The sequence below is a fragment of the Arachis hypogaea genome, chromosome 12 (assembly GCF_003086295.3).
Source record: "Arachis hypogaea cultivar Tifrunner chromosome 12, arahy.Tifrunner.gnm2.J5K5, whole genome shotgun sequence".
In the NCBI taxonomy this organism is placed as follows: domain Eukaryota; kingdom Viridiplantae; phylum Streptophyta; class Magnoliopsida; order Fabales; family Fabaceae; genus Arachis; species Arachis hypogaea.
In genome coordinates this window covers 94450405-94522493 of record NC_092047.1, presented here as the reverse complement: position 1 = coordinate 94522493, position 72089 = coordinate 94450405, and the positions used below count along the sequence as shown (strand labels likewise).

At 32.2% G+C, this 72089-nt stretch overlaps 4 protein-coding genes across 51 annotated transcripts; 1 reads left to right on the top strand and 3 right to left on the bottom strand.

Moving 5' to 3' along the window:
- Positions 1-14049: 14049 nt before the first annotated feature.
- LOC112727746 (uncharacterized) lies at positions 14050-17420 on the top strand. Its single transcript, XM_072209522.1, has 3 exons — positions 14050-14211; positions 14333-15673; positions 16901-17420. Exons 2-3 carry the CDS (start codon positions 15323-15325, stop codon positions 17189-17191), a joined length of 642 nt encoding a protein of 213 aa, XP_072065623.1. The 5' UTR covers positions 14050-14211; positions 14333-15322; the 3' UTR covers positions 17192-17420.
- Positions 17421-22216: 4796 nt separating this feature from the next.
- LOC140176797 (uncharacterized) lies at positions 22217-25420 on the bottom strand. Its single transcript, XM_072208347.1, has 3 exons — positions 25100-25420; positions 24893-24971; positions 22217-22494 (listed from the first exon to the last, which is right to left on the bottom strand). Exons 1-3 carry the CDS (start codon positions 25418-25420, stop codon positions 22217-22219), a joined length of 678 nt encoding a protein of 225 aa, XP_072064448.1.
- Positions 25421-36736: 11316 nt separating this feature from the next.
- LOC112727745 (probable 2-isopropylmalate synthase) lies at positions 36737-60638 on the bottom strand. Its single transcript, XM_025777636.3, has 11 exons — positions 60242-60638; positions 59064-59332; positions 57888-58101; positions 52786-52866; positions 52425-52517; positions 52240-52330; positions 43048-43147; positions 41315-41348; positions 37724-37798; positions 37014-37097; positions 36737-36880 (listed from the first exon to the last, which is right to left on the bottom strand). Exons 1-11 carry the CDS (start codon positions 60515-60517, stop codon positions 36737-36739), a joined length of 1461 nt encoding a protein of 486 aa, XP_025633421.1. The 5' UTR covers positions 60518-60638.
- Positions 60639-61369: 731 nt separating this feature from the next.
- LOC112727744 (uncharacterized) lies at positions 61370-68976 on the bottom strand. Of its 48 annotated transcripts, none has more exons than XR_011868752.1 (14): positions 68392-68976; positions 68137-68301; positions 68008-68058; positions 67742-67836; positions 66819-66911; positions 66665-66738; positions 64684-65486; positions 64451-64484; positions 64166-64216; positions 63842-64014; positions 63668-63693; positions 62548-62589; positions 61947-62108; positions 61370-61601 (listed from the first exon to the last, which is right to left on the bottom strand). XR_011868752.1 is itself a non-coding variant. In XM_072209508.1 (14 exons), exons 6-9 carry the CDS (start codon positions 64752-64754, stop codon positions 63959-63961), a joined length of 324 nt encoding a protein of 107 aa, XP_072065609.1. In that variant the 5' UTR covers positions 64755-66738; positions 66819-66911; positions 67742-67836; positions 68008-68058; positions 68137-68301; positions 68392-68976; the 3' UTR covers positions 61370-61601; positions 61947-62108; positions 62240-62321; positions 62548-62589; positions 63668-63693; positions 63842-63958. The 48 variants fall into 48 exon arrangements, 30 of the variants coding, with proteins under 30 accessions (XP_072065609.1, XP_072065608.1, XP_072065622.1 ...); XR_011868746.1 differs by lacking the exon at positions 63668-63693 and adding an exon at positions 61740-61814 and having other exon boundaries at positions 63842-64011; XM_072209508.1 differs by adding an exon at positions 62240-62321 and having other exon boundaries at positions 64451-64596; positions 64684-66738.
- Between the last annotated feature and the right edge of the window lie 3113 nt (positions 68977-72089).

Genomic DNA, 72089 nt, shown 5'->3' with positions numbered 1-72089 from the left:
GACAGTTCTAAAGCTCATACCATATATATATATATATAGAGAGAGAGAGAGAGAAGGAAATAGTAATACTAGAAGCCCGATGAAGGAGTAAAAGTTCAAGTCGCATAAAGCGAAATTACAAAACGTGAAGCGTTCACACCCGATAACTAAGCGCGTAGGTAAAAACAAAATAAGGCATAATACATATAAAACCTTGTAGATAACTCCACGATACACAAGGTAATAATTAAAGTAAACAGTGGCATAATACATAATTAGATGACTTTATATATGTTGGGCCAATTTGACCCAATTTTGGGCCAAACCTTTAAAATTAGTGTCCGGTTTTCAATTCTAAATTATTTTTTTCTTTCCAAAACAATAAATTCAATGTTCAAAATCTTATTTTTCTCAATACGCAGTACTGGTCAGACTAGAGCAGGTACTGCCGGTGCGTGTTTTCACAAAAAAATTTCATAAAAGATACATTTTTCCACACAGAAAAATTTACGAAATTCAAATCTTACCGTTAAATTTTCAAATTAAGATGTCTAATTTTTCGAACCGATTCCGAGCAATTAAATTATTATTTTATATTATCTAAACAGTTGATTTTAATTACGGTTCTTACAGTTCTCTTTTACTGCTCTTTGTTAAAAAAAATTATTTTTGTACCAAAAAAAGTTAAAAACTAATATTTAATTAAAAATATAAAAATAAATAAATTTTAAATGTTTAAAATTTATTATAAAAGATAAGTTAGGAAAACATTAAACATTAAATTATAAACACCATAAAATTGATTTTTTTATTTTAATAAATAAATAAATGTAATAATTAGCGAAATAAATAATTTTAAAATTTATTATCGAAATCCGTGACCCTCTCTTATCTCGTTTATACTGTGAACGAAATAATTTTACACGTATCTCGTTTACAGTGTAAACGAGATAAGACACGTGGACGTGATATATGTATATCTCGTTTGCACAGTAAACAGGATACGGGAAAGCTTATCTTGTTCACAGTGTAAACGAGATAAGAGAGGGCGACGACTATATATACAACTCGTTAACAGTGTTTGACCGGGCACCAGTTTGAACTTTTCAGCTACTTTCTCCCCTCTTTTACCCCTTTCTTGCCATATAATCGATACATACAACGATTGCGCGCGCAGTTGGTAATGACGGAGACATCAACAAGCTGAACGAGACTTCATATTACGCAGGGGCAGCCGACTTTGCAGTTAGTTCTGTTTTATTGAATTATACGCAATCCTATATAGATATATGTGTGTATGTAGCCATGGTTAGGGTAGTAGTCAAGAACTAGAATATAGTTTGTATAGTTAGTATGAAATAAGTCACAGGTAGCAATTTGGTACTCTCTTTTAAAATTAATTTGTGTTAGGTTGTTACTACATAATTATTAGTTTGGAACTCTATTTAATTTAGTTATTATACTCCTTTTAATTTTATAATTATAATTTTTTATATCAATATATTAAAACTAACAGAATAATATTTTTCTGGAAAATATGTAACTAAATATCTAATTACATTCTTAATGTAAATATCTATAATTTATAAAAAAAATATTTCTTTAGCTTTAATATATTTTATACTGAAAAAATCTATTTTCAAAACTAAAAACAGTGTAGGAATTTAATAAAAAAAATATAGAAACCTATTTAAAAATTTAGTGATATTAAAAGGACCGTTAAACTTAAAAGAACCAATAAAATTTTTAAAATAACTAAAAACAGTGTAGGAATTTAATAAAAAAATATAGAAACCTATTTAAAAATTTAGTGATATTAAAAGGACCATTAAACTTAAAAAAACCAATAAAATTTTTAAAATAACTTATTGATAATTGTGAACATATATTTTTTCTTCAGAGACCTCGCCTTCAATTGTCCCGGCGAGTGAGTCATACCCTTCCTCCACCTGACGCCATCATCTCGTATTTGAGGGAGGCTGGATTCGGCGACACGGTGCCGCTCAGGGATTTCACATTCAACAATGCCCTAATTACGGCATTTGTGGAGCGATGTCGTCCGGAGACCCACACGTTTCATCTCCCGTGGGGTGAGGTCACTATCACCCTGCAGGATGTTGCGTACCACCTAGGGATATGCACCCACGGAGACCCTGTTGGGGGGGTGTGACAAACCCCAATTTGACGGTTTGTTTTGCATTGAATTTAGAGTATTTTGATAACCTTTTGTCACATTTAGCCTAGGAATTAGCATGATCTTGTTATCTCTTCCATATTTGTGATTAAGTGTAAAAACATGCTTTTTAAGCCCTATTTTGATGAATTCTATTTCCTCTTTGATTCCGTAAGATGCCTTGATGTGTTTGTTAGTAATCTCAGGATGAAATAGGCTAGGCATGGATCAAAGGAAGCAAGGAAAGAAGCATACAAGTGGAGAGAAGCATTAAAGGTCAAAGAAGCAAAATCAGAGCCATGCACGCGCACGCGCACAAGGCGCTCGCGCGCACATCGCAAAACAGGCCAAGGACGCGCACGCGTACCATGCGCGCACGCGCCGATGATGGCACATGACCTCACTAATGCAACACGTGCCTGGCGATTTGAGAGGGTTTTTGAACCCATTTTTGGCGCCAAATTGCTAAGGGAAAGGAATAAAAGGATGAAGGATTAAGGGGAAGGAGGACTTTTTGACTAATCATCACTTCCAACCACTAATCACTTTTAGTTTAGAGTTTTAGAGAGAGAAGCTCTCACTTCTCTCTAGAATTAGGATTAGGGTTAGGTTTAGTTCTTAGATCTAGGTCTTTGATCTTTGCTTTCTTCCACTTCTATCTCTCAATTCTTTGTTGCTACATTCAATCTTCTTCTATTCTTTTATTGTAATTTCCTTTATGTTGTTCTTACATTTTGTTGTAGATCTAGTATTGTTCCTTCTACATTCTTCCAATTCAATAAGAGGTAATTCATAATAAATGTGTCTTCTTTGCTTTTCTATTGTTGATCTCTTGCTTTTGTAGTTGTAGATTCCTTTGATTCTTGCATTTAACAATGTTTACTCCTCTTGCACTTTATGTGTTTGTTGAAATGTCTCTTTTAGTTTTAGTGTAGATTTTGTTCCTCTTGGCCTAGGTAGAGTAATTAGTGACACTTGAGTTATCTAATTCCTTTGTTGATTGATAATTGGAGAGATTGCTAATTGGTTTGGAATGCACTAAAGCTAGTCTTTCCTTGGGAGTTGGCTAGGACTTGTGGCTCAAGTCAATTCATCCACTTGACTTTCCTTTAATTAGTAAGGGTTAACTAAGTGGTAGCAATGAACAATTCTCATCACAATTGAGAAGGATAACTAGGATAGGACTTTTAGTTCTCACACCTTACCAAGAGCCTTTTATAGTTGTTAGTTTATTTTCATTGCCATTTACTTTTCATGCTTCTTATCCAAAACCCCAAAATAACTCATAACCAATAACAAGACACTTTATTGTAATTCCTAGGGAGAACGACCCGAGGTCCAATACTTCGGTTTATAAATTTTAGGGGTTTGTACTAGTGACAAACAACTTTTTGTATGAAAGGATTAGTGATTGGTTTAGAAACTATACTTGCAACGAGAATTCATTTGTGAAATTCTAAACCGTCAAAAATCCGTTCGTCAGGGTGCTTCCATGACTTTGATAGGTGGTACTAGACGGAGACCTGGCAGTTGGTAGAGCGGTTGCTGGGCTCCAGGCCTCCGGTTGCTCCACAGCAGGCGGCGCAGAGGAAGGAGTCGTTCATGCTGAAGCTCGTATGGTTGTGGGATCGTTTCCACTAGATGCCCCATACGGACGACCCAGGGACCCTCTGACAGTATGCTAGATGCTACATCATGTTACTGATTGGAGGATATCTGATGACAGATAAGTCGAACAACTTGGTCCACCTGCGTTGGCTCCCACTTCTTGAGGACTTTGGGTGGTGCTGGGCGTTGTCTTGGGGCTCAACCGTGCTAGCATAGATGTACCAGTCACTGTGCTCGGCGGCACACCGAGGCATCACAGACATCGCTAGCTGCAGTCTACTGTTGATGTCGTGGATATACCAGAGTTTTCCTCAGTGGTGTCCACTAGAGCGAGCGATCTACATGTATCCTATGGCTGCGAGGTAACAACTGTTTATGTCTTTATTTAGTTATGAATTTGTAACTTCTTACGACCTTCTGCATAATGAAATGGTTTTATTGTTTTTATTGGTGTCAGGTTGGTTGGACTGTAGCAGCCGAGCAGAAATCAGCATGAGGTCAGGGTCCTACGATGGAGAGTATCGATCAACAGGTTACGATTCGATAAGGTTAGTACCATGGTTGACACCACTACAATTTCATTTTAGTCCTTTATATTACATTCGTTTATAAGTGCTAATTATTTGTTATGTCACGGTTCTCTCAGTTTGTATGGAGGCTACATGATGACCCTACTCTGCAGGCTTTGTGCCCTCCTTGGTTTGTTGAGGAGGAAGAGTGGGGGACATGAATGTCAGTCTTTCCCCCTTGTCTGCTTCAATGTTGTGCAGTTTTACCAGGTTGACTGGGAGAAACGGCAGTTCAATGGAGAGTAGCAGGTGCCTGACACTCTAGTCAACCTTGAAAACTCCATTATCCAGCGATGCCAGTAACCTAGACCCACCCTTCGAACATCCCTCATTTCTGAGCAAACTCTTCAACTCGGACAACGAACTCACACACTGAATGCGCAACAGAATCGGATTCTCACACTCAAATATCATCTCATTGTTGCTATTTCTCATATGACAATTGGGGTAAACACACACAACTATGTATACGCTATTACTGGCCATTGTTGTCTTTTTTTTTTTGTGAGAAAAATGGGACAGAAGAAGATATGAAATGAATGTGGAGAATGCCAAGGATTAGGCATCCTTTTATAGCTGCTGGAAGATTGTTTACACGTATACCTATCTTGTTTAGACTGTGAACGAGATAATTTTGCACATATCTCGTTTACACTGTAAACAAGATATACACGTATCACGTTTATGTGTCTTATCTCGTTTACACTGTATACGAGATACATGTAAAATTATCTCGTTAACAGTATAAACGAGATAAGAGAGGGTGACAAATTTCGGTAATAACTTTTAAAATTATTAAATTTAGTAATTATTATATTTATTTAATTTATTTAAATAAAAAATTCCCATAAAATTCAACAAAAAGAAATTTACACTCTCTATAGTCCATAGATTCTTCCCAGATCATATACCAAGGTGTTTTCTTCTCCAACCCAAAAATTAATAAATACACGAGTTTTAACGTTCTTGAATCACACCTAGAATATTCTAAATGCTACTTTTAAAATCGTTTGTGATACTTAGGCTGCGTTTGTTTTTTAAGATTGTGATTGAAAGATTGAAACTGAGTATTGTGTTTGGTAATTAAAAACTGTAACTAAAATTTTTGTCCCACAATACAAAATTTTAGTTTTTCAATACTTTTAGACAGTAATGACACAAATAATTGAAATTTTTAATGATAAAAATTGAAACTTTAATAATATTTTTTTAAAAAAAAATACTCTCATTTAACTTTTCAAATTTTAAATCTATCTCTCAATTTCTATATTTATTTTAAATTAAATATAATATTAAAACATAACTCAATTTTATATATTTTACATCAAATACAATAGAAAGACTTAATTTAGTTTTTATTTTTTAATTTCTATTTCTCAATATCTATTTTTCAATCTTAATCTCTCTTTTAAAAGAACCTTAATAAGAGAAAAAATAAGTAAAACATCCCTTGTGAGCTAAGAAAATAAAACATCCTTTATTTTTTAATTACTCTCATTACTCCTATTAGATTATTATCCATATGGCCTCGCTAAACATTTATGAGAACAAGGAGAAAAGTTTTCTCCCAACTCTTTTAAGATACAAAATTTGAGCACACACTCATACATTACTCCACAAACTAAAATTAGTAAAAATAGTAAACCAAAATAATTTTTCTTGTTTTCAAATCAATTTTTTTTTTCTCTTTTATCACTGCAAATAAGAGTAGTTTATTCCAATCCCTAAAATTAGGTAGGCCTCAATATTCATTATTTTATGTATGAATAACTTAAGACAAAGAAAGTTGGATCACCCAAAATATATCCCCAAGTTAAGAAACAGAACATACACTGAAATGTTAAAATTAAAGTATTGCAAAATGAATATGCACTAGATTGAACAAAATGATAGACTGAAAAGAACATTCCTTAATAAGAAAGACTTAGTAGTGTTTGATTATGAACTATGAAGGGACGATTGCTCAGATAGATGCATTCATGCATCCAAAATTATTTGAACCTATCCGAAGGCTTAAGGAATAAGTTAAGGCCAAAATTTTGGTCAAAAAGTTTATGGACTTTATAAGAATTATTGTCTTGTGGTGCTTATTATGATTACTTGCTGGGTTTGTTTAAGTCAAAGGATCGGAAAAACAAAAAGAAAGACTTGTATGTAGATATGTTAGCTATCTAATCATGCTCTACATTATTATTCCGATTTTGAGGCCTTTTTGTAATTTAAATGTAGGATATCCACGAAATGGGGATGTTTAGTCTGGTCCGAGCCGAACTTGATAGGTTTAATTTGGGTAAAATTTGATCGTGTTGGTTTTTATTTAATCAACTTGAGTTGATGGAGTGGTTAATTCATTCGTCCGCACATACAGCAATTTATTGGCCAACAACTGTAATATCATATTTAATTATTTGGCTAAATTATTCAACTGAATTAAGATTAAGGCTCAAATCATCCTACTTCGGCTCCTTTCGATTAATTTTTTTTATTATTATATAAATTTTATTTAAGTATGTTGAGTTATTGTAACCTTTTCCATTGTATTTGTCATCATCTTCTAATCTTGTTAATTAGATTTTTTTAAGGAAACATTTTTAAATAGTAAAAATTAGAAATATAATTAAAGGACAAACACAATTTTATACATCCCCGTCCAGTGTCTCCACCGGTCCACCACTCATCTATCTGACCGACGCCTCTACAATAAAAAAAACCTCCCTCTTCTCTGCCTCTCTGTATTGGGTAGTTGTCAATAAGAGGATTCTTTATTGATTGAAATTCATCCATCGTTAGAGGCAATTTTCACTATTAGTGTAAGTTTAAATAAGAATGTTCAAAATTGATAAAAAATCGAAAAAACTGAAAAAATAAAAGTTTACAATTTTTTGTTCGATTGGGTTCGAGTTTTGGTTCTCACACTAAAAACCTGAGTCAAACCAAACTAAACTGGGGTATGTAATTGCATTACAGTTAATTTTACAAAAATACTCCTCGTTTAACTCAAATCTTAACACACTCCCTAGCTCCTTCTCTAGCTCATGTCGTGCATACACTCCTCTCCTATCTATAGTTGTAAGAATCAGATCGAACCAGAAAATTAATAAACCGATCACAAAGTTGATCTGGTTTTTGGTTTTTACTGATATTTGGTGTAGACGTGTAGTGTTGTATATAAGGTGTAGGTCTTAGAACTTAGAAAAAGTTAAGACCAATAGATATAAGTGATTCTTTTTTATCTCAGCTTATAATTCTTTTTTATTCGTCTTTCTGTTTCCTTCTCTTATTGCACAAGCAATCAATTCAGTATATTATTAAGTGTAAGGCAAAGGAGTCCTCAACTTATTTTTATATGACTTATTGTAAATTAAATGAAAAATTCTATGACCATAAATAAGGATAACCTTTAGATAGTTTCATTATTCCACTTAGCATTTCAATTCTCAAACTTGATATTTGCATCCTTTTCCAAAGTATGCTTTTGACTATTTTTATATTTTTTATTTAAGCATGACCGGTTTTATCGGTTCGATCACCGGTTTGGTTCTAATAACTATGCTCCTATCTCACAAACACAACTACTCTGTGCACTCTCTATCTCTCACCGGTTTATTTTTTGTTCTGATTCTTTGTTTGTTTTGAACTTTAAATTTTGTTTTTAAAATTTTCAAACCTTTGGGTTTTTTATTTTTTCTAATTTTGCTTTTAAATTTTGTTTACTTGTCATAGTTTGTTAACTTCTTGTTGTGATTCTAATTTATGATATTTTTAAATTCTTCTAATCTTGGGGTTTTTTATTCTTTTTAAGTCTGTAAATTCAGTAGTCACTAGTCAGCACTATGATTCTGTTTTTAAATTGTTGACTTGTTGTTATGATTCTGATTTATGATTGTAATTAATTAGTGCTATTTTTTTCCTGGTAAATTCTGATACTTCTGCAGTTTAATTTTTTTTAAGTGTGTTTGTAAATTTAGTAGTTAGTACTAATTGATTGCTTAGTTATGATTATTTGATTATAAATTTCAATTAATTGATGCTGTTTTTTTTTGTGAAGTGTCTGCAGTTTGATTTTTTTAAGTGTTTGTAAATTCAGTAGCCAGTACTAATAGGTGCTAAATTTTTTTATGAATTGTGATACTTTTACAGTTTGATCTCAGTTCAAGTGAGTGTCTTTTTGAATTTTGAGATGTGTTTTCCAAACCTACTACTACTAGTGCATTTCGGTACTCAAAGATGCATTTGCTAGAGCTTTACATGGATTGGATTCTAGTAGCCACTAATTTTGTTCTATTGCATTGATAAAATAGCTTTTTCAAATTTTACATTAAGAACTTGTTTGAAAATCCTAGAAATCAGTTCTGTGATGAACCTTTCTTTCCATCACTGTGTTTTTCCAAAACCGCCTTCCTTTTCTACCTTCAATTTAGCTGATTCTTGACTGGCATGAAAAGTTATCTAATATGCATCCTTTTGGTATTTATGATGCTCTGTTCATTTATTTTATATGTAATGCTATATGTAATCTTATAACTAGTTTCAAGGTGTTTTTCCCTATGCACATACTACATTTCTAACATTGTGTACATGATTTTCTTTTGAGTAGTGCTTCATGATGTGAATGTCTTGTGATAAAAAATATATTATTAAAAAGCTGGCAGAAATCATTAGAGGAGGTGAAAACTACTACATGGTATTTTGCTGCATATTGGTTAAAATAGCTTAGGACAATTTTTTAGTACCCTAGATATGATTAGGAGTTTAGGACATGTTATTTTTGTTTTTTTTTTTTTTTTTTAATTAGTGACTAGAACCGAAAAACTAAATCAAACCAATCCATTCTAACTAGTTTGGTTTGTTTGGCCTATATATAATTGGATTGGATGATTTTTCTTCAAATGATCAAACCAACCCTGCAAATCAAACGCCCGCGAGTCCGGATACAAAAAGATTAACAGCCCCCGTCTCAACCCATGCTGCTTGCATAGCCATTCACTTAGGGTCATATTCCATACTTTTCTATATGTGTAGAAATTTATTATCCTTCTCTTAGTGGAACAAGTATCTAAAAAGAGAGTGCACTTAGGCCCGTTTGGGAAAATCTAAAAGTAATTTTTTTTTAACTTTCAACTTATAAAAAGTAGTAGTATTAATGTTGGGTACAATTTTCAAAATCAAATTGCAACTTTTTAAAAAGTTATTTTGGAGCTTATAGAGAAGTTAAAAAAAATGACTTCTCTCATAATACTTCTACTTTTCATTACATTTCTTTAAAATAAGCACTTTTAGAGTTAAAAATTCAAACACAAAATAACTTATTTATAAGTTACTTTTAACAGAGTCATTTATTGTTTAAGTTATTTTATCAAAAGGAGCTTAATTAAGTTAGTTACTCAAACTGGGCCTTAAAATTATAGTGGGAGACAAAAGCTGATTTTAGTACAGGTGTGGACCCACTGCTAGTAAATGAATTAAAATATTTAATAATTTAAAGTTGATTAGTTATTAATTATGAATGATAATGATGGACTGGTTTTTATTTTTTTTCTTTAATGGATTTAAGTTTCTGGGCCAGACAAATTTTTTTCTTAGATTTGGGTCTTAATTGATTTTTTTATGAAAAACGAAAATAATAAACATAATATCTTATGGATTTGGGGGTTATTTGAATTTTTTTTGTTTGGGTCTTAATTGATTTTTTCTGTGTAGATGTAAGTGTTGATTGATTTTTTTTTATGAAAAGTGGACAATTTTTTTTTGTCATGAAAGATGTATTTTTGTGTTGTTAAAAATATTAGTTTAGTCTTATTTTCACATGTTATTTTTATTTTAATACTCTCAACAATCTTATTCTTAATAATATTTTAGACTATAATTATTCATTAGTTATGATTTTATTATTAGTTATATGGTAAATTTTTGTAGCAGGACGTTATAAAAAAATTATAGGGTAAAGTACTAAATTGGTCCCTATATTTGGGCGTATTTCTGTTTTGGTTCTTAAGGTTTAAAGTGTTCTATTTGAATCCAAAAAAGTTTCATTTAGCATCAATTTAGTCCACAATGAGGTCAAAGTTAAATAATTAACGGAATGTCCTACATAACAACAGCACAAAAACAAAATCGATAATCTAGAGAACAAGTACAAGTTCTAGAGGCACAAAATCAACCGTGGATATATTAATACATTTATTTATTATTTTTTATAATATAAATAAAATATTTTCTATAAAACTAAAGAAAATAATAAATAAATGTATTGATGTATCAACGGTTGATTTTGTACTTCTAGAGCTTGTACTTGTTCTCCATATTATCGATTTTGTTCTTATACTATTGTTATGTAGGACATTTTGTTAATTATTTAATTTTGACCTCACTGTGGGACTAAATTGATGCTAAATGAAACTTTTTGGGATTCAAATAGAACACTTTAAACCTTAAGGACCAAAACAGAAATACGCTCAAACATAGGGGACCAATTTAATACTTTATCCAAAATTATAATAGTGCACAAGAATAAAATGCTTTTGTCAAAACCATTAAATCGAAACCTATGAATTTGATCTACCTTGAGTGTGATTCGATTTTTATAGTTTCGATTTATCTCCATGGAAGTTGCTCCTATTAAATCGAAGCTATTGGATTTTTATAGGTTTTAAATTAAATCTAATAGATTCGATTTACATGAAATAGTCTTCACTAAAATGTTTTTTCATAGTAAACTGATTCTAATGAATTCGATTTACTAGTACACCTACTAATTCGAATCATATGTAATTGAAACATTCATATAATCAGTTTGCATTTAGGACATTCATGTAAATTTAAAACTCATTCCGTTTATTTATGTGATTTATCCTTAAAATGAATGTTACCATTTTTATACATTCAATTAGTTAATATAGAGATTAACTAGAGTATTATCTATTATCGGATATGATATGATATCATTCCTTCATGATTTATTTAGGTGAATTTTATTGCTACTTGCCTATTTCTTTTATTACTCTTTCTTTTTATATTTAATTTGTTTTAAAATTATGAAATGATAAGTATTGTTATAAAAATGAATCCTTTTAAAAATGAGTCTTATAAAAGATTTTTAAAAAATAATTATTTACTTTACATTCATAATATTTAAATAAAGTCTAACATATTAAAATTGGATTAAAATCCATTTAAATTGTTTTTGTTGTTTCATTATTTTTAAACTTGTGAATAAAATGGTTTAGTTATTCAAATTTATTGTTACTTGATTTAGGATTTAGTGTAAGATGCTTTAGGGATTAGGTTTTAGTGTAAAAAGCTTTATTAGAATTTAGAATTTAGAAATATATTGTTTAGAATTTAGGGTTTGACGGTTTAGAGCTCAGGATTGGATAGTTTAAGTTTCATGATTAAGAAATCAGGGTTTGTGGTTTATTGTTTAGAGATTAAAATTAGATGGTTTAAGTTTTTCATTTTAAAATTGGATTGCTAAGTATTTTACTATTTAATGATAAGGATTTAGTGTTTAGATTCACATTTTCGATAAAATTTAAAAATTAGATACAGTGTTGATGACTAGATTTTTTTATACTTAATAATGTTAATTTAGTTGTTAATTCATTTATGTGTAGGTTAATGGTTAATGTGAACAAAAATATTTAAGTAATTGTTATTTAAATTTTTACTTGCTGGTAAATTATTTTTAAAATAAAAATACGGTGAATAACTGAATTTGTAAAAAATTATTGTTTTATTGGTTAGAATGGTTATTTAAATTTAGAATTTAATTTTTTGTGTGTTAGTTAAATTTAAAGCAGTTAATCTTTGATGATAGGTATGCTTTATTACTTGTCAAAATTTTATTTTTGCGTTGACGGAGGATTGTTGTTGGGACGTGATAAATTATAATGATAATAACATGTTGAGTATTGTTGACGAAGAAATATTGAAAATGATTCTCGTTCGGCAAGAGGCGCTTGAATTAATAAAACAAGATATGGTTTAATTAATAATTTATATTCGATACATTTAAGGTTAATTTAATAATGTATAAATATTTGAGTATTTTATTATATATAATTATGTAGATATTTGTTGTGGTGTCTAAAATTTTTGGTCAATTTGTCAAAAAAAATTAAATGGTTTATTTTAGATTTAAAAAGATAAAAGTAAAATAATTATAATAATTTAAAAATTATTAGCAAAAATAAATCAAACAAAATTAGGCATCAATTAAAAAGTATAGTATAGGTGGCTAAACTATGTATATATTAACATGTAAGTGATCACTTAATAATATGTAGATAGATATATTTATACTAATAATTAAAAATATAAAATATTTATACATATGTAAAAAGTAATATAAATTAAATTAAATGATTTTGGTAGATATTTTTGTTTAAAAAAATGTTACAATACACAAATTTTTATCACGTACAAAAAATATTATCATCAAAATAAACTCTAAACGAACCAAAATTAAATTCTAAATGTTAAAGCATTTTATTTTTGTGTACTATTATAATTTTTTTATAATTATTTATCCTGCATATTATTTATCCTGCTACAAAAATTAACCATATAACTAATAATTAAACCATAATTAATGAATGATTATAGTCTAAAATATTATTAAGAATAAGATTGTTGAGAATATTAAAATAAAAATAACATGTGAAAATAAGACTAAATTAATATTTTCAAGAACACAAAAATACATCTTTCATGATAAAAAAATTGTCCACTTTTCATAAAAAAAATCAATCAACATCTATATTTACACAAAAAAAAAATCAATTAAGACCCAAACAAAAAAAAATTCAAATAACCTCCAAATCCATAAGATATTATGTTTATTATTTTTGTTTTTTATTAAAAAAATTTAATTAAGACCCAAATTCAAAAAAAATTGACTTGGCCCAAAAACTTAAATCTATTAAAAAAAACAAAAATTAACCCATTATTATCATTTATAATTAATAACTAATTAATTTTATATTATTAAATATTTTAATTTATCTACTATAATGGGTCCACACTCTGCATCAAAATCAATTTTTGTCTTCTACTATAACTTTAATTGTACTCTCTTTTTAGATACTTATTCTACTAAGAAAAAGACAATAAATTTTTACACATATAAAAAAAATCTCTCTTCTACATAATAGAATTCACCATTCCTTTATTATTTGTTGATGTGATAAAGACCTATAGGGAGGGTGTATATGGGTTGGGGCAGATTTAAATAGACGTGAATCTGACACTAATATTTTATTGGGCCTAATTTAATAATTTGAATCTGACCTTAAATGAATCCCCAAAAATATAGGTTAAATCAGATCAATTCTATGGATAATTAGTATATAAAATTTTGTAAAATTTTATATAATAAAATAATAAAATTTAACAAATATTGTATAACATTTATACTAAAATAAATTATATTATATTAAATAAAAAACAATACTATACATAAAAAAATATTAATGGAAGTATAAGAATATAACATTTTGTTATCAATTTTAACATAAAATATATATTTTAACTATAAAACGTAACTTCAGGCCAAGCCAAGTCTGCCCAAAATTTGATCCAAAATCGATCTGAAAATGATAAGCATTGAAGTTTTTGATCGGTCGAGTTAAGAAATATTATTAAAAAAAAAAAAAACTTTCAGGCCTGTACGGGTGTTTATTTAACTCTATCCAAATAAGGCCTGCTACCTGAAAGAAAAGAGTCCCACTATTTCTCTCTTTCTGACCGGGGAAAAAATAATCGTCGTCTCTTCCACTGACCACTGCTCCTCTATCTCACCGGAGTTCTCGTCTCTCATCCATCTCTCAGCCGTGTTCCGTGACGAGCTGAGTCTTCACGCCACCGCCTTCGGTTCGCTGCAAGGTGTGCACTGCTTACTTTTATTTATTTACTTATTTATTTTTTATTATTATGCTACAATTGTATTGTTAACAGAATAGTTATTTATTTTAAATTCATTTGATTCGTTATCTCAATTATCTAGGTTTATTGATGCTGAGCGGGTGAATTCTACACTTGTTGCTACTTGCGTTGAACAGTGATTTTTGCAATCGATGACTGTTGTTGTTAGTTGTTTTGGATTAATTAGCAAGCAGTTTTTGTTCATGTTAATGATAGTTGAGTTGATTCAGGTTAACCGTGTCTCCTATGTTCTGTTTTATTGTCATTGGCCTCTTCATGGATCCATATAACTATTTCCTTTTGATTAACTAGTAAAGAGGATTAATGAGTTTATTGATGGAAAGAGGGATTAGAATGGTAAATGTTTATAATATAGAGGAATGATAAGTGTTTATAATATTTTGTATGACCATGCTCTATATAACTTCTCCTTAACACAAATTTTGGGACACAGTGTAAAATTAGTATTTGGCCATGGTATTGTTACAAGATTTTCTACATAAATTTTGTTCTGCGTGGAAGGGCCAGAAAATTTTTGCTTGGAAATTATTGTTTCATTCTTGACAAAGATAGCAATGGAATCACTTAGCACTAGGGAATTTGAAGTTTTGTGCTTTTGGCTATGCCATTCACAGGTTTTAGGTGGTTTAAATTATATGAATTTCGGCTAGTAAAGCTTCCAGTGAGGGATATTTTACTACAGTAATATTCATCTAGTTCGTTCTTCATGTGTCCAAGCTTATCCTGTTGATTTGCTTTGTCGTCCTTCTATAAATGTAGCACAATGTTGCCAAACATATGTGATTAGTTCATCTACTGAAGATGATAACTTCTTTTGGTATTACTATTGGCGACTTTCACAGTCTAATACTATTGCCATTACTTGTTTAGTCTCTGAAACAAGTTTGGCATATTGCCTTTGAATTGTAGAGATTTTATTATTTAGGCTTAAGCCACTTAAGCTTAATTAAGTCCCACTGCACCTTCCCTTTTAAATAGAGTTTGGATTATAGTTAGCTGAGCTTGTTGGATTATAAACAAACCAGTGTTTTAAAACAGCGGCCATGGTGAAATGGCATGGCTGGTTTTGGCCCCGCCCGCCATATGCGGGTCGCTGCATTGTGGGAATCACAGCAGCTACAATTGTGGCAATACCATGGTAGTCCACAACCTGAATGGAGAAAATGGCGGGTTTGTTGGAAAATTTTCTGCATTCGAGGGTTATTTTGGTAATTTAGAAAACCTAATATCTAAATTAGAGAAAGATCTTACCTTCTTAGGAAGCTTCAGGCAGCTTTACCCCTTTTCTCCCTCACCAACCCCAAATCTCTCTCTCTCTCTCTCTCTCTCTCGCATTTTCTCTGCTGCTGGTGGTGCCGACGCATTATCATCGCCGCTGCGGGTTAGCCCTCCTCCATTCCAGGTGGTTTCCTTTTCCAACTCTTCTTTCACTCTCTTTTCGAGACTCTGTTCTGCTAACCCTTTTTTTTGTGGTTTATTCCTCTCTTCCATTCCCTCTCTTAGTCTGAAGTTCTGAACCTCACTTTTTATATCCTTTATTTTGATTTACAATTTTACATAAGTAACTACTCACTATGTATACTTCAAGACAACTAACAGCCCCTTCAAGACAATGTCTTTGGTGTTTCTTTTGTGTTTTTTAGTATTTGGCTATGTCATGGTTGACATTTAAATTCTCTGTCTTTGTCTTTGGCGTGTTAAGACTTAATGTTGTGTCTATTTGCTGCTGAATTTACTGAAAAAGTTGCTTGTGTTGCTTAGATTTTATAATCTATTACATGTGCAGTTTTTCTGCATGTTAGTTTTTTGAATATACATTTTGTTTTTTACTCCATTTGCCATAATACTATGGTGGATTTTGGCTCTTTGCCATGAGCCGCCAGCCGCAATAAAAAACTATGAAACAAACTGATTCTTTTTAATTTGCAAATTAGTTTAGGACATTGAGATTGATCTTGATGCTCATGAAGTTTATTAGATGTCTTAATTGTTCATGTTACATTTTTATTTCCTACTCATCTGATTGGTGATTAGTAATGTTGGACTGTTATGTTTGACCCTCTAATCCCACATAATTTAACTATCTTTACTATCTATATAGACATGGACAAGGAGCACGAAAACATAAAGAGGCCTGTAGGAGCATAAAATTACACGAGAGTAGGTCAATATGTTAGAGAATTTTATAGTACTCTTTGGTCTGATCCTATTTAGGACGGACTGCCATTCAGCCTCTCTTGTGTGCTTAAAATGAAGAAATAGAACTTCCATAGTATATTTAGAATCTTACGTCGATTTTGATCTTTATGCAATATGTTTTTCTCTACAAATTTATTATTTTCTCAATCCGCAGGAGATAGTTGCCCATCATATGGCTCACCAACTTCATTTGCCTCTATGGGAGGAGATCATAAGTTCCACTTTTGCTTACAATTTTATATTACCATACTCAAATCCATTTCTAGATGTGTTTTGTGGGCAAAATTAGACTCAAAAGTTAAAATTATGAAACCTATATATATGGTATTTTGGATCCTATATAATTATTCCTTGTTTGAAGTACCACAAAATCACTTGTATGAATTCACCTACATGTACTGATTTGTCTCCAGTTGCTGCTTGTTTGAAGGAAGCGGATACGATGAATGGAGACACCAAGAAAGAATCTTCCTTGGTGAAGATAAAAGTATTGTTTTTTGCAAGAGCACGAGACATTACTGGCTTGAGTGAGATGCCACTTGAGGTTTCATCTGGAAGCACCACTCAAGATTGTTTGAAGAAACTTCTTGTAGGGTTTCCGAGCTTGGAAGAGATTCAAGGGTGCATGGTTTTGGCGCTGAACGAGGAGTATGCAGCAGACACAACAGTTGTTCAAGACAAAGATGAGTTGGCCATAATACCTCCAATTAGTGGTGGTTGAGGTGAAACAAACATCTTTATTTGTTGCAGCAGGGTATTTTTTCTACTCTTAGAAACATAATTTCAATATTAATAAATGCTCATAAGCTTGTATATTATCAAAGCATTTTAAGCAATGTCTTCAGCCTCTTGAGAAGTTCAAGTCTATGAAATTAGTTATCCTACCATCAACCACCATGTATATTGAAAATTATTGTATAATGAGATTTATTGTAAACTTTTATCGGCTAGATCTTGTCAGTTTAAACATTCAATCCATACGCAATTGAGGCTTGGTCATAGAGGATATGTTGGCCTCTCATCCAGAGTGGAATTAGAAACCGATGGTGAGTGTAGTGTAAGATTAGAAGGAAAAAAGAAACAAACAAACCATTCGGTCTAATGCTATATATCTCACTGAAGGTCAGGCTTCAATCTACAAGTATAGGTTGTTTGAGCTGGCTATAAGAACAAGTTCTTTGAGAGCAGTTTCAGTCTTTCAGGAGTTCAGACTCACTTGTGACAAGCTCACTTGTGTTTTAGGGGTATCAGCACTGTGATATATTGCACTTCTGATTTGTTGAATGTTCCTTGCTATAAATACCTATGGCATTTGCAATGTCATTTGCAGGGTGTGGACCTTGAACAAAAAACATGGAGGACCATGAAAGATAGATAAGATGTATGTGACAATATGGTGATGCATTATTTAAAAGTACTAATTAATAAGTAAACATCGCTGGAATTTCGAGTTTTTTACTAATGAACAAGTAAATCTCAATGATATCATTGTTGGGCAAAATATAACTTTTGTTTTTAATATTTTAAAATTTTTTAAAATTATCTTTAATATTTAATGTTTCAATTTTATAAATTTTAATTCTACTACTAAATTGATAATCAATAATTAGTCAATTTTTTTTTTAATTTTATCTTTATTCAAAATTCTAATTTAAACTCCAAACCAATCCAATTCAAAAGCCTAATATAATCAAATGGGGTACTACTTGGTTTTGAGCAATATTACCTATGAAGCACGGACACTTCGTTGAGTTGTATCCGCGTGTCGGACACATTTTGAAAACAAATCCGTGTCGGACACATTTTGGAAACAACACTCATCGATATTCGTTCGACACGCATGTCCAACCGTGTTTTAACATGTATTCTTGAAATGAATTTAGAAATAATATATATTATTATTTATTAAAACAAAAAATATTTTAAATACTTTTCTATAGTTATGAGAAGACATTAAAAAAGTTAAAAAAATATTTTATATTTTAATACCAATAAAATATCAAAAATTCATTGTAATGTATCTAAAAAATACTTTATATGTTATATATATACCGTGTCCCCATATCTTATAAAATTTTAAAATTCTTGTGTTCGCATGTCCCGTGTTTATGTTAGTATCCGTGCATCATAAAGTACTACAAGATAAGACACAAATAAAAATGTACTATACTTTAATTTTGTGTACATTTTTATTGAACATCCCTCACTTCTAGTATTAAAGAATTATTCATGAAAAGTATAAAATATAAAATATTTGTTTTTGATAAATACAGAAAATATACAAAAAAAAAAAGATGTGTACAAAATATAATGCAAACATTTTTTTTCAAGACTATTCATGGTTTACATGGAAATTCAAAAAAGATAAATTGACTATAATTAAGTATCAATAATGATATCAGCTTTTTTGCAGGGTGGTTGATTAACGAAATTTCTAAGAGAGAAAAAAGAAAAATCAATTCGACTACTCATACTACCGTCGGCGTCTCTTACCACAAGCTCTACTAGTACACTCAGTCCAAGTCTTTGGCGGATTAATTGTAACAATGAGTACTTGGTTACATTTTTCTACATGAAAATTAAAGATTTTTGTGGAAATTAAAGTCTTAGCTGGAGAGCTATGCTTGTGAAAACTAAAGTTTTTTTTTTTTATTTTTCACAATAATTTTTGACACGCTCATGAGTTATAACTCAAATAGGATAGTCTCTTCATACTGAATTAAGAGGTTATGCGTTCGAATCTTCTATCTTTAGTAAAAAAATAATAATAATAAAATAAAAAAAGTAATAATTAATCTGTTATAAATCTAAATTCTATCAGATAATTGTTGTATATATAAAATAAATTTTAAATGTTAAATCTTTTACACTTATTTAAACAGAGAGATGAATAAGTTAACTACTTCACCAATCTTTAAATTAGTTTAGAAATTAAAGATGAATATATAAAAATGGAACGTATAGAATGTGCACTTTGGAATTGAATATTTTATTACAAGGCTTTAATTAATTGAGAATATTTTATATGTTAATTTTATTTTGTTAATTTTATTAAAAATATTATTATTATATGTATATTTTTTATTTAATTTTAAATTTTTACTACTTATCTTTTTAATTTATATTTTCACTTCTCTTCCTTCAAATATTTATTACATATAATTTAAAAAGAATATTAATATTATAATTAAAAGTTAGAATCAAAATTCAATTGTTCAAATGAAATTAATTTTGAGTTAATTTATAACTATCAATATAATTTTTTTATGCTAATATCTAATTATATTTTTATATACATAGAGAGAAAAAAATATTATTTTTAAATAGTAAGCATATAAATTAATTATTTCTATTTGTGCAACGGACTTAACACCTAATCAAATGTAAAAATATACACATTAAATTCTTTTAAATTTTAGATAATAAATGTTAAAATTAATTATTAGTAAAAAAAATTAAACTTTCATATGAAATAATAACTAAAAATCTTATTATTTGATTTTTTTATCTATAGAGACCATAATTATCATAACCGAACCAGCGATCGACCCGGTTAAGTTACTAGGTCACTGGGTTAATGGTTCAACTGGTGGGTCACTGGTCGAACCGTTTGACCCGGTAATAATTAAATAAATATATACAATTATAATAAAATTAAAATTTTGATGCATTAGATTTAATTATGTAACGCTACGTCAGCAAAAATAATTTTTATATTAACAGCATGAAATAGTTATTCAAAAGAACAGAGGTGATTGATAATTATGTAAAATATCTTATATTATTAGAATATCAAAATTAAGTATTAAATAAACAAATACAATATTATTATGAAAAAATAAAAATAACATTTTATATTTTTTAAATTGTATTGCTTTAATTTAAATATAATTACTTTTAGTATAATATATATAATTATTAGTCCTAACTTAATAAGTGCTTGGCGTTGCTTTTATAATATATATAATTATTTATCCTATTAATAGTAAAGGACAAGTTGCCCTAGTGGAAGATCAATCCCTGCTTATGCATCATGGAGGTGCCCAGGACATTGACCCGTCGGTCAAATATGTCCGGTTCGAATTGAGTTGTCCGATTTAAGGCGAGTCAAACCGATTTTTAACGGGTCAATTGTAGAAACGGTTAAAAAAGTTATTCGGATTGGTTTAAAGTTCGATTCATCGATTTTTCTATTGAACCGGACGGTCCAGTTCGAAATTGATAACTATGATAGAGATTGGTCTTTTTAGTTGATGGGTATCTCCTACGACATTTTTGTGAACGTAATTTGATTCTATAAATTTTTTGTGCCATAATCTATAATATTATAACAAAATTGACATAATTTTAAAAGATTTATATTCCCGTAACATTATTACGGATAAAATTACTAGTGTTAACTAAACATAAGATTAAACATCAGTGCCTACAAATTACACCATGATAATTATATTTTCGGGCAAACCACCAAAATATCTAAAAAAAAAAAATTTTAACAGTCACAAAGACTTAAAAATAAAAATAACAAAATATCTCCTAAACATATTAAAAATATGATAAAATAATTAAATATTAAATATATATTTTAAAAATAATTTTAAAAATAAGATTTTAATACAATCTTCTACGAATATAATTAGAAAAATAAAAATTATTCATCTTTAAGATTTAATAATATTACAGATAAAAATGGAAAACAGAACGGTGTTTTTGAGATTTAATAATAAAAACTATTCATCTTTAAGATTTAATAATATTCATCTTTAAGATTAGAAAAATACATGTAAACCAATTCTATTGCAGTTTGATATTGATTTGAATTTTATCCGATTAGTTTAATCTCGGATTCAATTTGAAGAAATTGGGACTCAGATCAAATTGAACTTTCAATTTTTTCAAATATACATGAGATTAGGGGTGTTTTTGTTTTATATTATTATTAAAATAATTTTACAATTTATTTGTCAACGGACATTATGTATTAATCTTCGACATAAAATCCGTTTTATTTCAAAAAGAAATTTTAGGTAGTACAATTAATATCTATTTCAAAAAGAACATAACAGGGAGGCAATATTGACCAATGGCTTCTAGTTTGCAAAATTTATTATTCTAAATAAGAAATTTAGAAATCCAAAAGAAGTAGCAAAGTATTAAGGGTTAACTATCCCACAGAATTAAATAATAAATAACCCAAAAATTAAAAAAGCAAAAGCAAAGTTATTTAGTCTGTTAAAAGTTGAAACATGCAGAATACAAAATATATATATGAAAGATTACAATATATAGTAATACCTACTACAAAAAATAAGAAGTTTAGTCACAAAAAAAACTGTGACTAAACTCCAAAATAACGGTGGCAATGATGTTTTTGCTACTAAAAGGTATTAAGCATGAGCTTAAGGAGGGAGAAGAGAGTTTGAGAGACAAAAGAAAGTTTGAGAAGAGTGTAGAAGATTTTAATTTGTAATTATTGAACCAATCGCAGAGAGAGACTTATTACACTGTATTTATAGACAAGCTAAGGATTAGTCTAACTAACTTGTCCTAGGTGACACAGTTATAACAAACTCTAACCACTTATAATTACACTTAGCAGACTAGCTAGTATAACCACTATAACTCTAATTACTTCTTACTATTATCACCTCCTCAACCTCAGGACCCGACACTCTCCAATCCTGAGTTTGTGACTGAAATCATGGAACAACTTAGATGAAACTGATTTGGTAAAGATATCTACTATTTAAACCGTGCCTCGAATATGACGAACCGCAACCTTGCCTTTTGCTACACTGTCTCGAACAAAACTCAAGTCCATCTCAAAATGCTTCAATTTTGAGTGAAGGATAGGATTCGCTGCTAGCATAAGTGCCCTAAGTTTGTCATAGTAAATGAGAAGAGGAGTGCGAAGAGGCATGCATAGCTCATTCAACAAGTTCTTAAGCCATGTAGTTTCTGGAATAAGTGCTGCGATCAAAGTTTTGAAAATTGGTTCGAACTGGCCGGTCAAATTGTGAACCGCTGCCAAATACAGTTCAGACAAAAGTCAAAACCGCCAAATTAGAAAACCGTCGTTGGACTGCCGAGCCGATTGAGAACTGGTCGGTCGAACCGAACTGTGACCCGGCCGATTTTTGAATTGTGTCAAAAATGGATGCATTTTGGTTGCTGAACCCTAACTCCCTAAGTTCCTAACCATTACCCCTCTCCTCTCCAGTCTCCACAACGGGAAGCAGAACGCGAAGCAGCACTCACCTAGACGGCTAGACCTCGAGCTTCTGCTGCAACCTCCATCCAGCCACCACCGTCGTCGCAACTTTTGTCCAGCCAGCGTTAGCCAGCTCTATTCGCGTAGCCACTTTTCGTCGTGCAGCTAGCTTTGTTTGATCTTTGAAAATTGAAACCACTACCAGCGCCACTTTTCGTCACGCAGCCACTTCCCATAGCGCCAGCTCTGTTCCACACTTCTACCCCGTCAGCCACTGTCTTACCTCTTGCCAGCCACTGTCCCTGCCAGCTTTGCTTTTTTCCAGGCTTCCAACTTCTAGCTCTAGGTATTTATTTTTCTTTGTAATAATAATTGTTGAATAATTGATTGCGATAAGGATCATTGCCGGAAATGAGGCTTTTCCCATGTCTCCCGAACACGAAGCCAATTGAGATGAAAGCTTATATTTGCTCCTTTACTTTTGTTGTCGGCAGACCGGTCTTTGCCTTTACTGACTAGTGATTAGCTCTGGTTCTTTACTGATTTTGTGTGTTGTGTTTTACTATTTTGTTTTGTGATTTAATTGTACCTAGGTTATGATTTTGTTGATTATTTGATGGCAATTATTGCACTGTTTCTGACTGATTGCTTGTTTGGTTTTATTTTTAATGGAACACCTTTTAGGAGAAGCCTTGAATCACCTTCAGGGTGGAAATCTCCTTGGTTCATAAACACATTTCTGTCTAGCCCCAGGATTGATACCAAAATTACAATTGAGGTATTGTTGATTCTGTTGGATAATTAGTTGATTAGTTTCTTGAAGTGGATTTATTGATTATTTATTATTTCAAAGCTCCGTGCTGCTGTTTTTGTGTTGTGATTTTAATTTACTAATTATTGTTTAGTTTTTGAATGTATTGTGATTATTGATTAGTGATGTGTTGCTGACTTGTTGTGTTTGTTTGGCTGTTTTGTGATTTACATGTGCTTGGATTGTGACTGCTTTGATGATTTATTGAGTAACATGATAAAGGAGCATTAAAGTGTCAAGTTTAGCTCGGGGTTATTGTGAAATCCTTTTGCTTTTCCTAATTTGTTTTGAGTATCCTCAAGTGAATACAATTTTACTATGAGAATGGAGACACCTCTCTTAATTAGAAATTTTTGGCATGTTAGGTGGCAGGTTAGAATTAGGTGGTGATAGCTTTGAGCCTGTAGCTATGGAAGAATAAGGTTTCTGAACTTCTAGTTTGTGTTAAATGATATAGATTGTACCGCTGCTAGTTCGAGGAACCTTCATTCTTTTATTTTGGTGAGGAAACCTTCATTCTTTTTCTTTGTTGCTTGGACAAATTTAAACTAGAGTTGGAAATGGTTTGATTTTTTTTGTATGATTTTTTGGATGTAATTGTTTTATTGATCAATGTCATCATAGCAAACATTTATAGAATAAAGAAAGGATTTTCGTTTCTCTTATAGCAAACTTTGAAAGCAAAAGCTTTAGTTCATTAAAATATTTAAGGTTGTACTTTATCTAAAAATCTTAAAACTTTGGATGATGACATTTTATGTAGTGCTTTAAATTTAGAAGATATTTTAATTTTATATTAGATTATAATTATGTTTTAAAGTGTTTATTTATAATTTATTTATTATTTTAATATAAAACAATTTTTTCGGTTGGACCACAGTTGAATCGTTTAGACCACTAAACAAATGAACCAGTGTCTAGAGGGGTTTGATGACCGGTTTGATTTTCAAAACCTTGGCTGCGATCCTACGATACTCTGCCTTTGTGCTGGAGCGTGACACTACATGTTGCTTTCATGAGAACCAAGACACCAAATTTGAACCATAAAAAAATACAGTAGTCAATAGTGGACTTCTGATCATTCGAATCATTGCTCCAATCACTGTCTGTGTAACAAGTAAGCTTACAATCAGATGTAGGTGAGATGTGAAGACCATGAGAGGATGTAGCACAAAGGTAGCGAAGTATTCACTTCACTACTTTCCAATGCGAGTCCAATGGGTGATAAAGAAATTGACACACTCGATTCACCGCAAAGGCAATTTCTAGACGTGTTACTGTGACATATTGAAGATTACCCACAATTGTTCTATATAGACTAGGATAAAAAAATGGAGATCCTTCTTGGCTGGATAGCTTGGTATCGGATGCCAAGGGAGTAAATCACCCTTTGCACTCACCCATGTTTGCATTCTTGAGTATCTCTTGGATGTATTTGGTTTGAATCAATGCAATACCAACTGAACCATTTGAATTAACCTGAATACCAAGAAAATAATAGAGAGCACCCATATTCTTAAGAGCAAAATTCTGATTTAATTGATGAACCCTGCGAGAAATTAGAGTGGGAGAGCTCCCTGTATGTATGTGATATCGTCTACATAGACCAAAGCAAACAAATTTTTTGAACCATCAAATCTGGAAAATAAGGAAACATCTGATTTTGTTGGTTGGAATCCAAGATAGCGAAACACACCATGCAACTTAGTGTAGCATGCTCTTGGGACTGGTTTTAGCCCATATAAGGCCTTGGCAAGCTTGCAAACCATAGACCTGTCCCCAGATTCATAGCCCTTTAGCTGCACCATGTACACATCTTCCTCAAGTTCACCATTGAGGAAGGCATTGTTAACATTGACCTGTCTTAGCTGCCAGCCATTCGACACTACAATGCTTAGCACCATATGGATGGAAGCAGGTTTGACCATCGGGGTAAATGTCTCTTTAAAGTCACAACCAGGTCATTGATGGAGACCTTGAGTGACCAAACACGCCTTGTACTTCTGGAGGGAGCCATCAACATTGAATTTAGCTCGAAACACCTACTTACAGCCTATCACATTCTTATCGGGTGGACATTTGACTAAAGTTCAAGTATTATTGCGCATGAGAGCAGCATATTCCTTATCAATGGCATGTTTCTAATGAGGTGTGGCTAATTCTTGTTTGACTATCTTTAGGACCAGAGATGTGTTGAAGGCCTTAGGTTTGAAGATGCTGGCTTTGGATCGTGTGGTCATGGGATGAGAGTTCACTGGTTGTGGTGGTTTTAGAAATTCGGTAAGTGTCTAAAGGAGGTTGGGTTGACATCGTCATGGTAGAATAAGATGGAGTAATATGTAATGTTGTGTTTGAGTAAGGGGATGGAGAATTAAGGGTTATGACGAGGGTGAAATTGATGGTGTATAGGAAGAAAAGGTGGTTGGTGATGGTCAGTAGATGAGGGTGAGGGCAGATTTGAAGACACAGTTTGGAAAGGGAAGGTGGATTCATCAATAACACATTGCTTGGTGATACTTATTTTTCCAGAGGGAAGTAAATACCTAAATCCTTTATACTACATACCATAACCAAGAAATACTGTTGGTTCAGATCTGAACACAAGCTTGTGATTGTTATAGGGTCGAAGATGAGGAAAGTATAGACAACTAGATACCCTCAAATTGTGTTAATCAGGTTTCTTGGAGAGCAATTGTTAAGAACTGGTGTTGAAAAAATGATAAGTTAAATGGCAGTCAAAAAAGCCTCACCCTAATATTTCAGAAGCACACTAGCACTAGCCATGAGAGTTAGTCCCATCTACACAATATCTCAATGCTTCCTTTCTAAATCACCATTCTGCTGATGCACATGAAGGCAGGCAAACCTGTGGATGATACCCTGATCCTGCAAATCTTTAGACAAACTAATATATTCCTTTGCATTATCACTCTGGAACATTTTAATTTTAGCATCAAATTGCAATTCAACCATGCTTTGGAAACATTTAAAAACTGATTTGAGATGTGATCTAGAGGAGATTAAGTATAGCCAAATATTAGAATACACAAGTTCAAGAGGCTTATTATACACAGTACATTACCGTCGGATTTACCGTCGGATTTAGCGTCAGACATTAGCGGCGAGTTTTTCCTCAGATTTACCATCGGAATTGGCAATGAATTCGTCACCCTAAAATATTACTGTCGGAGTCGGATTTAGCGTCAGACATTAACAGTGAGTTTTTTCGAGGATTACCAACGGAATTGGCAATGAATTCGTCACCCTAAAATTTTACCGTCGGAGTTGATGTTCCGACAGTAACGTCGACGGTAACAATTGGAGGAAAAAAAATTTTGGCGCACTAGCTGCCCTCGAACTTACTAGCGAGTAAATCCAACGCTGAACCTTATTTAGTGAAACGTTGCGTTTTGATTACACGCATAATGTTACCGTCAGATTAATCCGCATGTAAATCCAACGGTAATTGTGCCCTAAATTCGAACCGTGAACCGTCTTCCCCTTCATTTTGAAATTGGTTTTTCTCTTTACTCTCTCATCTTCTTCTCTCTCTAATCTCTCACCTCTCAGTCTCTCTCCAGCCCCCTACCGCCGCTGCAAAGACCGCCACCGCTGCTGCTGCTGCCCTGCCTTGCCGCTGTTGGAAAGACTACCACCACCGCTGCTCGAAACACCCCCTTCTTTGTCCTTTGTTCCTGCCACTGCTACCCTGCCGCAGCTGCTCGAACCGCCCATTTTAGTTCGAGGTTTTCTCTTTTCTCTCTTCTAGTTAGTTTAATTAGATTGATTTCTGTTTTAGTTGATTTTAGGTGGTCAGGGTTTTCATTGAATTAGTTTCCATTGATTTTAGGTAGATTAATTCCTATTGTAAATTGTTTTTAGGTGGTTAGGTTAGGATAATTTAGTTAGATTAATAAGTTATGATCTCTTCTTAATGTGTTTAGAATTATTATCTAAGATTGTTGATTCTTGTTGCTGGGATTATTTGAATTAGTCTAAATCATTAATTCTGCATTTTACTGTTAATTTGGTTGAAGAATTGTTGCTGAATTTGTTTGAGCAATGTTTAACTATTTTGATGATTCGCTGGTTGTTGTTGCCTTGTTACGAAATTACTATTTTAATGCTTATTTTGCTTATTCATATTGCTGCTGAAACTGCTGGTTTATGTTGATTAATTACAGCGTTTTGCCATATTCATTGCTAGTGATGTTTCATTATGTTATTTTGTGCTCTCTTGAGCTTAAATAGGATAATTTTGTTATTGTTAGAATGTTTTGAAAGTTAGAATGTTTTGAAAAATTGTTAACAAAGTTAGAATGCTTTGAGAGTTAGAATGCTTTGTTGGAATAAAGTTAGAATGGTTTGAAAGTCTAACTTAATTATTTTTGAAACTAAAACACTATAATTTTCTTTTCTTTTTTTAATTTATTAAACTAAACCACTTTTCAAATTACTTATTATTTCTTGAGCTTCTTATGTTATTATTCGTTGGTGTTTGTTATGTTATTAATATATTCACTGCACAGACATGACCACAAGCAGCAGAGGTAGGTCGAGTAGGACACATGGTCATGGTAGAAGGCGGGCTGCCACCGAAGCTCCCAGGGCTGCCCAGTCATTGCCTTCTACCCTGGCTACCCCGTCAACCTCATGTGACGTCACAGGCGAGTTCATTGGACCAGAAATTTATCATGGTCCCAAACCCGAACTAAGTGCCTCCTTCTGCTACACCCGCTGCAGATGCAGCGACCCCGTTGACAGAGCCTGTGGTGGGTGATACCTCCAATGCCCCTGAGCAGGATGCCCCTCCACCATTGCCTGTCATCCGGCTGAGGATTTGGCCCGATGGCATGCTGTCATGAGTTTAATTTTATATTATTAAGTTTGTTTATGTTAAGTTTTTTTATCTTATGTGATTGTTACTGTACGATTTGTTTTGTGACAGGTTTACACCAAACGCCAATGCTTGCACACGGGAGAGGTCATTAAGTCCATGTACGACCATCCATGACCAACCTACACGCAGATCCTGGCTGATACCAGAGAGCGTTGGCTTCAAAAGTGGGTGGTAAAAACCCAATTTGGTTAGAATTGATTTACTGTATTTGAACTGTATTTTATTCCAACTAACTAATGTTAGTGAATCACTATGTGCAGTTGAAATTTATATGGGATGCAGAGCATCACCTCATGATCCGAAAGATCTAAGACCACTGGATAGCCAAACATTTTCAGCAGATGATAAGTGATGTTCGTCAGGGAAAAGTCCACCTGACCTCATGGATCCGTCCAAACATCAAGCGTGACCTGGAGGCTCATTTTAGAGATAAAGAGGGGTTCAAGTGTCGATGTCTGACAAACATTGCCAACAGCGCTTTGCCCAAATTGTCGAGGTATACAGGTGGGTTGGAAACCTTCATGAAGATGAAGACGAGACTGGTAAGAATTTTGGCATTGTTTTATGTTGCTTGAATTAGTTAGTAGAGTTTACGGTGTTTAACTTCCTTTTTCATCAAGTTATCCAATTTAGTTCGTAGAGTTTAAGGTAACTAATTTTCAGTTTTAGTGGATTTAGGTGGTTATGATAGGTTAGATTAAGCTCTAAGATTGCTGGAAAATGTTGGATTATTTAACTGTTTGCTGATTCATGCTGCTGAAATTGTTTACAAAATGCTTGATTGTGAAAATAATGATGTTAATTTGGTTTGGATGGAACCCTTCAAGAGTGGCTAAATCCAAGTTTCAGGGGAGACTCTATTGAAATTTTTATAAGATTTTTATTTAAATAAAAAAATTAAAATTATGTTTTCAAAATTAGAATAGAGATTTCCTGCTTTATATATGTTAATCTGTCATTGTTTAATTTGTTCATTTATTTTAATGTTTGGTTGATATATTAATTTATAGTCTAAGTCGTTGGATCGTAAGGCGACATTGGCAGAGACCTTCAAGTATACCCACACTTTGAAGGCAAACAATGAGAGATTTATTGACGAGTGGTCAACGACCCATTATGTGAGTTTAAATTCATCATAAATTTCAGCTTCATTTGGTTTAAAGTCAATTATTTAACTATTATCCTAATCACAACTAACGTGTATGATGCGGGAAGAGTATCAGCAGAGGTTGGAGGCCACGACCCAGCAATCTCAGCCGCTTGGTGGAGCCGACGAAGCCGGCTCCAAGGCCTCAGTCATGGATGTCAACAGGATTTAGCGCAAGACCACCTCTGAACCCCACAAGAATCGCTACTTCGGGTTGGACTCATTCTTTTCTAGTGCCCTTTGCTCCTCTGCATTGGCTGCTTCCTCTGCCTCTGCCTCTGGTACCAGCCCTGCTGATCCCAAGAAGTTATCGATCTGAGGGAGGAGGTGCAGAAGCTAACACAGAAGCTTCACCATTAGTAGGAGCAGTCTGAGCAGAGGTATCGAGAGATTTTTGTACACGATGCCGCTAGCTCGGACTTGACGGAGAAGCTGGAGTAGCTCGAGCGATTGCAACAGCAGATGGAGGAGTACAGCTAGCAGATGCGCGCTGGAGGCAGTAGCGCTACTGGTTCCAGCAGCAACGCTACTCTTGGTAGGGCACCAACTGCTGCACCTACTCCTTTGCGTTAATAGGGAGACCACGTCTCCACCGCCGCCGATGACGACGATTATCATGATCTGTAGGGGTTAGGATTTTTTGCATTTTTGTTTGTTTAGGGTACACTATTCTACTTTTATGACATTTTATTGTCTTCATACCATTTATTTTTAATAACATAATTTGTTAATTTTTGCTAATTTTAGATTTGTGATAACAATTTTGTTAACAAGAATTCTAATTTGATTTGACTGTCAATTATGGCTAAACTATGCTAAAAAAATAAAAGATAAAAATCCTACCGGCGCATGTACCGTCGGATTAATCTATTTTGGTGCCATTTGAAGCGAAATGGTGCCAAAGTTACTGTTGAATTAATCCAACAGTAAAAATCAACCCAGGCTCGACAATCCATTGAAAACACTGACAGAAAGATTGCCAGTAATTAGCGTCGGACTAAAAAAATCCGCCAGTAAGGGGTTTTTGCCGCCGTTTATATCGCCAATTACAGAACGATGGTAAATCCGACGGTAATTACCATTTTTCTTGTAGTAGTAGAGGATGTGGGAAAAAATAAGTTATATGATTTTCCTAAGCAACATGCAGTACAAACAATTTTAGTTATATCAAACATCAGAATACAATCATTTAACATTCTGATTAATACAAGAGATGAAGGATGTCCTAGCCTATTGTGCCAGATTTTGGCATTATTTGTGGCACATCTAGCAACAAGCATTGCTTTAGTTGGTTGAAGAGTAAGGGTGAAGTTTGAAACTTATACAGTCCATTCTCAATTGAGCCAAGGAGGAGCAATTCCTTAGTCTCATGGGATTTGACACAACAAAAGTCATCATGGAGCTCGAATAAGACTTTGTTAACCTTTGCAAGTTTATTGACACTAATCAGTTCTTAGTAATATTAGGAACATGCAACAAATTGGCTAACGTAAACAATTTTGTGCTCAAATCAGATTTAAATAAAGAGTTTTTAACATGAGTTCTTTGCAAACCTTAACCATCTCCAATCATGACTTGATCTAAACCATCATAAGTTGTTTTCTGCATCAGGTTGTATGGATCGGGGGTCATATGGTGCGTAGCTCATGAGGCTGGATACCAATTCGGATCACTCAATGTAGAGGGAATTACTATGGCATTACTTGTAGCCATGTTTGCTCTTGGACATGGCCTTTGAAATTGTGCATCTGGATATTGTCTGAATCATTGTTACTACTCCTTGACTCAAAATTTCTTGGTTCATAACTATCATCATATCTGTACCAACACTATGCAGCTGAGTGCCCTAGCTTGTGACATACTTGACAAGTGATTCATGGTCTTGAAAATCTATTTCTTTCTCCAAAATTGCCTGTTCTGCCTCCTCTGTCACAAAAAATTGCTGAATCTACCTCCTCTAAAGCCATATTGTGTATGTTGCCTCTGAAATTGCTTATTATTTTGACCTTCATAGTGTGCTATGTTTGGCTAAAGAGGGTGACGCGTTTTTAATTAGCCACCATTTTTACGCCTATGGACCTTTGTTAGCCACATATTTTGCCATTTGGGCATGCTCTGTTTTGTGGCAAAATGAAACGATGCACAACAACTTTTGCTTTTGTCACGCTTTACCCGTGGCAAAAATGGAGAAAACGGGGTTTTTTTAGCCCAATTTTTTTCCGTGGCCAATGTTAATTGTTATTTAACAACAGTTTTTTTCGTGGCAAAATAAAAACATGTAAAAAATAAATTCAACTTTTGCCAAGCTTTATTTGTGGTTAACATAGGTAGACTGGTTTTTTCCATGCTTTTTTTGGTTGCCAATATTGATGGTTTATTTAACAACACATCCTTTTGTGGCTAATTAGATGTTTTTAGTTTTTTTTTTTTGTAAAAAATAATTTCTAGGTATTAATTGCTAATTATTTTTTTTGAAATTGTTTTCCTTCTATTCATGTGTGTGTATATACATATATATATATATATATATTACTATTTTCAAAATATTTTACATTAAGAGATACTATTAAATAAACAACAATAATCAATAATAAACCACAATATATAACAAACTAAATAACAATGGTCCAGAATATGCATTGTTCATGAAAAAAATTAAATCAACCATGTTCTAAAATTCTATACGTTAACAAATAAAATTATTTCTAATAACATGGTTTAAACTATACATATCTAAAAATTAAATAAACAAGCCATGAGGTACATTAAGTCTGACTAAGTGTGTGGCACGTCACCTGAAAAAGTAGGTACTTTATCACCATACTTTTGTACTAGAAATGTGTGAAAAGTTGCCACTTGATCCTTAGCTTGTTGAAGTTGCCTCTCTAAATCCGCATCATGCTATTGTGATACACTGCTAGAGCCACCACAATTTGCAACTCTAAGAATACGCTTTGACTTACCAAAACCACTAGGACATATAATATTACTAGAACCACGGACTCACTTACCATTCTCAGGACCACAGACTTTTTCAATTGCATACTTTTGAGGGAACACCTTCAGTGGCAGCACACTTTTGATCTTGAGACAAATGCTCTGATATTTGTTCCTACATATATAATTGATGCGTGAACATCTTGCACCCTTTTTTGTTTATTTTTAGCTGTTTTTAGTTAGAATTTATTAAGTTTTATTATATTTGGGTGCAAAAAATTCTCTTTGGATGCTAATTTGAGTTGTTTTAGTGTTTTTATGATTTCAGGTGAAATTCGGAGCAATTTGGCAGAGTTTAGAGCAAAAACAAAGGAAAAGAGCTGAAGCCCTCCTCTGGGCGCTAAACGCCAAGCTTAGCGCCAACAAGCTTCACAACCATGCACGTTTCTGCCCCCTTTGATTCGAATTGAAGACCCACTCTTGGAGTATTTCTAGTTGGACTTAGCCTTTATTAGTTATCTTTTATTTTATATTTGTAATTTTTATTTAAAAATAATATCTTTTAGTTTTAGAATTTTTATATTTCTATTTTATTTTATTAGGTTAGTATAAAAGGAAAAAGATCTACCCTTTTTGGGGGATCAGACTTCCGCACTTTTTAGAACCCAAGTTTTTCTCTGTAAGTCATGAGTCACTAAACCTTTTGGTTAAGGTGAGGAGCTCTATTTATTTCTATGGATTGAGATTATTACTTTTCTATTTTAATCAATGTACTAATTTAGTTTCAAGGATTACTTTTGCACTTAATTTTATGAATTTGGGTGGAATGAAAGTATAACCCTTATTCTAGATGCGTTCTTGTGACCCTTGGAAGAGGCCTCTCACCTAGACACAGCTTGAAAGTAAATTCCACCTAAATTGCTAACTACATGAACTAATTAGGATATGTGACATATAATCCTGTTAGCTTTAGGTAATTAGGGTTTTTGTGGCCATAAACTAGTTTCGAACTTAACCCTCTAATTGGAATTAAGTGACGATGATGGTGGAGGTTAATGAAGATTAGATGAGACTAAATCACTAAGACATTAGGGTTTAGTCATTTACAGTTTGCCATGAAATGAATCATGCATTGTTCAAATAGTTGGTAAGAAGTTTTAATCCGGAAAAGTAAACATCTCCGATACTTTAATTGTTTTCTCTCACTGTTTTTACACTATACATCTTAATTGCTTTCTTTACTCTTTGGTTTATTATTTTATGCAATTTCAACCACTAACCTAATTCTTTATTCGCCTAACTAAGCCAATCAGCTGACCATTATTGCTCAGTTCCTCAGTCCTCGTGGGATCGATCCTCACTTACCTGAGGTATTACTTGGATGACCCGGTGCACTTGCCGGTTCAGTTGTAGAAATCTTAAATTCCGCACTAATAATACTACTACAACTACTATATACGCCTTGCCTATTAATGGCTTGACATAAATATAGATACATACACTCTAATATTACTACTACTACTACTATATACGCCTTGGTTGTTGACAACTTTATTGATGATTCGTCGTGATCGGTTGGTTACCGATAGCCAAGTCATCTTTAAAATATGATCATCTAGACGAGACATTTTTTGACGAGCCAACTTTATGATGAATGAGCCGTTAGTAACATCCCCACATTTTGACATCATTAATTAAGTAAAGGTGTGCAATGGCTGAGCCATTCCTAATCATTTTCTTCTTAATATTTAATTTTTTTATACATAGTGACGACTAAGTAGTCAGTAATAATTATATTATTATTTTAAAATATTAGAAATAGGTTACTGACAGTCAAGTCGACTACAACATATATAATCATGAGTGTTGGCTAAGTTGTCTTTAATTATTATATTCTTTATTTTTTTAAATATCAGAAAGTTGTTATAGACAACCTAACCATATGTAAAATTTATAAATATATATTTTTTTATATAAATTTAAAATTAAAAATTTGCACAAATTACTATAACTAATAGCTAGATCGTTTGTAATAGGAAAACAAAAAATTTAAACATTGTGTCCCTATTTATTATTTTTTTTATCATTTCTTGGTTTTCTTTACATTTCTAACATCGTTTTTCTCTCTCTATCTCTGAAACTTTCTTTACTGTTTTCTCCCTTGTCAAAGCATTGCTCGACATTCTGTGAGCACCATTGTGATCGTGGTGTTTTCCTTCAATTTAACGATTTACTTTTTTGATGACCTAATTTTTTTCGATAATTTTGTATGGCTATATTTATTTGGCTTTTGTATTTATTTCTAACAATCGTGATCTTCAATTGAAGTTTTTTGGAGAAGCTAGTTCTCTTGGAAATTGTGTTTGCGAGTAGCAATGAAGGAGTTTCACAAAAAAAATTTCCTATAGGTATGTAGTTAATGAAATTAATTAAAATTATTGTTATTAAACCTTATTTAAATTTAAAACTAGTAATTTATTATTTAATATAAGTGCAACTAACTTATAAACTGAAACAATTTATTTTGTGAATTATTGCATGTTTGAGATAGAGACTTGAACCTACAAATAGGATTGTAAGATTGAGAGGTGAAATGATATGTGTAGAAAGCGTAGAGATTCTTTTCGTTTGTCTGTTGAAAAAGTTTTTGTGTATGCTCTATTTTTTTATGTCGTTAATAAGGTGATTACGTTGGTTCGAAATATAATAACAAAGGTAATTACATATTATTTTATATTTGTTTAATTAAATATTTTAAAGTAATAATGTATAAAATTTGAAAACTTGAAATAAGATGAAATTTGAAAATTTATAGTGTATTGTTGGGGTGGTTATAAAAACCACTATTAATGTTTCTTTTGAAATTTACCCAAGTCCTGTGTCTTATCTGTGACTTCTGGTAGGACCAATTTACGATAAGATGTATTTATTTATAACTTTATAATATTTAGTAATTGAAACCTTTATATAAAGTAATAAAAACTCTGCTAATTGTTGTTGTATGTTGCAATCACATTTCAGGTTTCGTAAGGATCAGGAGCAATAAATGTTCAATGTTTGGTAGATCTGGGATGTTAAACGCCTCCAGTAGATGTTCTTAGATATCCAAAACAAAAGTACCTTGAGTGACCCGTAAAATATAAAGGGAGATTTTGTTCTAAAAGAACATGATACAATATATATGATATGATAAATGATATATTATATATTCAATTAAAGTAAAGACAATATAACAACAATTAAGAGTTAAAAAGATGTACCAATGAACAGTTATTAATATATCTTTTTTTAGTTTTTATTTCTTCATACATTAACACAACCAGATATAACATACAAGATGTATTATGATTACACACTATTTTGTAGTTTTCTTTTATATTTTTGGAGCTTAAGTACACACACATTATCGATACATACATGATAAGTTCAAAGGAATAAAAGTTTAAAATATGACCTCAGTATCTTTATTCTCAAATGGAGAAATTGTAATTATTATTTTAGTAAACATTATTATATAAAAAATATTTCTTGGAATCCAACATCTTGTTCAGGGCTTCAATATAGGCCGCAATGCTGGAGACAACGACATCTGTTCCTGCTCCAATTCCACTATATATAACATAATCAAAACAAAAACATTATTAATGTTCATGCTTTAAATTGCAATTATAATCATAATTATAATTACGTTGTATGTTATGCAAAAAAACAAAAAAAGAATATACAAATATGTGTGTGTGTATGTGTGTAATAGTTGATTGCTAATTATTATAAATACCATATTAGACAAATTAAAGCAATAAACTTTTGAGTTTACCATATAATAATTTACCTAAAGGTTGGTTGAACTTTTTCTTCAGCTAATAAATATGTGTCTTCGTACTCTAGACTTATAGCACAATATATATGTGCCAACTATACTAATGGATCTTTTTATTACTTACACAAACTAAGAATCACCGCATAAGTTTCTTAGATTATTTATTGGGTATTTGTTATCTTTTTAATATTTGATAAACCTAAACTTAGGCAATGATGATAAGTCTAATATAGGTCTATAAAATTATATAAGTTATTTTAATCGATATTCTCAGGCTAATATATAAGTAAAATGGACTTAAAAAATATAGTTACGCCATGCTTTTTCCATCTATCTATTTTTTACCAAAATCTCATCATATCTCAAACACACCAAATAAAAATGAACCATTTCTACAATTTTTGCTATAATAATGATAAAATATTAATTTGAGCATTGTTTCAAACCTTCACAATGAGATTCACTGCTTTGAAAACAGAATATATTGACCCTGAACCAACGGAACAAGCAACATGTGTGCTTCCATCAACAATATTATTAAGTCTAATAGTTGCTGTTGAAAGACTTAAAGTTCCACAAGTCACCTACATAGTACATATATTGACACATTTTAATATAAACTAATTTGTTCTATCTTGTGAAGTTAAACCCTTAAATCAAATAAAAAGATATATATATATATATATATATATATATATATATATATATCAAAGTTACCTGAATGTCACCAAGTTTCCAAATAGATTCCACTTGAGTAAGTTCATTTGACATCAATTCTCTAAGGTCAGCATCAGTCACTCTCTTAATAAACCAAATATTATAATTAGGTAATAAGAAAAATGAAACTTATTTAATACGCTAAAATCTCATATGTAATGTTTTTTTATATATTAGGTTAAACTTAGTGCTTAATGTTACAAAAAGATCAAATGTGAATTAAAATGGAGTGTAGTAGCTTTATGGATCTCTTACAATGATTACATATTTCACTCTTGAAATCATATTATTATATATGTACAATAATATCCTTCATAATTTAATAAGCAAATTAGTTTGTATCAATATTTTTCAAATAATTAAACTATTATTTAACCAAAAGCAATATTACTTTTCTAATGTAGTTTGACTACATTTTTCTTAACTTTACAAAACTAGTAAAAATATGATAATAATAATAATAATAATACATTACATTTGACACATGAATACACTCTCAATCTTTATTCTCTCTCTTGTACCATTAGTTTTGTTTATATATGGTAAACCATATTTATTTTATTCTATTAGAGTTTGAAGTAAATATAAAATGAATAGCATGCTTAAAATGTTAATTTTGTCATAAGTGCAAGTTGAATCTAATTATACATTATAGTAATAATCAAACTTAAAATTATTAAAATGTTAAATACGTACTTATTGTTATTTACCTTTTTCTTGTCGGCCACTGCTTTAAATTTCCAAAAGATAGTATCAACTTCATTGTTTTTAAGGCGATAACCAAGCTGAAATAAGAAGAGATATTTAACCCATAAAATATAAAGAGGACAAAATTAATGTCATTAACTTTGTGTGTGTATTTTTTTAAATTAATTTAATTAATTAAAAACCAAAATCACTAGTTTTTCTCAAAACAACATTAAATACGCATATGTCATTTTCTTTATTTATATAAATCGTTATAGGATAGTGTGTAATAGCATATGTAAATCAGAGTATCCTGTCGCAATTTACATTTCAAAATTTGACACTTGTATGTACATAAATTGTGCCATGATATGTTGATGGTGTGTCGAAACACATAAATTGTGACAGGTTGCATTGATTTGGATGAAGCGAAAAGCACACCAGCTTGTTATATTTTTGAACAAATGGGACAAACCTTTAACACATAAATTAGCTTGTGATACATAAAAAATGATATCATGTCGTCCATCGCTTCCCCCATCCACATCATCATCTTTACCAAACCTTAACTCATCCTTCACCCACCTATAACTACGCTGCATAGCGCAGCGAACAATGTGGGTATAAGCTGTCTAACGACGTTTATCTAGCACGACATCTAAACCTTGATCTCTGACTAGTGTAGTAACCTAATCTTGAATAGGAGCATCTGCAGTTACTTTGGCTTGCTGAGGGTTATTCAAAAAGTGATCAGAAGAAAGGAACTTTCCAGGTATACCATTCCACCACTAAAGATATTCCATTGAAGGTAAAAGAAAAATCACTAATTCAAATACAACACCTTGTCAAATCTTTTTTCCTAATGTTCATGCCATATAGCAAATAAATCTAAAAATGACTATATTAGTCTTTGATCATAACTTTCTTGTCATGGATGAATTCCGCACATAACCACTAATGATTTTTTTTTCTTTTCTCCTTGACCCATTCTTACATTTTTCAGCTTTTCTTTTACAATTTTTACCCCCCAAACTTGGTTGTTTGCACCTCTCCCATTCCTTCCAATGGTAAATGATTTCCTCCTAAGTTTCATTATTTTGTGTTTGTTTATCTTCAAAGAGTTTCTGACTTCTAATTCTCCAAGTAACCAAAATAATAGCAAATCACAAATTAATCCACTGCATTATTCCCCATCTAACAACAATTTCCTCTCTTGTATTTGACGGTATAACCATAAACTTGTTCTGAAACCACTTATATAAGATAGTATACTCATCAATAAAACTAAGCCAGAAAAGTTTGCCAAATAATTCTTGAAAAATCTAAGTCCGAGATGATTTTTTCTTACCATCAACTACTCAAAGCCACTTAAACTTTTGCTTACCACAAAGTCATTTATTAGAAGGTTGAATTAGTATGCAATATCCTGTAAGGTAAATATGCACTCTTCGAATAGTATGTGGAAGGTATAAGCTTCGAGTTTTCACCTTCAACAAATGCACGAATAAGCGACGTATCAATTTTAAACATAAGACAGTATAAGGTCTTGTATGATCATCTTTTGTTGTCTCGAAATAGTTTTATACTCTTAATTATTTGGTAAAAAAAAATCAAAGAAATTAACATATTAGGACAAATAAGATAAAATAAAATGAAATATTAATTTCTAGTATTTTCCATTTAACTAAATAAAGACAAAAATCTACTTTCATAAATAAATCAAAAATTGATTTTCATCAGTAGCTTTAGATTCTACTTTTTTTAAATAGTAAAATATTTTGGAATTGCATTAAAGTAACAACACATTTTATATCTTGAAGAAAATTCAATTAAACACACATATATTTAAAATAAGTTAGCCGTCAATAATAAAAAATAGAGTAAAGTATCGTTTTTGTCCCTAACGTTTCAAGTAAGTCCTAAAGTTGTCCCTAACGTTTCAATCGTCCTATTTAAGTCCTTAATGTTTCAAAACTGACTCAATGTTGTCCTGCCATTAGGGATCCGTTAACAGAATTGACGGCGGGACAAAATTGAGACGATTTTGAAACGTTAGGGACTTAAATAGGACGAAAACTTTGGGGACAAAAATGATACATAAAAATAAATTTTAATTTTATCCTTCAATAACATCAATTTTTTATTATACGTAGTATTCAATTATTTTTTATTCACATCTAAGTAAATTACACTTAATCATATTACTTTCATTTTAAATAAATTAATTTTTTTATAATTTTACTTTTAAAGATTTTTAGTTATCATAAAATATTTGTAGAATAACTAGTATATAAACTTGCAAAAAAAAAATAATATATATACACTAAAATATAAATTATACCTTTTGTCTCTAATGTATCAAAATTTTTTAAAATTATAAAAAAATAAAATTATTTAAAATGAAAGTAATGTGATTAAGTGTAATTTATTTAGATGTAATTAAAAAATAATTGAATACTATGTACAGTAAAAAACTAATATTATTGAAAGATAAAATTAAAAATTTATTTTTATGTATCATTTTTGTCCCTAACATTTATGTCCTATTTAAGTCCCTAACATTTCAAAATCGTCTTAATTTTGTCCTGCGGTCAATTCTGTTAACGGATCCCTAACGGTAGGACAACATTGAGTCAATTTTGAAACGTTAAGGACTTAAATAGGACGATTGAAACGTTAGGGATAACTTTGAGACTTACCCCAAACGTTGGGGACAAAAATGATACTTTACTCTAAAAAATAATAAATTAGCTATCAATGATATATGATATTTTTGTTTTGTTACTTAAAGGCAATGCAAATATCCTTAACACCCTAAAAAAATCATTAAGAAATATGGTATCATGCATATATAACAACAAAAATATCAAATTAAACTCCTAACAAATTTTTAATCTCATAATTTTCTAACAAAATTTCAATACACGAATATTCATTATATTACTTCACTAATAAAATTAAATTAATTTCATCAATTAATAGTGTTATCATAGAGAAAAATAGGAACTAACATGTTCATCATCTATCTAACAATATGCACAACATTCAAGTAATATATATCCACCTCAAGATCTACCAAACTTATCCTCACTTTTCAACCCAAATCCTCCTTACTCTACAGTTCTTTGCCTTTTCTGTTCTTATACTGCTGTTGTCTCCTCCTCAGAGTATCATGATATCTCATCCTCCCTCGTTCTTCACGATGGTGTATCATCATAGTCTATTCTAGTTGTGTGGACTTAAATTGTGCTAAGGTCCTGGACATTCCAAATGCATGAAATTGTCATAAGCTAGTGTGCTTTCCTATTTTAATGTAAATCGCTACAATTTGTTACGATTCACAATTAGTTTCTATGCATTATCAACATCTTGACATAATTTATGTGCACATGGGTTTAAAATTCTAAAACGTAAATTTTGATAGGAAACCACGATTTATAGCAAATGCTATCACACACCATTCTATCACAATTTATATAAATAAAGAAATAGAACATATGTGTTTTGAGTTCATGTTGGGTAAGTTAATTAGTAATTTTTGTTTTTTATTCATTTATTTAAGTAAAAATAAAGAGAGGAGGGAGAGAGAGAAAGAGAGAGAGAGAGTAATATACCTCTTCAAGACGCTTCATTAAGCCTTGTCGTCCACTACGTGCATCATTAAGTGGGAAAATAGCAATATTAAAATATGAACAATGAAATTCACCACTATCAAAATTAAATCCATATGGATTGTAATAATTATAATGATGAGAGTGTAATTGTACCCTTCAGTCTCCATATTTATCTTAAATCAAACATGATATTGAAACTTAACTCATTAATCCATTATATTTTACACTAAACATAATACAAAGACTTAATTTAGTCTCTGTCTCTCAATCTCTATCTCTCAGTTTCAATCTTTTTTCCAAACACAACTTGAATGTTTTCACAGTGAATTGTTTTATGATTTATTAGTTTATTGATTCAACCGATAAGTTATTGGTTGAACCGATAGAATCGGTTCTACGTAAATAAAAAATAAAAAATAGTCAAAAGTCTAATATTAAAATTTAAAATAGATATCTTCATTAATATTTTAAAAACAATCAAGTTTTAACAAATTATAATCAACAAGTTATAATTCAGTTATCATTAAATAAGTATATAAAATTCTAGTATTTTTTCATAATAAAGATTTTTTAATTTTATTTTCATACTAAAATAACTATTTTTTATTTCAATAACTAACTAATTAGTTTATATTTATTATATTGTTTTTATTAAAAAAATAATATTTAAAAAAGATCATATAATCATAAAAAGAATAATGATATTGTAATTAATAAAAATATTTGATATTTTTATTTATATATGTTTAATAATATTTATATTAATAATTATAAAAAATAAAAAATATAATTATTTAAATATAAGTGAATATAAAATTAAAATAATATTAACAAAATTATTGTATGTTTTTACTATATAATTAATAATTAGCATATAAAATAATAAAAAAAAATAACATAACTTAGTGACAAGGAGAACACGCAAGAACAAGAAAGATTCAAATTCAAGTCAGATCTTCAACAATTTTTTCTAAAGCGGTTTAGTTGGACTAAGTTTTTATCGGTTTCTATCGATTTTGACCAATTTTCACCGGTTTTTATTTTTAAACGGTCATATTACTTGACCAGACTGAATAAAGATTCAGTTTACTAATTTTTTTATCGAATTGGTCGATCCAATCTGATTTTTATAACATTGCTTATGACTATTGATTTGAAATTCTACAATGATGTAGAATCTAGTTTTAGGTAGAAAAAAAATTGCAAAGTTAACTTGTGATAAATCAAAAAATAGATTTGTTATTATGATTAATCTCAATTAAAATTATGCAAACTATTGACTACAGTTAAAGCTAACTAAATAGTTCGGTTAATTTAACCATTATTCCTTCTAATTAACTAGTATCAACATGCCAGCTATCATAATTGATTCTCTCAACTAATTAACTTTTAATCACGCACCAGCCTATTTTATTAATATATCACCACAACATAATCCAACAATTAACAATCATCTAATCATACAACCACGGCATACTAATTGACATATAAAGCAAATGCCTTATCTAACCTTGACAACATTCAATTGATACTGACATTGGTATATTTTGTAAATGATAAAGATCACAAAAGATAACTATCAAATCACACCCATAAGCATAAACGAACCATCCTGTTTAAAAAGAATTAATATATATAATATCACTTATATGCATTTTTTTTATGCATGACTTATATGCATCTATGATCTATAACATAGCAAAGTGTTCTTTTTTTTTTTTCACATAACATACCTAAATTTTCCCAATACAATGCCAATTTCATTGGATCTTTCCAGCCCAATAGACTCCGAAAGTATTATTTCATATGTAGCTTTATGTTTTAACATCCATCCTTATAAACAAAAAATAAAGACAGAAAAACAAAATGGCATTAAAAGGAAAAAAAAAGTCTACTTTATTGTGTGCACTTTAAAAACACGCTAGGAAAAAAGAATAGGAAAAGAATATTACGTGATTGAATAAAGCAAAAATGTTATTTAAACATATTATTTTAATTTTTTTATGTTTGTGGTGTATATACGTGTTATTATTGGTTTCAAAAATAAACAATATGTAATAGCTCAAAAAAAAAAAATTGTGGGCCACTCTTCCTTTACTTTTTTCCTAACCCTAATCACACAAAAACACTCTCTCAACCCTCAGTCCCTCACTAGCCGTCGAGCTCCCACCCCCGCTCCTCCCACACCCTCTTCGTAGAAACACACACTCACAGACGCACTCCCCTCGCTCACCCTTACGCCGTCGCTCATCCCCACACACACGCACTTACACTGATGCGGAGAAGAGAGGGAGGTCGCTGCTGCCGTTCATGCCCATCGTTGCCAACTGCGCCGTCGCGGAGGAGTGTCTCTGTCGTCGCGAGCTGCAACCGCCGCCATTGAAGCCACCCTCGCCGTCGTCCTTGAGCGCCAGTGAGAGGGAGAGCTCGAGGAAGAGAGGAACGCTGTCCCGCCATGCACCGTCGTCACTGGAGCTGCACCGCCGCCGAAGGCCCGCCGCCGTCCGTGGAGAGTCGTCGCCGTCTAGGTCGCTGCCGGAGGAAGAGAGCTTGCACAAGGGGTTGCTGGAGTGGCTCGCTGCTGCCGCAAGAGCCACTGCACCTCTGGCCGCTGGAAAGTCACATTGAGGTCACCCTTCTTCTGCCGCCGCCGCTGTCGGGGTTTCTAGTCAATGGGTATGGTGCTGTTGTTGCCGGAACCACCACCGGTGCTGCCGCTACTTGTTTTCCTTAAGTCCGAGTCGTTGTAGTTGCTGAGAAAGTGATTTGGAGCTGAGGTTGTGGCTGCCGCAATTTCGGGTTGAGAGGAAAGGTTCCGTCGGCGCGTTTGGATTATAGTTTTAACAATCGAGAACTATAGCCAGCTCTATCTTGTCGCTACTCCGGTTCAAATTCTATGCTCATTCGTTCCATTCCACTTCAATCCTCCTTACCTTGAATTTGGCACTCTGGGTTTGGTATCTTCGGTCCCTAGGGACTACGTTGTGAGTAGGCTTTACATTTATGATTGTTTGATTGTGCATCTACAATTATTTTGATATATATATATTATGATCTTTGAATTATAGCTATATTTGCTTTGAACAGTTTTGAATTGATTAAAATAATTGATTTATTAGAATTAAATAACTCATTTTTATGAAGTTTATACTTTTGGAACTATACATGAGACTATATATATTTTTGATGAAGTTTTGCATTATTCTAAAATGTTTGATTTTATTTGAATATTTGTTTTTGAAGCATTGAAGTATTTGTTGATACTCACTCTAAAAATTGTGAAATATATTTGAAATCTCTTATGGTTGAAAAAGTATGATTGAGAAAAGATTTCTGATGAAAAAGTATTATCTGATTTGATTTGATTTGATTCGATTTGATTCGATTCGATACCTTATATATTTGAAAGATCAAATATTTGTTGTATTTGAAATTATATGTTTTGAATTGGTTTGGGAGGCTCGTATTAGAAAACCGTAGTTAACGGCGGTTATGACGTTAACTTAGATGCATCTAACTCAGACTCCAGCTAGCAGGGGTGTTGCTAGCCTAACGTGTAGGCCACACGTTAGATCTGTTATTCTGTTAGGACACACAAGAGGAAAGGGCTACCCATAGAGGTGGAGCCGCCCAAGTGTGGACTTTTGATTTGATTTCTGTATGAGAGCTCCCTTATTGATTCACTTATTATTATCAACTATTATTTTCTAATTAAAATTACTTTAATGATAATGTTTGTATAGTCTCATGTTGATTATAGATGTATTGTCTGGTCACTGAGTTGCAAAACTCACCCCATTTTTCTAAAAATATTTTTCAGGAACAAATATTTGACTGTGTGAGACTTTCTATTCAAGAGTAACGGTCTGCAATGAGTACCTATTCTTTGTCGAATTCCTAGAAGTATATGCTCCATATGTCACAGGCAGGACCAACCATTCTTAGTTATTTTAATTTTTTGTTAAAAATATATAACTATTTATTTTAGAACTTGTAAAATATTTGTACTTGCTTATTGAACTTATATTTGACTATGTTAGGCTTGCTATAGGATTATTTTCCTGAGCGCCAGTCATGGCTCATTTTGGGTCGTGACAGAGTGGTATCAGAGCTTAGGTTTAATCTGTGTAATATGGAGCAAGTGTCCTATGGTAGGATCACAATTGTATAAATAGAAGTGCGCCTATTTGTACGAATTGTGGCACTATCAGAGGCCTATAGGATTGTCATTCTTGTCCTTTATGTCGTTGTTGTCATCTGGTTGTAACATATGACCTCTGCCGTTTCTTGCCACTCTTTTCCTTTCCAGCCGCTTCTTGCTACTCTTTTCCTTTCCTGCCGCTTCTTGCGACTCGTTTCCTTCCCTTTGTACTCAATCTCGACTTATTCTCTAATAAATTTAAAGTTTGTGAAATTTTTTCATCGAAATAGAATGTTTTGAGTAATGGTACATAATATGAATTGATATTTAGCCTCGCTTTCATCTACTTTAAGACATTAAATCATTATATTGTTTTAGGTTCTGTTCGATCTTTAATTGTTATGATCCGTTTGAAATGTGTGTTTATTTAGTTTCTAGTTAAACAAATGTTAAATAAGTTTGCTAACTATAATACGGATGATAGATAATTGATTTTAAAGAGACTAAATCCACAGCATGAGTTTCTTTGAGAAAGTTGTCTTTGTCCAAGATCATTGAAATTTCCATAGTTGATATTAACATTTGGATGTTAACCAAATTGAGTGCTAAAGTTCTATACTTAGTATAACTGGTTGTATGAAAAACACATTTGAGCTTCACTCAGGTAGAATCTTCTTGTTTATATATTATTAAGTGAATACGTCTCTTAGATTATATGTGATTTCTAATTATATAGGCTTGTTTGCTGAGCTTGTGGACTGATCATGGTGATTATGAAGCATTTGATGATTATTTTAAATGTGATAAATTGTAGCTTGCTTATGAGTGGTAGCCACTGATTAGATACTTATTTGCTGATTCATGTCATTTGATTAGTGATTATTACAGTAATTAACAAGTAAATGATTTTGGTTAATTATTTGAGAGACCCATCAGGTTATTGGTTTTTGCTGCTGTATAGGAGTTAATATTATTATTTGTTGCTGAATTGGTGACTGATGTGACTGTAACTAGGTGAATCTTGGTTGTTATCTTGTAAAAAAAAAATTTCTATTGAAAGGCGGTAATAAACCCTCTTAATTGCTTGTGTTGTTGTTGGAGATTATATGCCTGATTTGTAGTTATATATGACGGATTAATAAATGTTTTGATTTCTTTGATACGATGAGGACTTGATAATTTCGAATTGAAGTTTGTCATGATAAACTTGTGATCTGTACAATACTTTTGTGACACACTTGAGCATCTGAATTTTTTTCCTTCAAAATTAATTATTTTATTGACTAGAAAAGTTGTTCCAACTCTTTCAGCATATTGTTCTAAAGTTTACTCAATATTATCTCATTGGTGGTCCATTATATGATGCTTAACATAAAAGTTAGTTACTCTAGTCAGCACTGTAAGATTTATGTAAAAATGTTTAGTATTGCATTCACATTCTCAATAAAAAAAATGTTTAATGACCTTGCCTTGTTTATTTTTCTTTTTTTCTACATTGTTTTTTTTTTTTTAAAAAAAACCTAATTAATTTTTAACATGTCAAAACTATCAAGTATTGTGCTTATCATATAATCTGTGTTATGTGACGGTTTCTTATATATAGGATTATCGTGTTTCTATTTTTAGAGTGGCACATTTTTTACAATTTTATGATGAATGTTCATTTTGCTTTGCTTTATTTATGGGTTTAGCTTATTTGTTCACGTGCCGTGTCTAATTATGTTTTTTTTTCTTCCCTTTTCTCTAGTTTAAATGGTTGTTGTACATGCAAAACCTGTTTATGTCTATTATTTATACTCATGAATTTTTATTTTGCTCTGCCCAAATTGTTTGTGGATTTGGCTTGTTTCTTCATTTTTCCCCTTAAAATGCTCCTAGCACATGGTTTTAGTTGTGGTGGTACATCTTTTTATTTACCTCTATGGCCTTTGCCCTTACAAAGTTACAATTATATTTTTGTACATATTTCGAAAGTTGTGTGTTGTGTTACTTTGTAGTGACACACCGACGATTTCTTTGGTTTTTAAGTAATGCCAAGCATCATAAATGTTTTTGTCAATAAACTATTTTTGTTACTATATAATTTTCTCAAGTGATGGTTGTGAAATGAATTGAGTTGCAAATGGATGTTTGATTCAGATCTATCATCGCTTATTGGGTGCAGATGCTTTATATGCTTCTGGTAATTGTGTGATTGCAGACTATGTGCTCGAGTGTAATAAATTTATCAGCTTGTCCTTTTACATCCTGTTGAGCTTTGATTCATTTGTTTTAATAGTGAAAGGCAGTGAGAGAAATTAGTTTTGTACTTTTGGCTGGATTATCTTGGCTAATAGGATTGTTGTTTTTGTTATGTAGTTTTGAATTTTGGTGATATTTAGTAGCTGGCTTTGTATTAAGTTACTCCTTCTTACTGATGGTCTCAAAAAAAAAGGTTTTTCTTTCTTTTTCTGATTTTGTTTCATTTGCAGAATCAATAGTTTCTATTACCCCATGGTTTTGTTGATTATCTAACTATGTCGCGGATCCTACCTTGTTTGCCTAATAAGGATTTTAATTGATTAAAGAGTCTCTGCACTGAGGGTTTTGTGTTAAGTTGTTCCTTTTTGGCCAAATTTTTCCTTGGTAACAATCACAGTGTATTTTGAATATTGTCTGTTAGAAATTCTGAAAATCGACTGTTTTACTACTAGTATTTTGCCTTAGTTCATAGCCCACATCTTAGGTTGACATTTCTTCATACGTTAAGGGTTTGATTATCAGTTGTACTATTATTCTTTAAATTTGCACATCATGATCTAAGTACAATTTATTTTAAATTGTTGTATCAACCATTTTTCTTCCAAAGATATATAGGCTTGCAAAGTTCTTAACATGATCGAATTTTTGAGGCAGTCACATTGATTCATTAGTCTGCTGCTTAACTGATCCTATGTTGTATGACTTTCTTGAGACATCACTTTGCTGGTTTCAAGTTGCTCAGGATTGCAATTAATTGAAATATGTTGTCGCCTGTCGATATTCTTGAGCTTCACTAAATCCGTGGTTCTATTACTCCTTGAGTGCGCTGCATTGTAATGGTGGTTGAGTAATGAAATTCAAAACTTTGCTAGATTGGTGGTATTGTTTCCCAACTAATGGCATTTTGTTTGTTTATCAATTGGTGTATATGTAGCACATTTGTTAGTTTATTATTTGGGATTGTCGATTGCTAACCTAAAGGATGGCTAGGGCCAATGCTATGTTTGAGTAAGCGGAACTATTCATACTAATATGATGCTTTCACAATGCCCTTAAAGAGCCTTGTAGATCGATTAAATTCCTTCCTTCTGTTTAACCTTCCTACCTCTTATCACTTGACATTTAAGGTTAATATGCATAATATGATTTGAAAATGTTTTGTTGGCTATATCTTGCATGCTTGGTTTGATGTGGTGGTTATGTTTGTCTCTAAATCTGGAATTCTGGCCATGTACATTATGCTTAATTCTTCACCTTGCCTCTCTTTTTTCTCATCCTTATCCACCACATAATTGAACTCGAACTCTTGGAATCTCATATGACTGTGCTTTTTAATTATTGCTTTATATTTTGGGTGTATTGTTGGAATTTGTGTTACTCTATATGTTTTACACTTTTGGCTATGTTATTTGGACTCCAATTAGTGTTTGTAGTGTGCTTTTGAAATTTTTCATATCATTCTAATTATGCAATATGTTCTTTGTGATTGATGGTGCTTCATATCGATTCCTTTTGCTACATTGTATATGTGAATATTAAGAAAATGTACAGCATTTGATCGTTGCATAATATCTGCAAAATGTTTTTCGTTATGCATTGGGTTCAATTTGTATCTGGATATAATATTGTATAGTTAATGTGCTTAAGTTCTTTCCTGCAACTTTGCTCAGATAGCTTGATTTTTAGCCTTGTTCTTGCTATCTATTTGTGCAAATTATTAAACTTATGGTGTCATGATGTGGTTATACTTCTTTCGGATAAGGTTGTCTCAATGTTGTTTTCTTTCCTTATTCCTAAATGCATCATTTCTTGCATCAGGGTCTAGTTGTACGAAATAGATGTGACTTGTACTGCCGAAGAAGAAATATAATAGTAAGTTGAAATTCGGGGACCGAATTTCTAAAGGAGGGAAGAATGTAATAGCTCAAAAAAAAAAAATTTGTGGGCCACTCTTCCTTTACTTTTTCCCTAACCCTAATCACACAAAAACACTCTCTCAACCCTCAGTCCCTCACTAGCCGTCGAGCTCCCACCCCCGCTCCTCCCACACCCTCTTTGTAGAAACACACACTCACGGACGCACTCCCCTCGCTCACCCTCACGCCGTCGCTCATCCCCACACACACGCACTTACACTGACGCGGAGAAGAGAGGGAGGTCGCTGCTGCCGTTCATGCCCATCGTTGCCAACTGCGCCGTCGCGGAGGAGTGTCTCTGTCATCGCGAGCTGCAACCGCCGCCATTGAAGCCACCCTCGCCGTCGTCCTTGAGCGCCAATGAGAGGGAGAGCTCGAGGAAGAGAGGAACGCTGTCCCGCCATGCACCGTCGTCACTGGAGCTGCACCGCCGCCGAAGGCCCGCCGCCGTCCGTGGAGAGTCGTCGCCGTCTGGGTCGCTGCCGGAGGAAGAGAGCTTGCACAAGGGGTTGCTGGAGTGGCTCGCTGCTGCCGCAAGAGCCACTGCACCTCTGGCCGCTGGAAAGTCACATTGAGGTCGCCGTTCTTCTGCCGCCGCCGCTGTCGGGGTTTCTGGTCAATGGGTATGGCGCTGTTGTTGCCGGAACCACCACCGGTGCTGCCGCTACTTGTTTCCCTTAAGTCCGAGTCGTTGTAGTTGCTGAGAAAGTGATTTGGAGCTGAGGTTGTGGCTGCCGCAATTTCGGGTTGAGAGGAAAGGTTCCGTCGGCGCGTTTGGATTATAGTTTTAACAATCGAGAACTATAGCCAGCTCTATCTTGTCGCTACTCCGGTTCAAATTCTACGCTCATTCATTCGATTCCACTTCAATCCTCCTTACCTTGAATTTGGCACTCTGGGTTTGGTATCTTCGGTCCCTAGGGACTACGTTGTGAGTAGGCTTTACATTTATGATTGTTTGATTGTGCATCTACAATTATTTTGATATATATATATATTATGATCTTTGAATTATAGCTATATTTGCTTTGAACGGTTTTGAATTGATTAAAATAATTGATTTATTAGAATTAAATAACTCATTTTTATGAAGTTTATACTTTTGGAACTATACATGAGACTATATATATGTTTGATGAAGTTTTGCATTATTCTAAAATGTTTGATTTTATTTGAATATTTGTTTTTGAAGCATTGAAGTATTTGTTGATACTCACTCTAAAAATTGTGAAATATATTTGAAATCTCTTATGGTTGAAAAAGTATGATTGAGAAAAGATTTCTGATGAAAAAGTATTATCTGATTTGATTTGATTTGATTCGATTCGATTCGATTCGATACCTTATATATTTGAAAGATCAAATATTTGTTGTATTTGAAATTATATATTTTGAATTGGTTTGGGAGGCTCGTATTAGAAAACCGTAGTTAACGGCGGTTATGACGTTAACTTAGATGCATCTAACTCAGACTCCAGCTAGCAGGGGTGTTGCTAGCCTAACGTGTAGGCCACACGTTAGATCTGTTATTCTGTTAGGACACACAAGAGGAAAGGGCTACCCATAGAGGTGGAGCCGCCCAAGTGTGGACTTTTGATTTGATTTCTGTATGAGAACTCCCTTATTGATTCACTTATTATTATCAACTATTATTTTCTAATTAAAATTACTTTAATGATAATGTTTGTATAGTCTCATGTTGATTATAGATGTATTATCTGGTCACTGAGTTGCAAAACTCACCCCATTTTTCTAAAAATATTTTTCAGGAACAAATATTTGACTGTGTGAGACTTTCTATTCAAGAGTAACGGTCTGCAATGAGTACCTATTCTTTGTCGAATTCCTAGAAGTATATGCTCCATATGTCACAGGCAGGACCAACCATTCTTAGTTATTTTAATTTTTTGTTAAAAATATATAACTATTTATTTTAGAACTTGTAAAATATTTGTACTTGCTTATTGAACTTATATTTGACTATGTTAGGCTTGCTATAGGATTATTTTCCTGAGCGCCAGTCATAGCTCATTTTGGGTCGTGACACAATATATGGGATAAAATCCAAATTAGAAATAAAAAGCTTGATGATTGTATTATATATTTCATGTCAGAAAAATAAATATAAAAATACTTTGTTAATGGAGTATAAAAAGAAAAAAAATGGAGTTTTTGAAACAACATTATAACTTTTCTTTTGTCATCAAATTTTGATCTTGAAATATTAAAATAAATTTTTTTATGTCTAGCTAGTGAAATAAATCGAAGTATTCTAAGCATAGACAATGCTAAATTCATAGTCTGAGTTATAAATTTCAATAATTCTTTTAGGGTTAATTAATTATAGTAGTCCTTTTTATATATAGGTCTAGCAAAATTTGTCGTCATCTATTTATATTCATGTAAAGTACATTGATCTTTCTACCTAAATTTGTTTTAAAATAAATTCATCTTTTTCAGAAATATTTAATATTAAATTTTTATAAAATATAAATATATTGAATATAATAATATTTTTTATGAAAGACCAATATATGTTCTAAAAAAAATAAAAAAGATTTGAACTAAACTTCACTATACCTAAGAGATTAGAGTGTAATTTGGCCATATATTTAACATCATCATACTAACCTGATGAATACCACTTTCATGAATAAACGCATTAGCACCTACAAGAGCCTTGTGTGGTTGTAAATGCATATTGGTGTACTCTTCAACCTACAAACAAAGATTGTATCGTAAAAAAACTCAATTTAAATATAAAAGAGTCAGAAAATTAGCAAAATTTAAACATTAGTTTGAGATTTAAAACCATCTTGCTTGTATTTAATATATGCTCTGTGTTGATTGTTGTATATAAACCATCAAAGACATCAAGTCCGCTGCATTTTAAGGCCATCACAACCTTACAAAAATAAATTGATAAATAAATTAGTTACTGAATGCATATTAGCTATGAGATAAGATAATGTTACAAATTTAACATTGCTATGATATTCTCTCTGGTATTTGATTAAGAAATAACTATGTACATCTAAAAAATTTCTCAATATATATATATATATATATATATATATATATATATATATGTTAGATTTTACTTTGAATAATATATCATGTTTACTAATTAATGGATGCATTGTAAATTTTTTTCACACAATTGTAATACACACCTCTTCTAGTGCAGCATTACCAGCCCTTTCTCCAATTCCATTCATTGTTACTTCCAATTGTCTTGCACCAGCACGTGCACCCTGAAATAGGTTAATTCTATATAAATTAAAATTGTATTTTTATTATCTAAGTAATTAAATGGATTAAATAAACTTTTAATCTTTAAAATAATTTATTTTAAAAAAGTATTTAGTCCTCTTTTTTTTTTTATCTTGTTTAGCATTTATCGTCAACATCTTTTATTATAGTCATGTAGTGGCTATGCGAGTGAGTGGTTTTAGAGAGTGAAGACCGGGTGGATTGGCGGATCTCAAGCATGCATGGCTTCTTCCAAATAGCAAGGGGTGAAGAGCAAAGCTGTCTCCATTGCGGTGCCGATTTTCACTGCCACTATCAAAAACGGACATAAGAGGTTGCGCCCTTTTTCTTTGCAAAATTTGCCGTCGACTCCGGACTGACTTGGCGACACCAGCAAGCAACAAATCAGCGAATTAGAAGGGTTGTCAGTGGAGGGACACAGACAAACCGGGCAACAACTGGATAAGGACAAGCTAGTCTCAGGGGGATATGATGGTGGATCGTCATCATCTTGTTAGGGACTTCGACTAAGGTTGGTCCTTTTTACAATACAATTGTTTTATGGATTATTTAAATTTAAGCTTTCTATTTTGGAATATTAGAGGGGCCTCTAATAAATTGGCCCGAGTTCATAGTAAGGAGTTAGTGAATAAATTTCATCCTACTTTTTTCATTCTGTTTGAAACTCATATTCCTTTTCTAGAGGATGAAATCTTTTTGGAATAATCTAGGTTACCAGGGTGTTGGTATTGTTGAGGCTAATGGCCATAGTGGGGGTATCTGGGTTCTATGTTCTAATTCAAATATTTCTGTGAGAGTATTGGATGTAGTTGATCAATGTATCAGTTTTGAAATCACTATGGGCAATACTTCTAGTTAATGCAGTGCGGTGTATGCTAATCCGCATATACATCGACGTAAAAAACTGTGGGGTGACTTGATAAGGGTTGCTAATATAATCCACGGACCTTGGAAGGACCTTGGATTGTGTTAGGGGACTTTAATGATGTTCTGTTGCAGAGTGAAGTTAGAGGGAGGCAGTTTAGACTTGCCAAAGCAGAACAATTTGCGAAAACATTGGAGGATTGTGCGTTGTTTGATATGGGGGCTATTGGGAGAAGATTCACTTGGTACAGGAAGGTGAAAGGTGGGGTGCAGGTGGCTAAGAAGCTTGATAGAACAGTCATCAACCAGGACTGGCGACTAATGTTTCCGGAGGCTTATACTGAGGTGCTAGCGCGCCTTCACTCTGATCATTGCCCGTTGTTCACTAGGTGCAAAATGACAGAGAGGGCTACCAAAGGCCATCGTCCGTTCAGATTCCAGGCTGCATGGATGACTCATCCTCTTTTTAGGAATGTTGTTCATACAGGTTGGAATAAAGGAGCTCCGGATGTGGTCAAATGTTTGTTAGAGGTTCAAAAAGATGCAACTCACTTCAATAAAAAGGATTTTGGCAATATTTTTGTTAAAAAAAGGGAGTTGGAGAGGTTTTTGAATGACGTTTAGATTACTCTGGAGAGTTGGGAGGATCAACAGCTTAGGATCAAAGAGCTAGTTTTGCATCAGGAACTGAATGTTGTCCTTCTTCAAGAAGAGCTGTTGTGGTATCAAAAATCTAAAGAACAATGGGTGAGATGTGGAGACAGAAATACAAAAAATTTTCATCTGCAGACGGTTATCAGCAGAAAGAGGAACAAAATTCATGGGTTGTTTTTGGAGGATGGGTCTTGGGCCACGGAGACTTCGACCCTAGAAATGACGGCAAATTCTCTCTTTCAAAAACTCTTTTCTACAAGGGAGGATATTGACCTAGACGTTATAGGGCCTTTTCCTTGCCCGTCTCTTAGTATTGAGACTTGTCAAAAGCTAGTGGAACCAGTGACGTCTGAAGAGGTTTAAAGAGCTGTGATGTCCATGAGTTCGTTTAAAGCCCTAGGGCCAGATGGATTTCAAGCAATTTTCTATAAAGAGTTATGAGACTCTCTTAGCAATGATGTGCGTGGACTGGTCAAGCGAGCCTTTGAAGGTGAGCCAATGAATGCGGCTATTTTCGATACTCTCGTTGTTCTAATTCCTAAAGTGGAAGTTCCCTCTTCCTTACGGGAGTTTCGGCCTATTAGCTTATGTAATGTAATTTATAAAATTATCACAAAAGTTCTAGTTAACAGGTTCAGACCTTTTCTGTCGAAGATCATTGGTCCTTTGCAAGGAGGGTTCATTCCAGGAAGAGGAACCACAGAGAATATTATCATTGCTCAAGAGATTATGCACTTCATGAGGAACACCAAGTCTCAAAAAGGTACCATGGCGTTCAAGATTGATTCTAGAAAAAGCTTATGACAGGATAGACTGGAGTTTTTTTTGGAAGCTATTTTGGTCCGATTTGGATTTCCAAAGGCTACCATTAATCTTATATTGAATTGTGTGACTTTCTCTTTGTTGGTAGTTTTGTGGAATGAGAATAGGCTCCAAAATTTTAATCCAAAGAGAGGGTTGAGGTAAGGAGATCCCATGTCTCCTTATCTATTTGTACTCTGTTTGAAAATGCTTGCCTGCTTTATCTCTCATAGAGTTTCCCAAGGTTTGTGGAACCCGGTAGCGGTTTCTAGGAACGGACCATGACTCTCTCATTTGATGTTTGCAGATGATCTTTTGCTTTTCTGTAAGGCATCGAAAGCTCAAGTAATAGAGGTTATGCATTGCCTGGACTTGTTTTCTAGAGCGTCAGGTTTGAAGATAAATCTTCATAAGTCAAAGGCCCAGTGTTCCAAGGGGGTGTCGGAGAGGAGAAAAGAGGTTCTCTCAGGGGTCTCTAATATCCGGTTTTGCAATGGTTTGGGTAAATACCTGGGAATCAACATTGGTCATGCCAGAGCTTCCAGGAAGATGGCTCAGGAGGTTATTGAAAAAATTTCGAAGAAGCTCTCCAGTTGGAAAGGATGCTTGCTGAATAAAGCAGGGAGGCTTTGTCTTGTTAAATCGGTTATGGCCTCTATCCTGGTTTATAAAATGCAAATTTCTCTTCTTTGGAAGTATGCATGTAATAAAATTGATTCTTTGATGAGACAGTTCTTGTGGAAAGGCCAAGCGACCGGCAAAGGGCTGCCTCTGGTTAGGTGGGAGGTCGCCATAACTCCTAAAAGGGCAGGAGGATTGGGTATTAGGGATACTTCCTGTGCTAACGTGGTACTTCTTAAAAAGTTGGTATGGGATTGTCTAAATAATAGTGAGAAGTTGTGGGTGCAGGTTCTGAAGCATAAATATCTCAGGAATCAATCTGGTATGAACGAAAACAGTAGAAATTCTTCATCGGCTACCTGGAAAAACATTGTTAGTGCCTATGAGCATCTCAAGGAAGGGATTCATTGGAATATTGGAGATGTCCACAAATTAGTTTGGTATGATGAGTGGACTCATTTTGTTAAGCTTTGCAATCTTGTTCCTTATGTATATATTTTTAAATCAGATATCATAGTGGCTGACTTGTGGAAAGGGGTGTCTTGGGAGGTAGATAGTCTTACCACGCCTATTCCACATGAGATTAAGCAGTTTATTTGTAGTATGAGATATCCTAGTTCGACTGAGTTGGAGCCACAGTGGGAGTGGTGGCCTGCAGCAACAAAAAAGTATAGTGCAAGGGAGGGTTATAGATGGTTATTAGAGAAAACATTAAATTGGAATGCCAATAGTAACTGGAACTGGTTGTGGAATACAAACATTTCGGAGAAGTTCAAATTTACTATGTGGCTTGGCTTACATGATGCTCTACCAACTGAGACCTTTCGATTCAAGCGGCATTTAGCTTCTTCAGATATGTATAAGAGATGTAACAAGGCGCAAGAGACTATGGAGCATTGCCTTAGAGACTGTGAACGATCAAAGGCAATTTGGCATATGTTGGATCCTAGTATCCTGGTCTTGAAGAGTGGTTTCAGAAGGCCTTGGCTAATAATGAGGGGTCTTTTGGTGTAGGACTTTGGTGGGTATGGAGACATAAGTGCAATGACATACTCAATACTGACAACCCTTAGACAGACCACAAGGTTGTTGCCTTGGCCAGAATTACCGCCAAATACTTACAAGTTTACAAGAATCGAAACAATGCCTTTAGGTCTCTCTGAAATTGCCTGTGTTGGGAACCACCGGTAGGCAACATTTTTAAAGTCAATTGTGATGCAAGCTTGTATCTGGATTCAAATTTAGCGGAATTTGGGTGTATTATTAGAGATTCTAAGGGATATTGGATCTCGGGTTGCTCTGGAAGCATTCCCCCCTGGTCTATCATCAGATGTGAATTATTTGCTGCTTAGAGGGGGATGATTTTAGCTTGGGATTGCGGTTTGAGGGATATTATATGTGAAATGGATTGCCTTGACATTCTGCCCATCATGCATGAGCTTACATGTGGGTATTCATCTGAAGTAACAAATTTGGTTCACAAGATTCATGAGCTTTTATCTCGTCCTTGGCTTGTTCACGTTGAGTGGGTGTCCTGAGAAGCAAATAGAGTTGCGAATTGGATGACTAGATATGGTGCCAAGAGTAACTCTAATCATGTTATTTGGTCTGAGCCTTGTGTTGATCTCCAGCAAATCATTTGCTCGGATATAGGATAGTGTTTATTTTGTTTCTTTCCATGTTTAGACACACACAAAAAAGTATAAGAAGAGTTTTACAAATACTAATTAATTTGGACTTAAATCATTTGTTTATATATTTGGAAAGGATGTAAGTATGTTAAATTTGTCAACGAGTTATAGTTCAAATGGCATAGTTTTGCATCCTTACTTGATCTCGAGTTTAAGTATCACTCCTAATTTAAAAAAAAAAAAGAAAGAAGTATGTTGAATTTTGAAAACCATATTTTTTACATTAAAATACGACAACATTTCCAAAATTACCTAAAATAGACTTTTTATTTATTTATTTTGTAATATCAATATATACAAAAATTTTGAAAAGTCAAAAACTTATTTAAAACTAACTAGATTAATATTTGTTATATATGCATGGTTATTACCATTATTGTGTTAGCAACAGCTAGTCCAAGATCATTGTGACAATGTGTTACAATAACAACATTTTCAATTCCATGAGTATTAGTTTTTATATCTGCAATTAATTTTCCAAATTCCCATGGCATTGCTATACCAACGGTGTCAGGTATGTCAATAGTTGTTGCTCCAGCTTTTATAACTTCTCCAAGAATTTCATAAAGGAACTCCTTCTCTGATCTGATTACATAACAATTGAATTAATAATTCATATTAAAATATCTAAAAGAAAATTCACTTCAATAATACCCAATTTGTTATGTCCACCGCCTTTTATTAATTTTTATTAATCTTCTTCAAAGTTAGGTGGTAGTAATAATGTTGAGAGAAGAGTGAAGAAATCTTCTACAGCAAATAACAAATACTTGCACCTACAATTTCCAGAAGGGGGCATGGTTAAAGCACAGTGGACACAACCTAATATTTGAAAAATGGAAAAAAGTTGCAACCATTATTAATTAATTATGCATTTAGATAACAATTCTTAATTACTGCAAATGTTGGCTACCTAGCAACACTTATCAAGAGAAGATGCATCTAAACACAAGAATTTAGATGTATACGGTTTAAATGAACATTGTTAGTGCCTATATTATTATTTATTAAAATAAAAATATTTTAAATTTTTATATAATTAAAAAAATAATATAAAATTAATTTATATTTTAATATTAATAAAATATTAAAATATATTTATAATTTATTTAAAAATATTTTATATTATATATATATATATATATATATATATATATATATATATATAAATCTTATAAAAATAAAAAATTTGTATGTCTCATGTCTCGTAGCATGTCCTTTTTCTAATTGTTTGTGTGCCTGCATCGATCATAGCTTTTTTTTTTTCCTTCTTTCCCCAAAAGATACGTGTATAGAACTGGAATTTCCAACATTTTCTTTTATTTAGATTTACGTGTTTTTTTTCTTTTATTTGGACTTTTCTTCATTTTGTTTCCAAGATAATAAATCCTGATATGATATCCAACGGATATATGGCTACAAAAACATGGTGCACTGTTAGTTGGTGAAAGAAACCTTAGCATCAAGAACGGAAGCAGGAAACAAGAACCATAAATAATTTAAAAAGCAATAAAATAATTAATTAAAATAAAAAATAATAATTAAACCTGGCAGCATCTTCAGGAACAAATTGGACATCATCACAGCCCAAAGACCGTGCAAACATGACCATTCTGCATGCAATATCAAGAACCTCTTCCTTCGTCTTCTTAAGCTTGTGCTTCATGTGGATCTCGCTAGTGGCGATGAACGTGCTGATCCTTGGCCTCTTTGCGCCCTTTACGGCTTCCCAAACTATTTCTATGTCCTTCTCATTGCATCTCGCAACACCGGCGATGACAGGCACGTACCCATCATCATCAACGTTGCTTCCTACCTACATGTTTTTGAACAATTACTAATGAATATTGAATATTTTCTTTTAATTTTCTGTTCATTTTTAGGTACGAATTCGAAAAAAATAATAATAATGGTGGACAACAAGTAATCATATTGTTCCCTTTAATTTGGATCTGAAGCCTGCACATATATACCACGCACTTTCATATATAATTTTTTTTAACATTTTCTATCTTTTATATTAAAAGTAATTCATAAGATATGGAAAAAATAAAAAATATATCTAAAATTTCTTAAACATTGTACAAGTATTTTTTAATTTTTCTAAATCTTTTAAAACTTGAAAATTTAGTATAATAAATTAATAATGTCATAATTAACTGTTTCTTCTAAATATTTAAATTATTAATTGAAATTATATGAATGATTTCATAAAAAAAAATAGAATATTTACTGTATTGGTTATCGTATCAGTCATTATAATATACAGCGCGTATCTATGAAATTAACTAAATTTTTATGTTAAGAATAAGGTTGGACACAGATCCGTGATAGTATTTAGGTGTGTCCAAACATTTTTTAGTTTTTATTAACACGCATGTCTGATAAGTGAAGTGTCAGATGAACGTCGATGAGTGTCCTATCCGACACTTGATATGACAACTCATCTTCGTAGAGACAAATCGTAAGTAGTCTCGGTACCTAACCGTATTAATTCAACCATTAAAAAACTAATAATAAATATTAAATATTTTTTATTTATTTTGTTAAAATTAAATTCTTTTTAAATTGTTTGAAAAAACTGAATTAAAATGTAGAGTTTTGTGTTTATTAAAATTTAAATAATAAATTATCATTATTATTATTTATTAATTAAAAAATTGAAAAAAATGAATACTAAATTACTAATGGTTCCTTGGAGATGTTTCTTATAATTATTTCCTACCTCTTGTGCTATCATCTTTACGGCAGCAAAGTCATCCTTGGACGAACAGGGAAACCCTGCTTCAATAACGTCCACGCCAAGCTTCGCAAGCTGGCGGGCGATGTTGAGCTTCTGATGGGGAGTCATAGCGGCGCCGGGGGACTGTTCGCCGTCACGGAGGGTGGTGTCGAGGATGCGGACATAATTAGGATCAGGAATGTGATTGGGTTTGTAGTGTGGGCGCATTTGATTACCACTATTGTTTCCCGTTTCAGAAGAAAAAGATATGCATGCCATGATTGTGTATTTTACTATTTTTCTTCAAGAATGAATGAAATCAAATACACACAAACATATCATGTATATATATATGTGGGCAGCAAGAGCTGATAGCTGCTCTTACGAATACGTGCTTCGCGTGCTAATATAATTTATGAAGATATTTGGCTGAGTTACGTGTTATAATTTTGTTTTTAATGTTCAATGATGTTTTAATAAGTGTTTGTTTTGATTGGTATTTACCAAAGTGAAGTTTAAATATATTTAATTTTATAGAATTAATTTTAAGTAGAAGTGAATTTGTTATAATATGATTTATGGTTGACTAATTTTATATAAAATTAATTTTAATAAAATAAATATTATTTTGATCACAATTAGAAAATGGATTAATACAGACAGATTTATAGACAGATTTAGTCTTTATTACAGACGGATTTTTGGTTACCGACGGATTTTGTCTCTCTGTAAAAGCCTCGTCGGAAATTATTTACCGATGGATTTTTTTTCCGTCAGAAAATTACAGACGGATTTTTACCAGTTACCGACGGATTTTTCCTCTGTAAATTTTCTATCCATTTCCCAACGACGACGCACTTTTAGACGAATTTTTCGACGGATTTTTTATCTGTAATTACAGACGGATTTTTCGTCTGTAATTTGAACTTTGGAAAATCATCTTACACTCTGATTACAGACAGAAAATCCGTCTGTAAATCCGTCAGTAAGATAAAATATAATTTTTTTTTATTTTTCTAATTACAAAATAAACTTATTTTCATACAAAATAAATATAAATTTAATACAAATTTTTATCTAATTTGTATTCGAATATTTATAATATTTCAAAAAATAAACAAATTCATCGTATTATAAAACTAAGAAAATTATTATAAACAAACAAATCAATATAATTCAAAATATAAACAAAGTGTATTATCAACTATAATCCTCAGTATATTGTTCAACCATACTAAATTTTACACAATTTTATCTAATTTTAAACAAAGTGATCGACTTCACTGTTGCCCATGTCATTCTCTGTAGGAAGTCCCACAGCAGTACCATGAGCCCTCACCAATCTCCACCTTTCAGGTGCACCCTACAACAAAAAAACCAACCAACCCCACCATTCATTTCTATTTCTATCTCATCAATAATCATACAAATCCAACACATTCAATAACACTGGAATTTCCAACTAAATAAACTTCAAATCAAGAGAAGGCCTCTCACCTACCAATGACAAGGTAACAAAAACCTAGGAATCATAACAATACATGAGCATCAAGTGAATCAAGCAAACATATACACCCTGAAAATGGGGACCAATCTTAGATCTTATCATTATATGAATGAATATATCATAATATATGCAAAAAGAAAAAGATTTCAGATTCCACAAAAGGGTGCATATACTATGTAGTATCTATATCTATATATCTACCTTTTTGAGGGAATTCATGGTTGGAGTTTCAGCAGTGTGGATACAGTTGTATTGATCAGCGTTGGCCTCACCCCATCCATCCAAAACCACCACAGCAACTAGCTTTAATTTCCCTTTGGGTGATCAGCCAATTTCCACTTGGCATCTGTGCTTCCCATATTCCTAACACAATAAAAAGAAATCAAATTTTTTTCATTCTCTCTTTAAATTTCAGATCCAAATCAAATAAAATCAATCCAAAAAATTTCAGAAACCACCAGTAACATTAAGCTGCAAAAAATTTGGAAGTTTACCATATAGCCTCTATAAACAGCCTGGATCTTAGATGCCACGGCATGTTGGTTCCTTAAAGTTTTCAATGATAAAGCATTCATCCTATCAATATTTAACTATATCAATGTTTTCAATGCAATACAAGCAACAACACAACACAAGTAATATTTCATTTATCATACACGTTATTTTTTGGTAACTAATTATTTTTTGATACACGTTAACATGATTGTTGTTCTGAATATAAGAGATACTAGCCACAGTATCCTAGAAAATGAGAATGATGATAATAATTATAAAGAGAAATTTAATTAAGTTTAGTGTTTACCTACAACAGTCTTAAGCCGCCAGTTACACTTTGAAGATGATCCTAAAAAGTAAAAGATCAATGACTTAGACGTGGTAAAATTAAAGACAAGATTAATACTTAGATAAGATAATACATAATAATCTTGTGAAATGCATATAGCTATGCAGTTCAAACACTTTATCAATTAGTAATATGGAAGTAGCAGTGTTAGTGGTTCTATATATATAAAACCTTTCAGTTTAAGATTATACCTCCTTTTGCTAAAAGCCTGTGATAGAGTTGAATTTAACGATATTTGAATCAATGGAGATTATGAGTACATGAATGAAGCAAAGAAATAGGCTTGTAGTGTTTCTATTTGTGGTATGAGTTGCACTTTTATAATTATGGTGGAAGACACATCATCAGCTTATGATTTTGAGACAAGAAACTTAGCATGACTAATGCACTAGCAAAAATTTGTGGTAACCATCACATTTTTACAATTATATGTAAATACGATATCACATAATTAGAAAAATAAATATATCTAGAAAGCTAATTTAGTGATAGTGATTTTTAGTTATAATATAAGTATGCCTATGATAAAGGGTTAACCAAAATATAATAACATAACTTACTAATATATTATTTCTCCTCCTATTAATATTGCTTAAGTTTTATCAAACAAACAATAATTTATTACAATGTAAACCTATAACTTAAACAGCTATTTTCAATTAGAGGTAGTAGTTATATAAGACTAAGACTTTTAAGATATCTAAACACTTCTATTATATATACATTTTACATTTAGATTTTATTCCATTTCTACTCCACCTTGTTGTCATTTCTCTAATTTTAAATCCTTATTTTATTGAGGGAACTAATGGTTGCAATAATACATTAGCCAAACAAGAGAGAAAACAAAGTCAGAGATTCATATAACTCATCTAAAAGAAAACAACGTGGCAATAAGTAAGAGCAGCAAGCAAAGACAAGTTAGAGTAATATAATATTAAGCAGCAGCCAAGAAAAGAAGCACATGTTCCTAACTTGATCCACTCATCTTCAGATCCAATCATACACAATAATACTTTATTTCAATATAAACAAAGAATAAAATTAAAGAAAGAAAGAAATGAAAGGACACACATACATTCTTGAATCATGCATGTATATACACTGAAAAATCAAAACACATAACATAATTAAGGATAGAGAATTAAGGCCACAAACTAAAAAGAAAAGAAGAGCAGTGGTGTAGTGAAGTGATCTGAAAAATAATAAGGTAAATAGTGAAAGCAGTTAGAAGTAGATGGAAAGTGCAAACCTTGTAGTTTACGGCATGTATTTGATATTATTATTATTATTGAAGCCGTGCATATATTTCATTGTAACTGCTCTATGGCCTTAGATAGCTTTTAATGCATATAACTGTGAAATCCAATCACTTCAAACCTTCTCCAAAATTCTCTCTCTCTTCTCTCCTTAATTCAGCACCTTCTAGCACCACAGAGAAAGATAATAAATATTAACAACAACAACAATAATAATATAATATAGTACTGTAACCGTGTAAGCTTATAACCATAGAGTATGCTATATAGAAAAAGAAGAAGAAGAAGAAGGGCTTTAATTAAGTAAGTAATTGTACTTGTACTTGTTCCTAACTTGGAGAAGAGCAAAGAGACAGTCGTTGAATCTGCTGCAAATATTGCCAAAATAAAAGTGTAAGAAAATAAAAGAATGCAAAAATTAATAGTTTCCCATGAAACATATCCAATATAGATAAACAGAATCAAAAGAGTGGCTGTTAGTGGTTGAAAAAAAGCAAATGAAAGAACCAGAGTTCTACTTAGAAAAAACGCAGCGTGGAATGAATGATGCAAGAAAGAAACCCTTGGGAGAAGAAATTGAACAAAAACAAGTAGTGACATACCAGGTGAGTAGGGTTGAGTTTGGATTTCACATATCTGTGGAGTCATAAGAAAATTGTTGTGATTAAATAAGTGAAAAGGGGATAATACCAACCAATGATCAGCAATACCAGGAAAGGCAGAAGCAAGATAGATAAGAATTGCGTGACTGCCAAGAAGAAAAGAACACGTCTAATTGAAGTTCAAATTCATGGAAATGATTGATAAAAATGAAATTGAAATAAGAAGGAAATACCTCTCGAATTGCTTGAACCTTCCATCAACAATAGCAGGGAGTTTCTTGAAAGGGTTGATAGTTGATAGCATGGTTGTCAAACTCGCGAGTTAACTCGTAAACTCGTACGAGTTTACGAGTTTAGGTAGTGGAATCGAGTTGAATCGGACACAAACTCGTTTCTGGGTAGACTCGGCTAGACTCGGACAGAATCGCTCAAACTCGCGAGTTTGCTAGCGAGTCAGCGAGTTTGAATTCGGTGCCCATTTTCGCCAAAACGGCGTCGTTTTGGGCCCAAAAAAAAAACCTACAGCTAACCACTAACCCACCCAGACCCGGTAAGAGTGTAAGTGTGTAACCCTAATTTCGAAACCCTCACACTCCACCAGCACCAAGCCATCAGCCCATCACTGCTCACTGCCTCGCCCTCACTCTCTTCTTCTTCTCCAACGTCGGTGAATCGCCACCATCTACCGGCACCGTCATCTGCGCCGCCACGCAGAGGCCGAACGCCGGACGGATCCTCATCCCTCACCTGTCGCCTCGCCTCATCCCTCATCTCTCATCCAATGCAGAGTCGCAGAGCCAGAGCCCACCAGCCACCACCACGCAGTGAAGGTTCCTCATTTACTCGTCGACACCAGCCCACCACCACGCAGAGGCCACGCAGAGTCGCAGAGCCCACCACCACGCAGTGAAGGTTCACCGCCCCTGTTCTACCATCGTAGGTCGTTGCACTCCTCCTTGTTCTGCTTCACTGCGTTTGCCTCACCTCCCCTGTTTGTCGCCATTGTTCTTCACTGCCGATCTGCTTCAATTCTGCCCTGTTCTCCAAGGTAATTTTTTTTAAACAAATTCAAATATTAACAATCTTGGTATCAATTCTGCAATGTTGTTCTGAATTGTTGATGTTAACTTTTTAAATTTTTTTAGTTTAGTTTAAATCCTACACAGAATTGGTTAATGAGATTTGATATGTTGAAAAAAAATTAAACTAATGCTGCTTCATTTTATTTTTATAACAACAAGTATATGAGATCTGATATTGTTATTGAATTTTACTTGGTTATTTTTTCTTCAGTGCTCTGTTTTCTTAGCTTAAAGGACAAATTCCAGTGAAGATTGTAGTTTGTTTGTCGACTGTGGAATGAAAATATGTCCTAGAATTCATGTTATTATTATTACGAGGGTATAAACTATAGTGAATTAAAGTAGATTGAGGGAGGAATAATGAAATGTATTTGCTTATTTAACCTTTGCTTATTTTGAATCAAATATTGGCCTCAGAATTATTCCTAAGCATTGATTCCTAATGAGTATTGCTTTGAACTTTGCAGGTTGCAATGACACATCCAATGGCTATAACTAACTGCAACATCGACATGGAAAGTTTAATTTCTGACCAGAACAGAAGCATTGCTACACTTGCTATTACCACTCTTTTAAAGACAGGAAATGAATCAAGTGTAGAAGGTCTTATGAAGCATATTACAAATTTCATGTCTGATATTGCTGATGAATTCAAAATTGTTGTTGTAGAAGCAATAAGATCATTGTGCTTAAAGTTCCCTTTAAAAAAATTGTTTTCTTTTGTGTTTTGGTTGTGTCTTATGAAGCTTTGATTGTGTGATTGTGTGTTTTATGTTGAACTAGATACATACTTGTGAAGGATTTAAATGTGTGATCTAGAGTACTTGTTGTAACTTGCAATTGTAGTATTATGTTAATTTATATGTTTTGATGTTGAAATTGTTAAGTTTGAATGTCTATATCTGAGTAAATATATATATTATACATGATATATATATTTTTTTATAAAAAATGTATAACAGGTAAACTCGTACGAGTCTACGAGTCGAGTTTACGAGTCGAGTCTACGTCAGCTCCACGAGTTTACCTAGACTCGCGAGTTTGACAACCTTGGTTGATAGAGACAGATTATGGAGGCTTAATTAAAGAGGTAGATAAGTGTCTTCGGAAGCATAGTAATTGTAACGATTACCTGCAAATTCGGGAGATAACTGCTGTCTTTTGGAGATTTCAACTTTAATCTCGTCGAATTCTATTCCATTAACTCTATTGAGAAATTAAGCATTAGCAGTAGTAGTAGCAGAATTCAAATTCCAGAAAAGAAATACAACGTTGAATTGAATTACTTGCAGAAGATAAGAACGGCACGAGATGGCTGGGACATGCGGTCCGCATACACCTTCACCTTCAACATCTTTTCCTTTTTGCTTTCTTTCTATCTACGCCTCAACACCAAAAATTGAAAAACCATGAGGAAAAAAGTTTCAATAACAAATTTTAAATCAAACTAATTACTAAAATCAGAAAAAAAAAAAATAAATCTAACTAAACCTAATCTAACTAAAATCAGAAAAAAAAACAACTTAGGGAATGAGAGCAAATAAACCAAAAGATCACAGAGAGAGTAAAATACTAAAATACAAGCTCTATCAAGCTTATCATCAAAACCATGCAAACAAAACAACCATGCATATGAACAAGGATTTAAGTTTAGAGATCCATTATACACATTCTCATCTAAATGGACTGCTGAAAGAAATGGAACTACAAAGCATCCTTTTGGAATAACAAAATCTACTCAAACATGTAAATAACATAGTATTAGTACATGCTTATCATATAATAATATTATGGTCTCTTTTGAGCATGATAATTAACAAGAAAAATCTACTCAAACATGTAAATCAACATCATCTCACATTCTCACAGTTGAAACTTAAACTCCATATAAGAGTTCAGAAGAGAAGATATTCTAAAAATATTGCTTTTAACAACAACTAAAGCATATATGATCAAGTTAAAGTTCCTAGTCAACAGATTTCCCAATGAAACAATACAAATCAAAGAGTTTTATACATGTTCAATAAAAGAATTTTAGCAAGCCTCGAAAAGAACTAGCAAAAATGGCAAAGAACTACAAACAAGACTCATTAGATTATAAATTGTGAATCTAACACATTGAGCACAACTACAGGGACAACTATTAACACTGAGTAACCTATCAGATCAAAATAATGTTAGGCAATGTCCTGTAATAAAAAATGACTACCTTATCAAACTACAGTTAGGGAAGATGTGCAGAATCCTTCTGAGGTAGGCAATTCCACTCTGAACTGCAAGGAAGCCATCATGCCCATTTTTCACCTGTGAAAACCATACCATTTTTTACAAAAGATTGCAGGAAAAATGCCTCTTTACATGAGGCAATTCACGAGTTTAAAGCTTCCATTTCACAAAGATTGCAGGAAAAATGCCTCTGGAACATAACTAAATCTATTCACAAAAATTGATTTGATAAAAAATAAAAAATATTACATAATCCATCTGGAACATCAACTGTAGAAAATTATCCATCTGGAACATCAACTGTAGAAAAACACACAAGTCATTTAACTCTTGAACACTACAATAATTAAGCAGCACAATAAATTATATGAAATTCACCTCTTTTACACTTTCTCCACTCTTCATAGAGAGCGGTAACAAGAAAGTCAGACCAAATACCTCTAGCCTCCTCCATAAGAGCAGAAGCACAACTATTAGGCACCTCTCCACAAGATCCCTACTCCTTGAATAGTTGCCACTTCAATTTTGACCTAAACATCAAGACTGAAATCATGACCAATAGATAATAAGAAATCACAAGTTGATATCAATTCTGAAGGAAGAAAATGGAATCGAGAAAAAGAAAAGGCTTACAGCGACGATATCAGGGTCACACCAGGGAAGCTGGTCTTTGCCAGAGAAGAAGTTACCAACGGAGTCAACTATCGTTCCCAGCTTCGCTTCAAGCTTCGCCATTCAACAAGAGCATAGGAGCATCGCCAATGGCTCTCCAATGAACAACCACTGCCGCAAAACCAAAACCCTAGCTCACGCACCCTATCAGTTCGAACAGGGGGAAAAAGAGAGGTGGAACCGATTTTGGTCGCCACGGAGTTAGGGCTTGCGCGAAGGTATGCGAGCCAAAACTGAGGGGGATAAAAGGAGAGAGAGAGGCGCGGCAGCGGTGGAGCTTGAGCTTGCTTTGTTCTGCGAACAAGAAAGACACGGAGCTTGCTTTGTTTAAAAAAGAGGAGAAGCAGGAGAAGGTAGCTCCGGCGGTTAGGGTGGCCGGCGGTGGAGCTGTAGGCGAGGAATGGAGAAAAAGGAGCTCGTGCGCGACGGAGAGAAGAAGGAGCGATTTGAAGTTTTTTTTTTTTGGTCAAGGATTTGAAGTTAAACCGCTAGGTTTCTTTGATTTGTGTATTGTAAATGGAGTTCGGGCATATGCTAGGTTCAACTAAAAATTATCGACGGAAAATAATTTAATAAAATGCAGCATTTTTTCTATTTAATTACAGACGGATTTTCTGTCTGTAATCATTTTTCACGGAAAAAAAATTAATTTTTTCAACGGAATTATCGACGGATTCTCTTTTCCGTCTGTAATTTATACTAATTCATTTTTTTATTTTCCGACAAAAAATCCCTCTAAAATTTCCTCTGTATTTTCGTGGGATAAAATCCGTCGAAAATATCCGTCTGTAATAACTAGTTTTCTAGTAGTGGATAATGTTTATTAAAATTATTTTTAGATAGATAATTATTAAAATAATATGATATTCAAATTATTTTTTATACTTTTTTAGTATTCTATATTTTTTTAGCATTTAGCTGTATTTTTTATTATTATTTATGGTTAATTTTTGTTTAATTTATTCTATTTAATGAAATCAATAATTCATATTATAAAAAATAATAACAATAAACATAATATACGAGAATTACAATTATAAAATTATATGTCCAACTCAAGATTTGGAACTAATTTAGGACATAATTTGATTGGGTATATTATCGATAATTAGAGTGATCAAATGACCAAATTCTATTATTATTTATATATAATTTTTTCATTTAATTGTCCTTTCTAACAAGATTAATCATTCATATTATAAAAGAATTACAATAAAAAATAATACACAAAATTATAATAATAAATTTTACAAATCTAAAAAAAAAGAATATAATTTATATTTTTTAATACTTTTAATATTTTTATTTAATACTATTTTAGATTATATTTATAATTCTATTATTACTTTATAATTAGTTTTTTATTTAATTTATTCTTTCTAGTGAGATTAATAATTTTTAAAATGGATTGTTCCTTGTACCTCTTTGTAAAGAAGAGAATAATGTGTAGGATTGATAAAAAAAATTTTTTTAACTAATAATCCAATGTAAGACATGAACGCATAAGCTAAAACTTTTAGCTTGAGCTAGATCTGCATTAACGGTGTGAAATCACATATACGTTCAAAGGAAAAAAAATCGTCAAACCAAAAATTAAAATGTTCAAGGCACTTGAATGTACTTTTTATAGTCCAAACGCTAAATCAAGCACACTTTAAAAGTAAAAATTTTTTTGATATTTTTGACACATTTAAATATTATCACATATCAACGTGTCCAACCTTATTCTTAATATGTGTCCTTGAAATGAGTTTAGAAATATTATATATTATTTATTAAAATAAAAAATAATGTAAATATTTTATATAATAAAAAATATTAAAAATAGTTAAAAAATTAATTTATATTTATATATTAATAAAATATTAAAATATCATTATAATTTATTTAAAAAATACTTTATATTTTATATATATATCGTGTACTCGTAGTATTTTATAAAAATTTAAAATTTATGTGTTCACATGTCCCATGTCAATGTTAGTGTCTATGTATCATAGTTTATGATTGTTATTTTCTATTTTAATTAGGTGGCTATTTATTATTTGAGGCAGAGTAAATTGCAAATTTCGTCTCCAATTTATAAAAATGCTATTTGTTATTTGTTTTCAAATCAAATGTAATAAATATTTAAAAAAAAATTATAAATTAAAAAGATAAGTAATAAAAATTTAAAAATAGAAGAAATTGAAAAGTATATATGTGATAATTATATGTATTTTTTACTATATGAATAATATTACGAGATTATCTTTTTTAATTTTATTTTTATTAAATATTTATTATGTCTATTATAATATTATGAATTTATTTAAATTATATTATTTTAATTACTTTTATTTTTTTAAAGACTTTTTTTTGTATCTGCAAAATGCAATTACATAAAAAAAAGAAGAGAATAAGTAGTAGTGGAAAGAAGAGAATGTAGACATAGTGTAAGCAGCTGCAAACATATTTTTTAAAAAATTTAGCAATTTGAACATTTTCTAGGCATGGAGATTGTAAGAAATAAGTATGGAATTGCTCTTTATTACTAGCGCAAATATGTTATGGATTTGCTTGAAGGATTTGAATTATTTCACGTTAAGCCTACTTTCACGCCTATGGATTACTCTATAAAGCTGGCAACCAACATTGGAGATCCTTTACTAGTGCAAGTCAACTATCGACCATTGGTAGGAAAGTTGAGTCAATTCATTAATTCTCCTATTCTTCTCTGCCTCATTTGATCTTGGTGCTTGTAGCTACCCGAGGAGAAATGTCTCTAGCAATTGCGTATACTTGGAAACATCCTTTTGTTATCTAGAAGAGTGAAAAGCAGAGACAACAGGGGCTTGCTCATCTGATGAAGTTGAGTATCGAATCTTGGCCATGGTAACAAGAGAGGTTCAATGGCTATCCTATGTCCCGATTGATTTTGGCTTTCCTCTATCTAAGTCAGTTGCCTTTTATCGCAATTGATCTACTTCACATCGCCACCAACCTTGTCTTCCCCGAGAAAATCAAACATATCGAGGTGAATTGTCACGTGGTTCCAAGCAAGTCATGCACCGTCTTGTTTAATCAAGCTATTTTCCATCTCCACCAAGGATCAAAGGCTTTAGCACCAGGACGTTTTCAAAGTTGCCACTCCAAGATAAGATTTCTCAATCTTTTCCATCCTAGCGTGCCATGGGATGCTACATATTGTACAAGCCTGTGAGTAGTTATAAGTTAGTTAGTACGAAAGTGTTTGTTACTCTACAGTTAGTTAGTTCGTATATTTCTAAATATTTCAGTTAGTTAATTATGAGTGAGAATAATCACCTGTAACCATATGCATGTATACATGCAGTATGTGAGTATATATAGAAAATGTGCATGAAAATGAGAACAAAAAAATTAGCGCTAATTTGGATAAATAATTTAATTAATTTTTTTTTAAAAAATTTAAAATATAAGAATTTATATATATTAAAAATATCTTATAAATAAGTTAATTTTGTATTTAATTTTTTAGTCACAAAAATACTTATTTTAAAATTATAGTATTTGAATAAATAACTTAAAAAATATATATATATTTTTTTAACAGAAGAGAATGAATATTAAAGTATGTAATAAAGATGATGACAAATATCTTCTAATATTTAATGTTAATTTTACATAACGTAATCACT

Excerpts from the sequence above, each read along its gene's own strand:
- LOC112727746 (XM_072209522.1), top strand. The coding sequence starts at position 15,323 with ATGGCATGGCTGGTTTTGGCCCCGCCCGCCATATGCGGGTCGCTGCAT. Across the intron at positions 15,674-16,900 it reads TTAGCCCTCCTCCATTCCAG|GAAGCGGATACGATGAATGG; the intron begins GTGGTTTCCTTT and ends GCTTGTTTGAAG.
- LOC140176797 (XM_072208347.1), bottom strand. The coding sequence starts at position 25,420 with ATGGTCAAACCTGCTTCCATCCATATGGTGCTAAGCATTGTAGTGTCG. Across the intron at positions 24,972-25,099 it reads CAAAAAATTTGTTTGCTTTG|GTTAATTCAAATGGTTCAGT; the intron begins GTCTATGTAGAC and ends CTTGGTATTCAG. Across the intron at positions 22,495-24,892 it reads ACTCAAGAATGCAAACATGG|CGGTTCACAATTTGACCGGC; the intron begins GTGAGTGCAAAG and ends TGTATTTGGCAG.
- LOC112727745 (XM_025777636.3), bottom strand. The coding sequence starts at position 60,517 with ATGGCATGCATATCTTTTTCTTCTGAAACGGGAAACAATAGTGGTAAT. Across the intron at positions 52,518-52,785 it reads GTAATGCTGCACTAGAAGAG|GTTGTGATGGCCTTAAAATG; the intron begins GTGTGTATTACA and ends TATTTTTGTAAG. Across the intron at positions 41,349-43,047 it reads ATTGTATTGGGAAAATTTAG|TGGACGACAAGGCTTAATGA; the intron begins GTATGTTATGTG and ends TGATGCACGTAG.
- LOC112727744 (XM_072209494.1), bottom strand. The coding sequence starts at position 64,754 with ATGCTATCAACTATCAACCCTTTCAAGAAACTCCCTGCTATTGTTGAT. Across the intron at positions 64,217-64,450 it reads AACTCAACCCTACTCACCTG|CAGATTCAACGACTGTCTCT; the intron begins GTATGTCACTAC and ends CAATATTTGCAG. Across the intron at positions 64,015-64,165 it reads CAAGTTAGGAACAAGTACAA|AAGGTGCTGAATTAAGGAGA; the intron begins GTACAATTACTT and ends CTGTGGTGCTAG.